The following is a 68,720-nucleotide window of genomic DNA, read 5'->3' as shown; positions in this document are numbered from 1 at the left end:
GTCCAGGTCAAAGAGTTGGGGAGCGGGGATGTGGGGGCCAGCTCTAAGGCAGGTCTGGGCAGCTCAGGGATGAGGGAAAGGACTGCCTGTGCGTGTGGTGGAAATGAACATTGCAGCTAGTGGTGTGGCCTATGGGGTGGGCCATGGATGAGGGGCTTGGGATGCAGGCCACCATTGGGTTCCAGCAGGGAGAGAAGACTCCCATCAGCTCAGGTCCTGCCAGCAGGAGAGGAGAGAGGAAGGGAAGCGAGGCACCTCTGCCTGTCATGGCAGCTCTGGGACTGGGGCTGTAAGCTAGCCGTCTGTCCCCCACTCATGGCAGGCTCAGACGACTGGGTCGAGGCAGCTGTCTGACCACAGCACTAAGCACTTGTGCAGCTCTGAATAAGCTGCTGCATGGCCACACAGCTTCAAGGAAACTCAGGTGAGGCTCCCCTGTGCAAATCTTTGATTGTTGCTGAGGTTTGGGTTCTACCTCAAGGCTTTCATTCCTGCTGTAGGTTCATCACCTGTGTGGAGTCTCCAGTGTCTAACAAGGTGTCGCCTCAGTCTGAAGCTTTTCCCACAGTCAGAACAATTGACAGATTTCTCTCCTGCATGGGCTCTCTGATGATGAATGAGATTTGAGCTCTTACTGACGCTTTTTCACAGACACCGCAGTCAACGCCTGTTCTGGTCTGGCTATGGTCTGAAGAAGAGGGTCTGTCCCACAAAAGCTCACCTAATAAACTACTTTTCTTGTCTTTAAAGTGCTACTTGACTGCTTTTTGTTTTAGTAGTGTATAGACTAGCACGGCTTCCTCTCTGTTACTATTCAAAGGTCTTTGTTCCTGTTTGGGTTCTCTCATGTTCAGTCAGGGCTGTGTTCTGGCAGAAGCCTTTCCCACAGTCGGAGCAACTAAAAGACTTCATGCTTGTGCAGATTCTCCCATTTCTAATAAGCTTTGAGCTGTGTCTGAAGATTTTGCTCAAAGTAAGGGCGGTTGTAGTTTTTCTTCTGTGTGAATTCTCTGATGTCTCACAAGGCATGTGCTGCCAAGGAAGCTTTTCCCAGGCAGAGAAGCTGAAGGGTTTCTCCCCTGTATGTGTTCTCCTGTGTGGAACTAGGTCTCTGCTCTGTTTGATGCTTTTGCCACAGTCAGGGCGTTTAAAGGGCTTCTCTCTTGTGTGGGTTCTCCTCTGCATAACAAGCTGTGACCCCAGTCTGAAGCTTTTCCCGCGGTCAGAACAGCTGAAGGGTTTCTCTGCTGTGTGGATTCTCTGCTGCGTCATTAGGTGTGTGCTCCGACTGAAGCTTTTCCCACAGACAAAGCAGCTGAAGGGTTTCTCTCCTCTGTGGGTTCTCTGATGGCTAATAAGACTTGATTGACAATTGAAGGTTTTTGTGCAGTCAGCACATTTAAAAGGTTTCTTTCCTGCGTTGATTCTTCCATGGCTAATGAAGTTTGAGGTCTGACAGAAGATTTTCCTGCAGTCAGAGTAATTAAAAGGCTTCTCTCCTGTGTAGATGCTCTGGGGTGCAGTAACGGCGGATCTCTACTGAAGACTTTGAGAAAGTCACTGCAAGTTCAGGGGGATTGTTGAAGGGGGATTTTCTGTTATGTGGTTTCTTTGTCTCTTTTCACCCCTCTGCCCCGTGACTGGATGGACCCTCCTTCTCTCCTGAATGGTTTCCCTCCTGCCTTTCTGGGCTGTGCTGACTCTCACAGGTCTCTTCCTGCTCAGGGCTCTGAGAATCCTGCCTTTCAGATCTTCCTAGTAACATCTCAGCTCGAGCCAATTGCTCCAGTCCTTCCTGCTGAAGAGTCTGCTCCTTGTTGTCATTCATCGACCCCTCACCTGCGGGGTGGGAGGTCAGAGCAGGGCACCAGCAGGGGCTGCCTGGCCTGACAGTGTGTGGCTCTGACAGGCAGAGACGAGTCCAGGGGACAATCACCAACCCCTGGGCTCCAGGCAGTGAGGGAGTTGGGAGGGACACCCCACACTTCAGACTAGTTGTTCCCACCCACGGGTGTGCACAGACCCCACTGCCAGGGGAGGGCGGATTGCTGGATGTTCAGGCTACTGCAGCCCCAAAAGCCGCACCTGCCGCTCTGGTCCAGTCCCTGGGAGCGGTAGGAGCGAGTGTGGGAAAGCTTTCGGCTGCCAGCCCTGTGTGTGTGCCTGTGCCCCCAGCACTTTCTGCCACCCTTGGGCTTTGTCCCCTCACTCCCTGTGCACAGCCTCATGTGCTCCCCACTGGCACTTTCTCAGGAGCTCCCCACACAGCATTGAGTGCAGCCAGGGGCCATATTCTGCCTGGGCTCTTGTGCCAGTGGGGAAGTGCCCAGCTCCCAGGGCAGCAGGAGAAAACGGCACTTTCAACAGCCTTTCTCTGGGCACTGCTGAGCAGGGACCTGTTCGCCGATGGCCGGCTAATGAGTGGTCTGTGAGCCTTATCACATCCGAGTCTTTAAGTGCTAGGAAAGGCAGTCCCTTCACAGAGGGCAGCCAGTGTGGCTGACAGGTGCCCCAAATGTTGGTGCAGAGAGCTTATTCCGCCCAAGTCTTTAACTGCTAGGACAGACTGTCCCTTCGCAGTGCAGTGGGAAGCCACGATGGCTGACGGGTGCCCCAAGAGTCTGCTCCGTGGAGGCAGCACAACTCAGCGCTCAGCTTTTATTTCACCTGACCACTGACCAGGCTGATAGAGCCAAACGGCTAAGGTTCTTTTTGTTCAGCCGAGTTACAGTAGCTGGAAGGAGTCAGGCTGAAAGCTTAAATGGTTGCTATTTATTAGAAGTAGAAACAAGAATCTCAATGGTTTCAAGGTTATTGCTCTATCTTCTTAACTACTAATAGGATGATACATATGACATGCCAATTAGATGACAAGCGACAAATTACCCATTTGAGGAGCAGACGCCTCAGCTTAAAGAGCTCTTAGCATTAAATGTGCACAAAAGTACATTGCAGGTATAATTCTCACCCCTGCGTCCTTCGACTCCTGGCGTAGCCAACGTAGTTCACTGAATCCCTTGGGAAGAACTGGACGAGGAGGGAGTCCCCCGGGTCCTCGGGAAGCAATAACCTTACCCAACCGGCAGGTACAGGAAATTGGAGCTCAGTTAGAGTGGTCAGCCGGACCCTTCTTTATACCCCTTGGGTCACGCCCATTCTTCCTGATCTAAAGGTACCACTTGTGCTGGTTTGTCTTTGTGACACCAGTTCTTGCAAAGCAGTTGCGATTTACTTTACACTTGTAAGATAGAGATTACCAAGTCCTTAAAACAGGACATTCTTTTGGTATGGGCGGCAGATTCCTCTTCTGGGATGAAGCGTGGGCATCTCACTTATCAGTAGCAGCCAAGGGCAATTTGGGGCCCTGTGGTCAACACGTAGCCTGTTAGCCCCCCTGTCTGTAGTCTTCAGTCCAGGGCCATGCGGACACTGCACATCTGTGTTTTGAAGCATCAAAAGACTGGGCTTGAGATAAGCGCATCTGTGCTTTCAAACGTTCTAAGACTGTGCTGTTCCCTTGTGCTTTGTGCTCAGAGGCACCTAAAAGGGGCAAGATGGAGGAGAGCCGGGGGATTGTGTGTGGCTCCAGGACCCCAGGGGCTCCAGGGCGGGACAGCCACATGGACACCTGCCTCAGGCCCTGTGGCTGGTGCTGCAGACTGATCTATAGCTCTCAGTGTGAGAGAGAGGGGAGTGTGACATTCAACCCCACAGGCAAGTGTCTGCCCCTTTCCCAGCTGTGCACAGCCCAGCCCAGCCCAGCAGCTGGGAGAGACCAGAGCCCCTGAGCCAGTGTTTGGGACAGGCCCTTCCCTCAGAGGCAGCTGCCCATGTCAGTGGCTGCAGCTGAGCCAGGGCTGCCACCACCTCGTCCCCATGCCTGGCTGGGGCACTGCACCCCGGCTGCGTTTGGGGCCCTGCTCACCCCAGGAAGCCACACTGCAGGGGACAGGAGTGAATGTCGCACTGTTGGGCCAAGCCTGCCATCCTGTGTCCCTGGCCAACCAGGGAGTTGCAGAAAGGTTCCTGGCACGGTTGACTTTGGGAAGTATGAAAAGCTCCCAGCCGAAGGGGATGAGGTGGCCGAGTGGTGAAGGCGATGGACTGCTAATCCATTGTGCTCTGCATGCATGGGTTCGAATCCCATCCTCATCGCAGCTTTCTTTGTTGATTTCCAGCCCTATTGTGGGTTGCAACTTCCGCCACACCTGAGTCTGCTGCCTCCCAGCTCCTGTGTTGGGCAGCCTCCAAGCACAGGGCACCTCTGGGAGGCTCAGCTGAGCTCTGGCTGCCAGAGGTGGGGGTGGGATGATTTCATTTGCCCTGAAAGTGCCAAGCCTGACTCCAGTGTCAGCTCCTCTGCCCGCTGCAGTGCTGCTGCGGGGGATTAAGCAGGGCCCCAAACACAGCCGGGGCTGTAGTTCCCTGGCAAGGAAGGGGCAGCCCTGACTCAGCTGAGGTCAGGCACAGGTGCAGCTGCCTCTGAGGGAAGGGCTGGATCCTCAAGGCTTGATGCAGAGCTCTGGTCTCTCCCAGCTCCTTGGCTGGGCAGTGCACATCTGGGAGAAGTGCAGATACGTGCCAAGGGGGAAGGAATGTTTCTCTGCCCCTGACAGAAATGGATCCAGCCACAGGGCCTGGGGCAGGTCTCCATTCAACTGTGCCACCCTGGGCAAGTCCTGAGTTCTTCTGTGCTTCTCAGCAGCTGGGGAAAAGCCTCTTTGGGACACATCTCCTGCTCCACAGCTGAAAGACGTACACAGGAGCTGCTGGGTTCAGCTCCCAGGGATGCCGGGCTGCTACCTTCTGCAGCCCCTGGTGTTGGCCCTGACAGGACATGGGGCTGGAGGGACCTTTGTTCTGACCCACAATGGATGTTCTGAAGGTTCACATGCTGGTGACAGGCCAGTGCTCCAGGCCCCCTGGCACACTCCTCGCCTTGTGGGAAAGGAGCAGCTCTGGGCTTCCAGGTCAAACCGCACATGGCGGCTGCCACACTGTGGGGTGGCTCTTGCAGTGCTGCTGAGGGCGGCTTTGTGTGCTGTGTCTGAGACTGGAACCCCCAAGCCCCTTTGCGGTAACAACTGCAGCAGGACAGGTCAGTGTCCCGGCCCCAAAGCAGCCAGACCCACTGAAATGCCGGACAGTCCAGGGAAACACTTTCCTGCCCCTGGGCTGTTTTCACCAGCTCAACTCCCTTCCAGCGTTGACCTGAGTGACACACTGACATGGCCACTTCCCAGCCCCAGTCCTGGGCACTCGGCCACTAGCACTAGTCAACGTTCTGCCCCTGGAGCTCATGACCCTCGGAATAAGCAAATGTCCTGACCCTCGCAGCTCATTCCAGAGATCACAGACTCTCTGCAACCGCCCATGGCTCCTTTCCACCGAGGCTGGTGAGGAGAACGGGTTATTGTGAGTCTCCTGAGGCTCCCCTGATGGGTTCAAGTCCTGCGCTACCTTTTAGCTCACCTTTGCTTGTTGTCCTGGCTGCAATGGACAAATAGGCTCTACGGTGCCCAGGGGGCTGTGCAGGGGTCGGCCTGGGGGGTGGGGTTTCTGGGTATCACTGTTGGCATCACCAAAAGAATTCCCAATGCTTCTGTCCAGGGGTGCTGGTGACTAGCAGTAACCTGCTGTTGCTCTTCTTGGCATCCTCTGCGTTTCTATGCCTGTCACCTGCCTGCTCACACAGATTTGCTGAGCTACTTGGGCACGTGAGATACATTCAACAGGACTTCTTGTGTCAAGTGCACAAGTCTGCCACTTGCGAGCATTTTGGTGGATGCTCCATTTTCTGAGAGCAGCCGCAACGGAGATGTAGTTGTCTCTGGCAATAAGAGTTGAAACTGGGGCTCGTGGGGTAGATTTTTTGTGCTTCCTTTCATGCTTACTAAACTGCGCTGTGCATGGGCTGTGCCTTTCGGGGAAGGAGTCGCTCACGGGACATCTCGCCCCTTCAGTCTCAGGGTGAATTGCTGAGCCATGGCTGTGGGGCTGGCATCAGCCTGGCTCACACGCCTCTTGCTTCGGTAGCTCTGAGGCAATGTGTGAGACTCAGCAGGTATGCCTCTGTGTGCTTTTCTCTGCTGCATTGGTCCCTTCTGCAGCTCCCTCTGTGGGAGGGCTCTGCCTGGCCCTCTGCCCAGCTCTGCCCCCTGCCTGGTGACTATTTACTGCTCAGAGCCTCAGGCTTGTTCCTGGGCCTGAGTCAGTCCCCGCTGCTGCTGGCTGAATGTGACATGGCCTTGGTGTGTCAGCCTACACCAGGGGCCTTTCTGTGTCAGACTCCTGAGCCCCCTGGCTGTGGGTCTGGTTCTCCTGCCCAGTGCAGCCCATGGCAAGCAGAGCCCTGTGCACATGCATCGTACTGCACCTTTGTGTGATGGATGGGAACAGAAACCTGAGCCTCGGAGGCTGGGAACTGAGGCAGCTGAGGGACGGCTTTGCTCGCTTTTCGTACATTTCCAAAGGAAAGGGTGAAGTCTTGAAATCCACGCCAAGCATCCAGTGCAACCCCCCAACATACTGGAGCCAGAGATGAAAATGGATTTCCATTGAGAAAACCACCCAAACAGGGGCACCTGGGATAGCTTCATCTGCAGGCAAGTGTTCCACCACTGAGCCAGGCTCTCTATGACTGGGAAAGAGTGAGAGGTTTTTCACTATGTAGAGGTCAATCCGCCTTTCCTAGCAGCAACATGCCTCTGACCATATGATTGGGAAAGGGATTGTTGGAAATTGTGCTGCCAGACCAGTTTAAAAGGTGTGTGACATTGTGAAAGTATTGAACCCCAAACTCTAAATGGATTCAATGTTCCTGGTACGGGCATGTTCAATGTATCCCAGCACCTTCTTCCTGAAAAGCATGCGCTCATATTGTCACTAGGGCTGACATGTTAGTACTGTAGAAGCTCTGTTGTCCAGCACCTCAGGGAACCAAGGCTGCCGCGTCACCGCATGTGCTAGGTAGAGAAGTTACTGAGACTGACTGCAAACCCAACTCTATCTGAGTGATTGGTTGGGTGTCCTGCAGTCGGTTGTTTCCTCATCCTTTGTAACCACTGATGTTGCTCCAAGGGGCTGGGAGAGAACTGTCCCACGTATGGCGGTAATCTGCCTCCCTGAGGGGCTGTAAGTCTGAGTGGGAGAAGCCAGGTCAGCGGGGGACAAGCAGTAACATGCACAGGGAGAAATAAAGTTTCATCAAACCCCGTCTGTGCGTTTGTGAAACCACTCTGGGTTCAGAAAGGAAGAGGAGCTGGGAAAACAGTGTTTGTTCTGCAGCAGCCACAAGATCAGTGACTGAAAGGGGGGCTTGGGCAAGGGGGTGTAGCTCAGTGGTAGAGCATTTGACTGCAGATCAAGAGGCCCTTGGTTCAAATCCAAGCACTCCCTCTGAAAGACAGTTCCTGACCTCTGTGTTTCCAACGACCTCTGCGTTTCTCTTCTGTGGGGATTCTTTAAATGGAGCTGAACCCTCAACGTTTGCAAGTGCCAATGCACATAAACCTAGCAAACCTGTCCCTTAGCTGGCAGTAGATGAGCAATGTTGGGCCTCATACCTCTAAAGTGGTGCTTGTCCCTAGTCAATGAAATGTATCATCTGTGAAGCTTTTAGTGTACGTAGAGAGGATGTCGATGACTCTGTGAATTCACAGCCAGGGCTATTGTGTCCTCCCTCGCCCACATAGTCCTCTACAATCGCCGCCAGCCTTTCCAGTCTCGAGTTCTCTCCAGGCTGGTCACTTTCAAAGAAAAATGAACCTGCCTTGTCACTCTGGAGTTGCAGCAAATTTGAGTCCATCAGCTAAGGATTGAACAGAGACTGGGAGTGGTTGGTCCCTTACAAAAGCAGTTTCTCTGCTGACGATGGGCCACATCCCCCCGACTGAACTGACTTGTTTTCTCCTCTCTTGATGTTCCCTACTCCACACTAAGTGCTGATAATGGGCCATTTCCAACCTGTTATACCTGTTCGTCTATAAGGTGCCTCCGGACTTGTTGTTGTTTTTGAAGATACAGACTAACACGGCCACCTCACTGATACCTGTGTTCCAGAATAGTTCTTCTGGAATAGCTGGTTTTTAAAGAACATTGCTGTGTAGACTACCCGCCGGGAATTGTTGATGTGTCTTTCTATTGGCCAGGGGGCAAAGAGAGGTGCAGAGCGAATTGTGTTATGGAGAGGGTGTGCGACACGTCATCTCCATCTTCGTGAAGAGAAGAAAAGTCACTTGTGGGTTGGGGTCCAGGTCAAAGAGTTGGGGAGCGGGGATGTGGGGGCCAGCTCTAAGGCAGGTCTGGGCAGCTCAGGGATGAGGGAAAGGACTGCCTGTGCGTGTGGTGGAAATGAACATTGCAGCTAGTGGTGTGGCCTATGGGGTGGGCCATGGATGAGGGGCTTGGGATGCAGGCCACCATTGGGTTCCAGCAGGGAGAGAAGACTCCCATCAGCTCAGGTCCTGCCAGCAGGAGAGGAGAGAGGAAGGGAAGCGAGGCACCTCTGCCTGTCATGGCAGCTCTGGGACTGGGGCTGTAAGCTAGCCGTCTGTCCCCCACTCATGGCAGGCTCAGACGACTGGGTCGAGGCAGCTGTCTGACCACAGCACTAAGCACTTGTGCAGCTCTGAATAAGCTGCTGCATGGCCACACAGCTTCAAGGAAACTCAGGTGAGGCTCCCCTGTGCAAATCTTTGATTGTTGCTGAGGTTTGGGTTCTACCTCAAGGCTTTCATTCCTGCTGTAGGTTCATCACCTGTGTGGAGTCTCCAGTGTCTAACAAGGTGTCGCCTCAGTCTGAAGCTTTTCCCACAGTCAGAACAATTGACAGATTTCTCTCCTGCATGGGCTCTCTGATGATGAATGAGATTTGAGCTCTTACTGACGCTTTTTCACAGACACCGCAGTCAACGCCTGTTCTGGTCTGGCTATGGTCTGAAGAAGAGGGTCTGTCCCACAAAAGCTCACCTAATAAACTACTTTTCTTGTCTTTAAAGTGCTACTTGACTGCTTTTTGTTTTAGTAGTGTATAGACTAGCACGGCTTCCTCTCTGTTACTATTCAAAGGTCTTTGTTCCTGTTTGGGTTCTCTCATGTTCAGTCAGGGCTGTGTTCTGGCAGAAGCCTTTCCCACAGTCGGAGCAACTAAAAGACTTCATGCTTGTGCAGATTCTCCCATTTCTAATAAGCTTTGAGCTGTGTCTGAAGATTTTGCTCAAAGTAAGGGCGGTTGTAGTTTTTCTTCTGTGTGAATTCTCTGATGTCTCACAAGGCATGTGCTGCCAAGGAAGCTTTTCCCAGGCAGAGAAGCTGAAGGGTTTCTCCCCTGTATGTGTTCTCCTGTGTGGAACTAGGTCTCTGCTCTGTTTGATGCTTTTGCCACAGTCAGGGCGTTTAAAGGGCTTCTCTCTTGTGTGGGTTCTCCTCTGCATAACAAGCTGTGACCCCAGTCTGAAGCTTTTCCCGCGGTCAGAACAGCTGAAGGGTTTCTCTGCTGTGTGGATTCTCTGCTGCGTCATTAGGTGTGTGCTCCGACTGAAGCTTTTCCCACAGACAAAGCAGCTGAAGGGTTTCTCTCCTCTGTGGGTTCTCTGATGGCTAATAAGACTTGATTGACAATTGAAGGTTTTTGTGCAGTCAGCACATTTAAAAGGTTTCTTTCCTGCGTTGATTCTTCCATGGCTAATGAAGTTTGAGGTCTGACAGAAGATTTTCCTGCAGTCAGAGTAATTAAAAGGCTTCTCTCCTGTGTAGATGCTCTGGGGTGCAGTAACGGCGGATCTCTACTGAAGACTTTGAGAAAGTCACTGCAAGTTCAGGGGGATTGTTGAAGGGGGATTTTCTGTTATGTGGTTTCTTTGTCTCTTTTCACCCCTCTGCCCCGTGACTGGATGGACCCTCCTTCTCTCCTGAATGGTTTCCCTCCTGCCTTTCTGGGCTGTGCTGACTCTCACAGGTCTCTTCCTGCTCAGGGCTCTGAGAATCCTGCCTTTCAGATCTTCCTAGTAACATCTCAGCTCGAGCCAATTGCTCCAGTCCTTCCTGCTGAAGAGTCTGCTCCTTGTTGTCATTCATCGACCCCTCACCTGCGGGGTGGGAGGTCAGAGCAGGGCACCAGCAGGGGCTGCCTGGCCTGACAGTGTGTGGCTCTGACAGGCAGAGACGAGTCCAGGGGACAATCACCAACCCCTGGGCTCCAGGCAGTGAGGGAGTTGGGAGGGACACCCCACACTTCAGACTAGTTGTTCCCACCCACGGGTGTGCACAGACCCCACTGCCAGGGGAGGGCGGATTGCTGGATGTTCAGGCTACTGCAGCCCCAAAAGCCGCACCTGCCGCTCTGGTCCAGTCCCTGGGAGCGGTAGGAGCGAGTGTGGGAAAGCTTTCGGCTGCCAGCCCTGTGTGTGTGCCTGTGCCCCCAGCACTTTCTGCCACCCTTGGGCTTTGTCCCCTCACTCCCTGTGCACAGCCTCATGTGCTCCCCACTGGCACTTTCTCAGGAGCTCCCCACACAGCATTGAGTGCAGCCAGGGGCCATATTCTGCCTGGGCTCTTGTGCCAGTGGGGAAGTGCCCAGCTCCCAGGGCAGCAGGAGAAAACGGCACTTTCAACAGCCTTTCTCTGGGCACTGCTGAGCAGGGACCTGTTCGCCGATGGCCGGCTAATGAGTGGTCTGTGAGCCTTATCACATCCGAGTCTTTAAGTGCTAGGAAAGGCAGTCCCTTCACAGAGGGCAGCCAGTGTGGCTGACAGGTGCCCCAAATGTTGGTGCAGAGAGCTTATTCCGCCCAAGTCTTTAACTGCTAGGACAGACTGTCCCTTCGCAGTGCAGTGGGAAGCCACGATGGCTGACGGGTGCCCCAAGAGTCTGCTCCGTGGAGGCAGCACAACTCAGCGCTCAGCTTTTATTTCACCTGACCACTGACCAGGCTGATAGAGCCAAACGGCTAAGGTTCTTTTTGTTCAGCCGAGTTACAGTAGCTGGAAGGAGTCAGGCTGAAAGCTTAAATGGTTGCTATTTATTAGAAGTAGAAACAAGAATCTCAATGGTTTCAAGGTTATTGCTCTATCTTCTTAACTACTAATAGGATGATACATATGACATGCCAATTAGATGACAAGCGACAAATTACCCATTTGAGGAGCAGACGCCTCAGCTTAAAGAGCTCTTAGCATTAAATGTGCACAAAAGTACATTGCAGGTATAATTCTCACCCCTGCGTCCTTCGACTCCTGGCGTAGCCAACGTAGTTCACTGAATCCCTTGGGAAGAACTGGACGAGGAGGGAGTCCCCCGGGTCCTCGGGAAGCAATAACCTTACCCAACCGGCAGGTACAGGAAATTGGAGCTCAGTTAGAGTGGTCAGCCGGACCCTTCTTTATACCCCTTGGGTCACGCCCATTCTTCCTGATCTAAAGGTACCACTTGTGCTGGTTTGTCTTTGTGACACCAGTTCTTGCAAAGCAGTTGCGATTTACTTTACACTTGTAAGATAGAGATTACCAAGTCCTTAAAACAGGACATTCTTTTGGTATGGGCGGCAGATTCCTCTTCTGGGATGAAGCGTGGGCATCTCACTTATCAGTAGCAGCCAAGGGCAATTTGGGGCCCTGTGGTCAACACGTAGCCTGTTAGCCCCCCTGTCTGTAGTCTTCAGTCCAGGGCCATGCGGACACTGCACATCTGTGTTTTGAAGCATCAAAAGACTGGGCTTGAGATAAGCGCATCTGTGCTTTCAAACGTTCTAAGACTGTGCTGTTCCCTTGTGCTTTGTGCTCAGAGGCACCTAAAAGGGGCAAGATGGAGGAGAGCCGGGGGATTGTGTGTGGCTCCAGGACCCCAGGGGCTCCAGGGCGGGACAGCCACATGGACACCTGCCTCAGGCCCTGTGGCTGGTGCTGCAGACTGATCTATAGCTCTCAGTGTGAGAGAGAGGGGAGTGTGACATTCAACCCCACAGGCAAGTGTCTGCCCCTTTCCCAGCTGTGCACAGCCCAGCCCAGCCCAGCAGCTGGGAGAGACCAGAGCCCCTGAGCCAGTGTTTGGGACAGGCCCTTCCCTCAGAGGCAGCTGCCCATGTCAGTGGCTGCAGCTGAGCCAGGGCTGCCACCACCTCGTCCCCATGCCTGGCTGGGGCACTGCACCCCGGCTGCGTTTGGGGCCCTGCTCACCCCAGGAAGCCACACTGCAGGGGACAGGAGTGAATGTCGCACTGTTGGGCCAAGCCTGCCATCCTGTGTCCCTGGCCAACCAGGGAGTTGCAGAAAGGTTCCTGGCACGGTTGACTTTGGGAAGTATGAAAAGCTCCCAGCCGAAGGGGATGAGGTGGCCGAGTGGTGAAGGCGATGGACTGCTAATCCATTGTGCTCTGCATGCATGGGTTCGAATCCCATCCTCATCGCAGCTTTCTTTGTTGATTTCCAGCCCTATTGTGGGTTGCAACTTCCGCCACACCTGAGTCTGCTGCCTCCCAGCTCCTGTGTTGGGCAGCCTCCAAGCACAGGGCACCTCTGGGAGGCTCAGCTGAGCTCTGGCTGCCAGAGGTGGGGGTGGGATGATTTCATTTGCCCTGAAAGTGCCAAGCCTGACTCCAGTGTCAGCTCCTCTGCCCGCTGCAGTGCTGCTGCGGGGGATTAAGCAGGGCCCCAAACACAGCCGGGGCTGTAGTTCCCTGGCAAGGAAGGGGCAGCCCTGACTCAGCTGAGGTCAGGCACAGGTGCAGCTGCCTCTGAGGGAAGGGCTGGATCCTCAAGGCTTGATGCAGAGCTCTGGTCTCTCCCAGCTCCTTGGCTGGGCAGTGCACATCTGGGAGAAGTGCAGATACGTGCCAAGGGGGAAGGAATGTTTCTCTGCCCCTGACAGAAATGGATCCAGCCACAGGGCCTGGGGCAGGTCTCCATTCAACTGTGCCACCCTGGGCAAGTCCTGAGTTCTTCTGTGCTTCTCAGCAGCTGGGGAAAAGCCTCTTTGGGACACATCTCCTGCTCCACAGCTGAAAGACGTACACAGGAGCTGCTGGGTTCAGCTCCCAGGGATGCCGGGCTGCTACCTTCTGCAGCCCCTGGTGTTGGCCCTGACAGGACATGGGGCTGGAGGGACCTTTGTTCTGACCCACAATGGATGTTCTGAAGGTTCACATGCTGGTGACAGGCCAGTGCTCCAGGCCCCCTGGCACACTCCTCGCCTTGTGGGAAAGGAGCAGCTCTGGGCTTCCAGGTCAAACCGCACATGGCGGCTGCCACACTGTGGGGTGGCTCTTGCAGTGCTGCTGAGGGCGGCTTTGTGTGCTGTGTCTGAGACTGGAACCCCCAAGCCCCTTTGCGGTAACAACTGCAGCAGGACAGGTCAGTGTCCCGGCCCCAAAGCAGCCAGACCCACTGAAATGCCGGACAGTCCAGGGAAACACTTTCCTGCCCCTGGGCTGTTTTCACCAGCTCAACTCCCTTCCAGCGTTGACCTGAGTGACACACTGACATGGCCACTTCCCAGCCCCAGTCCTGGGCACTCGGCCACTAGCACTAGTCAACGTTCTGCCCCTGGAGCTCATGACCCTCGGAATAAGCAAATGTCCTGACCCTCGCAGCTCATTCCAGAGATCACAGACTCTCTGCAACCGCCCATGGCTCCTTTCCACCGAGGCTGGTGAGAAGAACGGGTTATTGTGAGTCTCCTGAGGCTCCCCTGATGGGTTCAAGTCCTGCGCTACCTTTTAGCTCACCTTTGCTTGTTGTCCTGGCTGCAATGGACAAATAGGCTCTACGGTGCCCAGGGGGCTGTGCAGGGGTCGGCCTGGGGGGTGGGGTTTCTGGGTATCACTGTTGGCATCACCAAAAGAATTCCCAATGCTTCTGTCCAGGGGTGCTGGTGACTAGCAGTAACCTGCTGTTGCTCTTCTTGGCATCCTCTGCGTTTCTATGCCTGTCACCTGCCTGCTCACACAGATTTGCTGAGCTACTTGGGCACGTGAGATACATTCAACAGGACTTCTTGTGTCAAGTGCACAAGTCTGCCACTTGCGAGCATTTTGGTGGATGCTCCATTTTCTGAGAGCAGCCGCAACGGAGATGTAGTTGTCTCTGGCAATAAGAGTTGAAACTGGGGCTCGTGGGGTAGATTTTTTGTGCTTCCTTTCATGCTTACTAAACTGCGCTGTGCATGGGCTGTGCCTTTCGGGGAAGGAGTCGCTCACGGGACATCTCGCCCCTTCAGTCTCAGGGTGAATTGCTGAGCCATGGCTGTGGGGCTGGCATCAGCCTGGCTCACACGCCTCTTGCTTCGGTAGCTCTGAGGCAATGTGTGAGACTCAGCAGGTATGCCTCTGTGTGCTTTTCTCTGCTGCATTGGTCCCTTCTGCAGCTCCCTCTGTGGGAGGGCTCTGCCTGGCCCTCTGCCCAGCTCTGCCCCCTGCCTGGTGACTATTTACTGCTCAGAGCCTCAGGCTTGTTCCTGGGCCTGAGTCAGTCCCCGCTGCTGCTGGCTGAATGTGACATGGCCTTGGTGTGTCAGCCTACACCAGGGGCCTTTCTGTGTCAGACTCCTGAGCCCCCTGGCTGTGGGTCTGGTTCTCCTGCCCAGTGCAGCCCATGGCAAGCAGAGCCCTGTGCACGTGCATCGTACTGCACCTTTGTGTGATGGATGGGAACAGAAACCTGAGCCTCGGAGGCTGGGAACTGAGGCAGCTGAGGGACGGCTTTGCTCGCTTTTCGTACATTTCCAAAGGAAAGGGTGAAGTCTTGAAATCCACGCCAAGCATCCAGTGCAACCCCCCAACATACTGGAGCCAGAGATGAAAATGGATTTCCATTGAGAAAACCACCCAAACAGGGGCACCTGGGATAGCTTCATCTGCAGGCAAGTGTTCCACCACTGAGCCAGGCTCTCTATGACTGGGAAAGAGTGAGAGGTTTTTCACTATGTAGAGGTCAATCCGCCTTTCCTAGCAGCAACATGCCTCTGACCATATGATTGGGAAAGGGATTGTTGGAAATTGTGCTGCCAGACCAGTTTAAAAGGTGTGTGACATTGTGAAAGTATTGAACCCCAAACTCTAAATGGATTCAATGTTCCTGGTACGGGCATGTTCAATGTATCCCAGCACCTTCTTCCTGAAAAGCATGCGCTCATATTGTCACTAGGGCTGACATGTTAGTACTGTAGAAGCTCTGTTGTCCAGCACCTCAGGGAACCAAGGCTGCCGCGTCACCGCATGTGCTAGGTAGAGAAGTTACTGAGACTGACTGCAAACCCAACTCTATCTGAGTGATTGGTTGGGTGTCCTGCAGTCGGTTGTTTCCTCATCCTTTGTAACCACTGATGTTGCTCCAAGGGGCTGGGAGAGAACTGTCCCACGTATGGCGGTAATCTGCCTCCCTGAGGGGCTGTAAGTCTGAGTGGGAGAAGCCAGGTCAGCGGGGGACAAGCAGTAACATGCACAGGGAGAAATAAAGTTTCATCAAACCCCGTCTGTGCGTTTGTGAAACCACTCTGGGTTCAGAAAGGAAGAGGAGCTGGGAAAACAGTGTTTGTTCTGCAGCAGCCACAAGATCAGTGACTGAAAGGGGGGCTTGGGCAAGGGGGTGTAGCTCAGTGGTAGAGCATTTGACTGCAGATCAAGAGGCCCTTGGTTCAAATCCAAGCACTCCCTCTGAAAGACAGTTCCTGACCTCTGTGTTTCCAACGACCTCTGCGTTTCTCTTCTGTGGGGATTCTTTAAATGGAGCTGAACCCTCAACGTTTGCAAGTGCCAATGCACATAAACCTAGCAAACCTGTCCCTTAGCTGGCAGTAGATGAGCAATGTTGGGCCTCATACCTCTAAAGTGGTGCTTGTCCCTAGTCAATGAAATGTATCATCTGTGAAGCTTTTAGTGTACGTAGAGAGGATGTCGATGACTCTGTGAATTCACAGCCAGGGCTATTGTGTCCTCCCTCGCCCACATAGTCCTCTACAATCGCCGCCAGCCTTTCCAGTCTCGAGTTCTCTCCAGGCTGGTCACTTTCAAAGAAAAATGAACCTGCCTTGTCACTCTGGAGTTGCAGCAAATTTGAGTCCATCAGCTAAGGATTGAACAGAGACTGGGAGTGGTTGGTCCCTTACAAAAGCAGTTTCTCTGCTGACGATGGGCCACATCCCCCCGACTGAACTGACTTGTTTTCTCCTCTCTTGATGTTCCCTACTCCACACTAAGTGCTGATAATGGGCCATTTCCAACCTGTTATACCTGTTCGTCTATAAGGTGCCTCCGGACTTGTTGTTGTTTTTGAAGATACAGACTAACACGGCCACCTCACTGATACCTGTGTTCCAGAATAGTTCTTCTGGAATAGCTGGTTTTTAAAGAACATTGCTGTGTAGACTACCCGCCGGGAATTGTTGATGTGTCTTTCTATTGGCCAGGGGGCAAAGAGAGGTGCAGAGCGAATTGTGTTATGGAGAGGGTGTGCGACACGTCATCTCCATCTTCGTGAAGAGAAGAAAAGTCACTTGTGGGTTGGGGTCCAGGTCAAAGAGTTGGGGAGCGGGGATGTGGGGGCCAGCTCTAAGGCAGGTCTGGGCAGCTCAGGGATGAGGGAAAGGACTGCCTGTGCGTGTGGTGGAAATGAACATTGCAGCTAGTGGTGTGGCCTATGGGGTGGGCCATGGATGAGGGGCTTGGGATGCAGGCCACCATTGGGTTCCAGCAGGGAGAGAAGACTCCCATCAGCTCAGGTCCTGCCAGCAGGAGAGGAGAGAGGAAGGGAAGCGAGGCACCTCTGCCTGTCATGGCAGCTCTGGGACTGGGGCTGTAAGCTAGCCGTCTGTCCCCCACTCATGGCAGGCTCAGACGACTGGGTCGAGGCAGCTGTCTGACCACAGCACTAAGCACTTGTGCAGCTCTGAATAAGCTGCTGCATGGCCACACAGCTTCAAGGAAACTCAGGTGAGGCTCCCCTGTGCAAATCTTTGATTGTTGCTGAGGTTTGGGTTCTACCTCAAGGCTTTCATTCCTGCTGTAGGTTCATCACCTGTGTGGAGTCTCCAGTGTCTAACAAGGTGTCGCCTCAGTCTGAAGCTTTTCCCACAGTCAGAACAATTGACAGATTTCTCTCCTGCATGGGCTCTCTGATGATGAATGAGATTTGAGCTCTTACTGACGCTTTTTCACAGACACCGCAGTCAACGCCTGTTCTGGTCTGGCTATGGTCTGAAGAAGAGGGTCTGTCCCACAAAAGCTCACCTAATAAACTACTTTTCTTGTCTTTAAAGTGCTACTTGACTGCTTTTTGTTTTAGTAGTGTATAGACTAGCACGGCTTCCTCTCTGTTACTATTCAAAGGTCTTTGTTCCTGTTTGGGTTCTCTCATGTTCAGTCAGGGCTGTGTTCTGGCAGAAGCCTTTCCCACAGTCGGAGCAACTAAAAGACTTCATGCTTGTGCAGATTCTCCCATTTCTAATAAGCTTTGAGCTGTGTCTGAAGATTTTGCTCAAAGTAAGGGCGGTTGTAGTTTTTCTTCTGTGTGAATTCTCTGATGTCTCACAAGGCATGTGCTGCCAAGGAAGCTTTTCCCAGGCAGAGAAGCTGAAGGGTTTCTCCCCTGTATGTGTTCTCCTGTGTGGAACTAGGTCTCTGCTCTGTTTGATGCTTTTGCCACAGTCAGGGCGTTTAAAGGGCTTCTCTCTTGTGTGGGTTCTCCTCTGCATAACAAGCTGTGACCCCAGTCTGAAGCTTTTCCCGCGGTCAGAACAGCTGAAGGGTTTCTCTGCTGTGTGGATTCTCTGCTGCGTCATTAGGTGTGTGCTCCGACTGAAGCTTTTCCCACAGACAAAGCAGCTGAAGGGTTTCTCTCCTCTGTGGGTTCTCTGATGGCTAATAAGACTTGATTGACAATTGAAGGTTTTTGTGCAGTCAGCACATTTAAAAGGTTTCTTTCCTGCGTTGATTCTTCCATGGCTAATGAAGTTTGAGGTCTGACAGAAGATTTTCCTGCAGTCAGAGTAATTAAAAGGCTTCTCTCCTGTGTAGATGCTCTGGGGTGCAGTAACGGCGGATCTCTACTGAAGACTTTGAGAAAGTCACTGCAAGTTCAGGGGGATTGTTGAAGGGGGATTTTCTGTTATGTGGTTTCTTTGTCTCTTTTCACCCCTCTGCCCCGTGACTGGATGGACCCTCCTTCTCTCCTGAATGGTTTCCCTCCTGCCTTTCTGGGCTGTGCTGACTCTCACAGGTCTCTTCCTGCTCAGGGCTCTGAGAATCCTGCCTTTCAGATCTTCCTAGTAACATCTCAGCTCGAGCCAATTGCTCCAGTCCTTCCTGCTGAAGAGTCTGCTCCTTGTTGTCATTCATCGACCCCTCACCTGCGGGGTGGGAGGTCAGAGCAGGGCACCAGCAGGGGCTGCCTGGCCTGACAGTGTGTGGCTCTGACAGGCAGAGACGAGTCCAGGGGACAATCACCAACCCCTGGGCTCCAGGCAGTGAGGGAGTTGGGAGGGACACCCCACACTTCAGACTAGTTGTTCCCACCCACGGGTGTGCACAGACCCCACTGCCAGGGGAGGGCGGATTGCTGGATGTTCAGGCTACTGCAGCCCCAAAAGCCGCACCTGCCGCTCTGGTCCAGTCCCTGGGAGCGGTAGGAGCGAGTGTGGGAAAGCTTTCGGCTGCCAGCCCTGTGTGTGTGCCTGTGCCCCCAGCACTTTCTGCCACCCTTGGGCTTTGTCCCCTCACTCCCTGTGCACAGCCTCATGTGCTCCCCACTGGCACTTTCTCAGGAGCTCCCCACACAGCATTGAGTGCAGCCAGGGGCCATATTCTGCCTGGGCTCTTGTGCCAGTGGGGAAGTGCCCAGCTCCCAGGGCAGCAGGAGAAAACGGCACTTTCAACAGCCTTTCTCTGGGCACTGCTGAGCAGGGACCTGTTCGCCGATGGCCGGCTAATGAGTGGTCTGTGAGCCTTATCACATCCGAGTCTTTAAGTGCTAGGAAAGGCAGTCCCTTCACAGAGGGCAGCCAGTGTGGCTGACAGGTGCCCCAAATGTTGGTGCAGAGAGCTTATTCCGCCCAAGTCTTTAACTGCTAGGACAGACTGTCCCTTCGCAGTGCAGTGGGAAGCCACGATGGCTGACGGGTGCCCCAAGAGTCTGCTCCGTGGAGGCAGCACAACTCAGCGCTCAGCTTTTATTTCACCTGACCACTGACCAGGCTGATAGAGCCAAACGGCTAAGGTTCTTTTTGTTCAGCCGAGTTACAGTAGCTGGAAGGAGTCAGGCTGAAAGCTTAAATGGTTGCTATTTATTAGAAGTAGAAACAAGAATCTCAATGGTTGCAAGGTTATTGCTCTATCTTCTTAACTACTAATAGGATGATACATATGACATGCCAATTAGATGACAAGCGACAAATTACCCATTTGAGGAGCAGACGCCTCAGCTTAAAGAGCTCTTAGCATTAAATGTGCACAAAAGTACATTGCAGGTATAATTCTCACCCCTGCGTCCTTCGACTCCTGGCGTAGCCAACGTAGTTCACTGAATCCCTTGGGAAGAACTGGACGAGGAGGGAGTCCCCCGGGTCCTCGGGAAGCAATAACCTTACCCAACCGGCAGGTACAGGAAATTGGAGCTCAGTTAGAGTGGTCAGCCGGACCCTTCTTTATACCCCTTGGGTCACGCCCATTCTTCCTGATCTAAAGGTACCACTTGTGCTGGTTTGTCTTTGTGACACCAGTTCTTGCAAAGCAGTTGCGATTTACTTTACACTTGTAAGATAGAGATTACCAAGTCCTTAAAACAGGACATTCTTTTGGTATGGGCGGCAGATTCCTCTTCTGGGATGAAGCGTGGGCATCTCACTTATCAGTAGCAGCCAAGGGCAATTTGGGGCCCTGTGGTCAACACGTAGCCTGTTAGCCCCCCTGTCTGTAGTCTTCAGTCCAGGGCCATGCGGACACTGCACATCTGTGTTTTGAAGCATCAAAAGACTGGGCTTGAGATAAGCGCATCTGTGCTTTCAAACGTTCTAAGACTGTGCTGTTCCCTTGTGCTTTGTGCTCAGAGGCACCTAAAAGGGGCAAGATGGAGGAGAGCCGGGGGATTGTGTGTGGCTCCAGGACCCCAGGGGCTCCAGGGCGGGACAGCCACATGGACACCTGCCTCAGGCCCTGTGGCTGGTGCTGCAGACTGATCTATAGCTCTCAGTGTGAGAGAGAGGGGAGTGTGACATTCAACCCCACAGGCAAGTGTCTGCCCCTTTCCCAGCTGTGCACAGCCCAGCCCAGCCCAGCAGCTGGGAGAGACCAGAGCCCCTGAGCCAGTGTTTGGGACAGGCCCTTCCCTCAGAGGCAGCTGCCCATGTCAGTGGCTGCAGCTGAGCCAGGGCTGCCACCACCTCGTCCCCATGCCTGGCTGGGGCACTGCACCCCGGCTGCGTTTGGGGCCCTGCTCACCCCAGGAAGCCACACTGCAGGGGACAGGAGTGAATGTCGCACTGTTGGGCCAAGCCTGCCATCCTGTGTCCCTGGCCAACCAGGGAGTTGCAGAAAGGTTCCTGGCACGGTTGACTTTGGGAAGTATGAAAAGCTCCCAGCCGAAGGGGATGAGGTGGCCGAGTGGTGAAGGCGATGGACTGCTAATCCATTGTGCTCTGCATGCATGGGTTTGAATCCCATCCTCATCGCAGCTTTCTTTGTTGATTTCCAGCCCTATTGTGGGTTGCAACTTCCGCCACACCTGAGTCTGCTGCCTCCCAGCTCCTGTGTTGGGCAGCCTCCAAGCACAGGGCACCTCTGGGAGGCTCAGCTGAGCTCTGGCTGCCAGAGGTGGGGGTGGGATGATTTCATTTGCCCTGAAAGTGCCAAGCCTGACTCCAGTGTCAGCTCCTCTGCCCGCTGCAGTGCTGCTGCGGGGGATTAAGCAGGGCCCCAAACACAGCCGGGGCTGTAGTTCCCTGGCAAGGAAGGGGCAGCCCTGACTCAGCTGAGGTCAGGCACAGGTGCAGCTGCCTCTGAGGGAAGGGCTGGATCCTCAAGGCTTGATGCAGAGCTCTGGTCTCTCCCAGCTCCTTGGCTGGGCAGTGCACATCTGGGAGAAGTGCAGATACGTGCCAAGGGGGAAGGAATGTTTCTCTGCCCCTGACAGAAATGGATCCAGCCACAGGGCCTGGGGCAGGTCTCCATTCAACTGTGCCACCCTGGGCAAGTCCTGAGTTCTTCTGTGCTTCTCAGCAGCTGGGGAAAAGCCTCTTTGGGACACATCTCCTGCTCCACAGCTGAAAGACGTACACAGGAGCTGCTGGGTTCAGCTCCCAGGGATGCCGGGCTGCTACCTTCTGCAGCCCCTGGTGTTGGCCCTGACAGGACATGGGGCTGGAGGGACCTTTGTTCTGACCCACAATGGATGTTCTGAAGGTTCACATGCTGGTGACAGGCCAGTGCTCCAGGCCCCCTGGCACACTCCTCGCCTTGTGGGAAAGGAGCAGCTCTGGGCTTCCAGGTCAAACCGCACATGGCGGCTGCCACACTGTGGGGTGGCTCTTGCAGTGCTGCTGAGGGCGGCTTTGTGTGCTGTGTCTGAGACTGGAACCCCCAAGCCCCTTTGCGGTAACAACTGCAGCAGGACAGGTCAGTGTCCCGGCCCCAAAGCAGCCAGACCCACTGAAATGCCGGACAGTCCAGGGAAACACTTTCCTGCCCCTGGGCTGTTTTCACCAGCTCAGCTCCCTTCCAGCGTTGACCTGAGTGACACACTGACATGGCCACTTCCCAGCCCCAGTCCTGGGCACTCGGCCACTAGCACTAGTCAACGTTCTGCCCCTGGAGCTCATGACCCTCGGAATAAGCAAATGTCCTGACCCTCGCAGCTCATTCCAGAGATCACAGACTCTCTGCAACCGCCCATGGCTCCTTTCCACCGAGGCTGGTGAGGAGAACGGGTTATTGTGAGTCTCCTGAGGCTCCCCTGATGGGTTCAAGTCCTGCGCTACCTTTTAGCTCACCTTTGCTTGTTGTCCTGGCTGCAATGGACAAATAGGCTCTACGGTGCCCAGGGGGCTGTGCAGGGGTCGGCCTGGGGGGTGGGGTTTCTGGGTATCACTGTTGGCATCACCAAAAGAATTCCCAATGCTTCTGTCCAGGGGTGCTGGTGACTAGCAGTAACCTGCTGTTGCTCTTCTTGGCATCCTCTGCGTTTCTATGCCTGTCACCTGCCTGCTCACACAGATTTGCTGAGCTACTTGGGCACGTGAGATACATTCAACAGGACTTCTTGTGTCAAGTGCACAAGTCTGCCACTTGCGAGCATTTTGGTGGATGCTCCATTTTCTGAGAGCAGCCGCAACGGAGATGTAGTTGTCTCTGGCAATAAGAGTTGAAACTGGGGCTCGTGGGGTAGATTTTTTGTGCTTCCTTTCATGCTTACTAAACTGCGCTGTGCATGGGCTGTGCCTTTCGGGGAAGGAGTCGCTCACGGGACATCTCGCCCCTTCAGTCTCAGGGTGAATTGCTGAGCCATGGCTGTGGGGCTGGCATCAGCCTGGCTCACACGCCTCTTGCTTCGGTAGCTCTGAGGCAATGTGTGAGACTCAGCAGGTATGCCTCTGTGTGCTTTTCTCTGCTGCATTGGTCCCTTCTGCAGCTCCCTCTGTGGGAGGGCTCTGCCTGGCCCTCTGCCCAGCTCTGCCCCCTGCCTGGTGACTATTTACTGCTCAGAGCCTCAGGCTTGTTCCTGGGCCTGAGTCAGTCCCCGCTGCTGCTGGCTGAATGTGACATGGCCTTGGTGTGTCAGCCTACACCAGGGGCCTTTCTGTGTCAGACTCCTGAGCCCCCTGGCTGTGGGTCTGGTTCTCCTGCCCAGTGCAGCCCATGGCAAGCAGAGCCCTGTGCACGTGCATCGTACTGCACCTTTGTGTGATGGATGGGAACAGAAACCTGAGCCTCGGAGGCTGGGAACTGAGGCAGCTGAGGGACGGCTTTGCTCGCTTTTCGTACATTTCCAAAGGAAAGGGTGAAGTCTTGAAATCCACGCCAAGCATCCAGTGCAACCCCCCAACATACTGGAGCCAGAGATGAAAATGGATTTCCATTGAGAAAACCACCCAAACAGGGGCACCTGGGATAGCTTCATCTGCAGGCAAGTGTTCCACCACTGAGCCAGGCTCTCTATGACTGGGAAAGAGTGAGAGGTTTTTCACTATGTAGAGGTCAATCCGCCTTTCCTAGCAGCAACATGCCTCTGACCATATGATTGGGAAAGGGATTGTTGGAAATTGTGCTGCCAGACCAGTTTAAAAGGTGTGTGACATTGTGAAAGTATTGAACCCCAAACTCTAAATGGATTCAATGTTCCTGGTACGGGCATGTTCAATGTATCCCAGCACCTTCTTCCTGAAAAGCATGCGCTCATATTGTCACTAGGGCTGACATGTTAGTACTGTAGAAGCTCTGTTGTCCAGCACCTCAGGGAACCAAGGCTGCCGCGTCACCGCATGTGCTAGGTAGAGAAGTTACTGAGACTGACTGCAAACCCAACTCTATCTGAGTGATTGGTTGGGTGTCCTGCAGTCGGTTGTTTCCTCATCCTTTGTAACCACTGATGTTGCTCCAAGGGGCTGGGAGAGAACTGTCCCACGTATGGCGGTAATCTGCCTCCCTGAGGGGCTGTAAGTCTGAGTGGGAGAAGCCAGGTCAGCGGGGGACAAGCAGTAACATGCACAGGGAGAAATAAAGTTTCATCAAACCCCGTCTGTGCGTTTGTGAAACCACTCTGGGTTCAGAAAGGAAGAGGAGCTGGGAAAACAGTGTTTGTTCTGCAGCAGCCACAAGATCAGTGACTGAAAGGGGGGCTTGGGCAAGGGGGTGTAGCTCAGTGGTAGAGCATTTGACTGCAGATCAAGAGGCCCTTGGTTCAAATCCAAGCACTCCCTCTGAAAGACAGTTCCTGACCTCTGTGTTTCCAACGACCTCTGCGTTTCTCTTCTGTGGGGATTCTTTAAATGGAGCTGAACCCTCAACGTTTGCAAGTGCCAATGCACATAAACCTAGCAAACCTGTCCCTTAGCTGGCAGTAGATGAGCAATGTTGGGCCTCATACCTCTAAAGTGGTGCTTGTCCCTAGTCAATGAAATGTATCATCTGTGAAGCTTTTAGTGTACGTAGAGAGGATGTCGATGACTCTGTGAATTCACAGCCAGGGCTATTGTGTCCTCCCTCGCCCACATAGTCCTCTACAATCGCCGCCAGCCTTTCCAGTCTCGAGTTCTCTCCAGGCTGGTCACTTTCAAAGAAAAATGAACCTGCCTTGTCACTCTGGAGTTGCAGCAAATTTGAGTCCATCAGCTAAGGATTGAACAGAGACTGGGAGTGGTTGGTCCCTTACAAAAGCAGTTTCTCTGCTGACGATGGGCCACATCCCCCCGACTGAACTGACTTGTTTTCTCCTCTCTTGATGTTCCCTACTCCACACTAAGTGCTGATAATGGGCCATTTCCAACCTGTTATACCTGTTCGTCTATAAGGTGCCTCCGGACTTGTTGTTGTTTTTGAAGATACAGACTAACACGGCCACCTCACTGATACCTGTGTTCCAGAATAGTTCTTCTGGAATAGCTGGTTTTTAAAGAACATTGCTGTGTAGACTACCCGCCGGGAATTGTTGATGTGTCTTTCTATTGGCCAGGGGGCAAAGAGAGGTGCAGAGCGAATTGTGTTATGGAGAGGGTGTGCGACACGTCATCTCCATCTTCGTGAAGAGAAGAAAAGTCACTTGTGGGTTGGGGTCCAGGTCAAAGAGTTGGGGAGCGGGGATGTGGGGGCCAGCTCTAAGGCAGGTCTGGGCAGCTCAGGGATGAGGGAAAGGACTGCCTGTGCGTGTGGTGGAAATGAACATTGCAGCTAGTGGTGTGGCCTATGGGGTGGGCCATGGATGAGGGGCTTGGGATGCAGGCCACCATTGGGTTCCAGCAGGGAGAGAAGACTCCCATCAGCTCAGGTCCTGCCAGCAGGAGAGGAGAGAGGAAGGGAAGCGAGGCACCTCTGCCTGTCATGGCAGCTCTGGGACTGGGGCTGTAAGCTAGCCGTCTGTCCCCCACTCATGGCAGGCTCAGACGACTGGGTCGAGGCAGCTGTCTGACCACAGCACTAAGCACTTGTGCAGCTCTGAATAAGCTGCTGCATGGCCACACAGCTTCAAGGAAACTCAGGTGAGGCTCCCCTGTGCAAATCTTTGATTGTTGCTGAGGTTTGGGTTCTACCTCAAGGCTTTCATTCCTGCTGTAGGTTCATCACCTGTGTGGAGTCTCCAGTGTCTAACAAGGTGTCGCCTCAGTCTGAAGCTTTTCCCACAGTCAGAACAATTGACAGATTTCTCTCCTGCATGGGCTCTCTGATGATGAATGAGATTTGAGCTCTTACTGACGCTTTTTCACAGACACCGCAGTCAACGCCTGTTCTGGTCTGGCTATGGTCTGAAGAAGAGGGTCTGTCCCACAAAAGCTCACCTAATAAACTACTTTTCTTGTCTTTAAAGTGCTACTTGACTGCTTTTTGTTTTAGTAGTGTATAGACTAGCACGGCTTCCTCTCTGTTACTATTCAAAGGTCTTTGTTCCTGTTTGGGTTCTCTCATGTTCAGTCAGGGCTGTGTTCTGGCAGAAGCCTTTCCCACAGTCGGAGCAACTAAAAGACTTCATGCTTGTGCAGATTCTCCCATTTCTAATAAGCTTTGAGCTGTGTCTGAAGATTTTGCTCAAAGTAAGGGCGGTTGTAGTTTTTCTTCTGTGTGAATTCTCTGATGTCTCACAAGGCATGTGCTGCCAAGGAAGCTTTTCCCAGGCAGAGAAGCTGAAGGGTTTCTCCCCTGTATGTGTTCTCCTGTGTGGAACTAGGTCTCTGCTCTGTTTGATGCTTTTGCCACAGTCAGGGCGTTTAAAGGGCTTCTCTCTTGTGTGGGTTCTCCTCTGCATAACAAGCTGTGACCCCAGTCTGAAGCTTTTCCCGCGGTCAGAACAGCTGAAGGGTTTCTCTGCTGTGTGGATTCTCTGCTGCGTCATTAGGTGTGTGCTCCGACTGAAGCTTTTCCCACAGACAAAGCAGCTGAAGGGTTTCTCTCCTCTGTGGGTTCTCTGATGGCTAATAAGACTTGATTGACAATTGAAGGTTTTTGTGCAGTCAGCACATTTAAAAGGTTTCTTTCCTGCGTTGATTCTTCCATGGCTAATGAAGTTTGAGGTCTGACAGAAGATTTTCCTGCAGTCAGAGTAATTAAAAGGCTTCTCTCCTGTGTAGATGCTCTGGGGTGCAGTAACGGCGGATCTCTACTGAAGACTTTGAGAAAGTCACTGCAAGTTCAGGGGGATTGTTGAAGGGGGATTTTCTGTTATGTGGTTTCTTTGTCTCTTTTCACCCCTCTGCCCCGTGACTGGATGGACCCTCCTTCTCTCCTGAATGGTTTCCCTCCTGCCTTTCTGGGCTGTGCTGACTCTCACAGGTCTCTTCCTGCTCAGGGCTCTGAGAATCCTGCCTTTCAGATCTTCCTAGTAACATCTCAGCTCGAGCCAATTGCTCCAGTCCTTCCTGCTGAAGAGTCTGCTCCTTGTTGTCATTCATCGACCCCTCACCTGCGGGGTGGGAGGTCAGAGCAGGGCACCAGCAGGGGCTGCCTGGCCTGACAGTGTGTGGCTCTGACAGGCAGAGACGAGTCCAGGGGACAATCACCAACCCCTGGGCTCCAGGCAGTGAGGGAGTTGGGAGGGACACCCCACACTTCAGACTAGTTGTTCCCACCCACGGGTGTGCACAGACCCCACTGCCAGGGGAGGGCGGATTGCTGGATGTTCAGGCTACTGCAGCCCCAAAAGCCGCACCTGCCGCTCTGGTCCAGTCCCTGGGAGCGGTAGGAGCGAGTGTGGGAAAGCTTTCGGCTGCCAGCCCTGTGTGTGTGCCTGTGCCCCCAGCACTTTCTGCCACCCTTGGGCTTTGTCCCCTCACTCCCTGTGCACAGCCTCATGTGCTCCCCACTGGCACTTTCTCAGGAGCTCCCCACACAGCATTGAGTGCAGCCAGGGGCCATATTCTGCCTGGGCTCTTGTGCCAGTGGGGAAGTGCCCAGCTCCCAGGGCAGCAGGAGAAAACGGCACTTTCAACAGCCTTTCTCTGGGCACTGCTGAGCAGGGACCTGTTCGCCGATGGCCGGCTAATGAGTGGTCTGTGAGCCTTATCACATCCGAGTCTTTAAGTGCTAGGAAAGGCAGTCCCTTCACAGAGGGCAGCCAGTGTGGCTGACAGGTGCCCCAAATGTTGGTGCAGAGAGCTTATTCCGCCCAAGTCTTTAACTGCTAGGACAGACTGTCCCTTCGCAGTGCAGTGGGAAGCCACGATGGCTGACGGGTGCCCCAAGAGTCTGCTCCGTGGAGGCAGCACAACTCAGCGCTCAGCTTTTATTTCACCTGACCACTGACCAGGCTGATAGAGCCAAACGGCTAAGGTTCTTTTTGTTCAGCCGAGTTACAGTAGCTGGAAGGAGTCAGGCTGAAAGCTTAAATGGTTGCTATTTATTAGAAGTAGAAACAAGAATCTCAATGGTTTCAAGGTTATTGCTCTATCTTCTTAACTACTAATAGGATGATACATATGACATGCCAATTAGATGACAAGCGACAAATTACCCATTTGAGGAGCAGACGCCTCAGCTTAAAGAGCTCTTAGCATTAAATGTGCACAAAAGTACATTGCAGGTATAATTCTCACCCCTGCGTCCTTCGACTCCTGGCGTAGCCAACGTAGTTCACTGAATCCCTTGGGAAGAACTGGACGAGGAGGGAGTCCCCCGGGTCCTCGGGAAGCAATAACCTTACCCAACCGGCAGGTACAGGAAATTGGAGCTCAGTTAGAGTGGTCAGCCGGACCCTTCTTTATACCCCTTGGGTCACGCCCATTCTTCCTGATCTAAAGGTACCACTTGTGCTGGTTTGTCTTTGTGACACCAGTTCTTGCAAAGCAGTTGCGATTTACTTTACACTTGTAAGATAGAGATTACCAAGTCCTTAAAACAGGACATTCTTTTGGTATGGGCGGCAGATTCCTCTTCTGGGATGAAGCGTGGGCATCTCACTTATCAGTAGCAGCCAAGGGCAATTTGGGGCCCTGTGGTCAACACGTAGCCTGTTAGCCCCCCTGTCTGTAGTCTTCAGTCCAGGGCCATGCGGACACTGCACATCTGTGTTTTGAAGCATCAAAAGACTGGGCTTGAGATAAGCGCATCTGTGCTTTCAAACGTTCTAAGACTGTGCTGTTCCCTTGTGCTTTGTGCTCAGAGGCACCTAAAAGGGGCAAGATGGAGGAGAGCCGGGGGATTGTGTGTGGCTCCAGGACCCCAGGGGCTCCAGGGCGGGACAGCCACATGGACACCTGCCTCAGGCCCTGTGGCTGGTGCTGCAGACTGATCTATAGCTCTCAGTGTGAGAGAGAGGGGAGTGTGACATTCAACCCCACAGGCAAGTGTCTGCCCCTTTCCCAGCTGTGCACAGCCCAGCCCAGCCCAGCAGCTGGGAGAGACCAGAGCCCCTGAGCCAGTGTTTGGGACAGGCCCTTCCCTCAGAGGCAGCTGCCCATGTCAGTGGCTGCAGCTGAGCCAGGGCTGCCACCACCTCGTCCCCATGCCTGGCTGGGGCACTGCACCCCGGCTGCGTTTGGGGCCCTGCTCACCCCAGGAAGCCACACTGCAGGGGACAGGAGTGAATGTCGCACTGTTGGGCCAAGCCTGCCATCCTGTGTCCCTGGCCAACCAGGGAGTTGCAGAAAGGTTCCTGGCACGGTTGACTTTGGGAAGTATGAAAAGCTCCCAGCCGAAGGGGATGAGGTGGCCGAGTGGTGAAGGCGATGGACTGCTAATCCATTGTGCTCTGCATGCATGGGTTCGAATCCCATCCTCATCGCAGCTTTCTTTGTTGATTTCCAGCCCTATTGTGGGTTGCAACTTCCGCCACACCTGAGTCTGCTGCCTCCCAGCTCCTGTGTTGGGCAGCCTCCAAGCACAGGGCACCTCTGGGAGGCTCAGCTGAGCTCTGGCTGCCAGAGGTGGGGGTGGGATGATTTCATTTGCCCTGAAAGTGCCAAGCCTGACTCCAGTGTCAGCTCCTCTGCCCGCTGCAGTGCTGCTGCGGGGGATTAAGCAGGGCCCCAAACACAGCCGGGGCTGTAGTTCCCTGGCAAGGAAGGGGCAGCCCTGACTCAGCTGAGGTCAGGCACAGGTGCAGCTGCCTCTGAGGGAAGGGCTGGATCCTCAAGGCTTGATGCAGAGCTCTGGTCTCTCCCAGCTCCTTGGCTGGGCAGTGCACATCTGGGAGAAGTGCAGATACGTGCCAAGGGGGAAGGAATGTTTCTCTGCCCCTGACAGAAATGGATCCAGCCACAGGGCCTGGGGCAGGTCTCCATTCAACTGTGCCACCCTGGGCAAGTCCTGAGTTCTTCTGTGCTTCTCAGCAGCTGGGGAAAAGCCTCTTTGGGACACATCTCCTGCTCCACAGCTGAAAGACGTACACAGGAGCTGCTGGGTTCAGCTCCCAGGGATGCCGGGCTGCTACCTTCTGCAGCCCCTGGTGTTGGCCCTGACAGGACATGGGGCTGGAGGGACCTTTGTTCTGACCCACAATGGATGTTCTGAAGGTTCACATGCTGGTGACAGGCCAGTGCTCCAGGCCCCCTGGCACACTCCTCGCCTTGTGGGAAAGGAGCAGCTCTGGGCTTCCAGGTCAAACCGCACATGGCGGCTGCCACACTGTGGGGTGGCTCTTGCAGTGCTGCTGAGGGCGGCTTTGTGTGCTGTGTCTGAGACTGGAACCCCCAAGCCCCTTTGCGGTAACAACTGCAGCAGGACAGGTCAGTGTCCCGGCCCCAAAGCAGCCAGACCCACTGAAATGCCGGACAGTCCAGGGAAACACTTTCCTGCCCCTGGGCTGTTTTCACCAGCTCAACTCCCTTCCAGCGTTGACCTGAGTGACACACTGACATGGCCACTTCCCAGCCCCAGTCCTGGGCACTCGGCCACTAGCACTAGTCAACGTTCTGCCCCTGGAGCTCATGACCCTCGGAATAAGCAAATGTCCTGACCCTCGCAGCTCATTCCAGAGATCACAGACTCTCTGCAACCGCCCATGGCTCCTTTCCACCGAGGCTGGTGAGGAGAACGGGTTATTGTGAGTCTCCTGAGGCTCCCCTGATGGGTTCAAGTCCTGCGCTACCTTTTAGCTCACCTTTGCTTGTTGTCCTGGCTGCAATGGACAAATAGGCTCTACGGTGCCCAGGGGGCTGTGCAGGGGTCGGCCTGGGGGGTGGGGTTTCTGGGTATCACTGTTGGCATCACCAAAAGAATTCCCAATGCTTCTGTCCAGGGGTGCTGGTGACTAGCAGTAACCTGCTGTTGCTCTTCTTGGCATCCTCTGCGTTTCTATGCCTGTCACCTGCCTGCTCACACAGATTTGCTGAGCTACTTGGGCACGTGAGATACATTCAACAGGACTTCTTGTGTCAAGTGCACAAGTCTGCCACTTGCGAGCATTTTGGTGGATGCTCCATTTTCTGAGAGCAGCCGCAACGGAGATGTAGTTGTCTCTGGCAATAAGAGTTGAAACTGGGGCTCGTGGGGTAGATTTTTTGTGCTTCCTTTCATGCTTACTAAACTGCGCTGTGCATGGGCTGTGCCTTTCGGGGAAGGAGTCGCTCACGGGACATCTCGCCCCTTCAGTCTCAGGGTGAATTGCTGAGCCATGGCTGTGGGGCTGGCATCAGCCTGGCTCACACGCCTCTTGCTTCGGTAGCTCTGAGGCAATGTGTGAGACTCAGCAGGTATGCCTCTGTGTGCTTTTCTCTGCTGCATTGGTCCCTTCTGCAGCTCCCTCTGTGGGAGGGCTCTGCCTGGCCCTCTGCCCAGCTCTGCCCCCTGCCTGGTGACTATTTACTGCTCAGAGCCTCAGGCTTGTTCCTGGGCCTGAGTCAGTCCCCGCTGCTGCTGGCTGAATGTGACATGGCCTTGGTGTGTCAGCCTACACCAGGGGCCTTTCTGTGTCAGACTCCTGAGCCCCCTGGCTGTGGGTCTGGTTCTCCTGCCCAGTGCAGCCCATGGCAAGCAGAGCCCTGTGCACGTGCATCGTACTGCACCTTTGTGTGATGGATGGGAACAGAAACCTGAGCCTCGGAGGCTGGGAACTGAGGCAGCTGAGGGACGGCTTTGCTCGCTTTTCGTACATTTCCAAAGGAAAGGGTGAAGTCTTGAAATCCACGCCAAGCATCCAGTGCAACCCCCCAACATACTGGAGCCAGAGATGAAAATGGATTTCCATTGAGAAAACCACCCAAACAGGGGCACCTGGGATAGCTTCATCTGCAGGCAAGTGTTCCACCACTGAGCCAGGCTCTCTATGACTGGGAAAGAGTGAGAGGTTTTTCACTATGTAGAGGTCAATCCGCCTTTCCTAGCAGCAACATGCCTCTGACCATATGATTGGGAAAGGGATTGTTGGAAATTGTGCTGCCAGACCAGTTTAAAAGGTGTGTGACATTGTGAAAGTATTGAACCCCAAACTCTAAATGGATTCAATGTTCCTGGTACGGGCATGTTCAATGTATCCCAGCACCTTCTTCCTGAAAAGCATGCGCTCATATTGTCACTAGGGCTGACATGTTAGTACTGTAGAAGCTCTGTTGTCCAGCACCTCAGGGAACCAAGGCTGCCGCGTCACCGCATGTGCTAGGTAGAGAAGTTACTGAGACTGACTGCAAACCCAACTCTATCTGAGTGATTGGTTGGGTGTCCTGCAGTCGGTTGTTTCCTCATCCTTTGTAACCACTGATGTTGCTCCAAGGGGCTGGGAGAGAACTGTCCCACGTATGGCGGTAATCTGCCTCCCTGAGGGGCTGTAAGTCTGAGTGGGAGAAGCCAGGTCAGCGGGGGACAAGCAGTAACATGCACAGGGAGAAATAAAGTTTCATCAAACCCCGTCTGTGCGTTTGTGAAACCACTCTGGGTTCAGAAAGGAAGAGGAGCTGGGAAAACAGTGTTTGTTCTGCAGCAGCCACAAGATCAGTGACTGAAAGGGGGGCTTGGGCAAGGGGGTGTAGCTCAGTGGTAGAGCATTTGACTGCCGATCAAGAGGCCCTTGGTTCAAATCCAAGCACTCCCTCTGAAAGACAGTTCCTGACCTCTGTGTTTCCAACGACCTCTGTGTTTCTCTTCTGTGGGGATTCTTTAAATGGAGCTGAACCCTCAACGTTTGCAAGTGCCAATGCACATAAACCTAGCAAACCTGTCCCTTAGCTGGCAGTAGATGAGCAATGTTGGGCCTCATACCTCTAAAGTGGTGCTTGTCCCTAGTCAATGAAATGTATCATCTGTGAAGCTTTTAGTGTACGTAGAGAGGATGTCGATGACTCTGTGAATTCACAGCCAGGGCTATTGTGTCCTCCCTCGCCCACATAGTCCTCTACAATCGCCGCCAGCCTTTCCAGTCTCGAGTTCTCTCCAGGCTGGTCACTTTCAAAGAAAAATGAACCTGCCTTGTCACTCTGGAGTTGCAGCAAATTTGAGTCCATCAGCTAAGGATTGAACAGAGACTGGGAGTGGTTGGTCCCTTACAAAAGCAGTTTCTCTGCTGACGATGGGCCACATCCCCCCGACTGAACTGACTTGTTTTCTCCTCTCTTGATGTTCCCTACTCCACACTAAGTGCTGATAATGGGCCATTTCCAACCTGTTATACCTGTTCGTCTATAAGGTGCCTCCGGACTTGTTGTTGTTTTTGAAGATACAGACTAACACGGCCACCTCACTGATACCTGTGTTCCAGAATAGTTCTTCTGGAATAGCTGGTTTTTAAAGAACATTGCTGTGTAGACTACCCGCCGGGAATTGTTGATGTGTCTTTCTATTGGCCAGGGGGCAAAGAGAGGTGCAGAGCGAATTGTGTTATGGAGAGGGTGTGCGACACGTCATCTCCATCTTCGTGAAGAGAAGAAAAGTCACTTGTGGGTTGGGGTCCAGGTCAAAGAGTTGGGGAGCGGGGATGTGGGGGCCAGCTCTAAGGCAGGTCTGGGCAGCTCAGGGATGAGGGAAAGGACTGCCTGTGCGTGTGGTGGAAATGAACATTGCAGCTAGTGGTGTGGCCTATGGGGTGGGCCATGGATGAGGGGCTTGGGATGCAGGCCACCATTGGGTTCCAGCAGGGAGAGAAGACTCCCATCAGCTCAGGTCCTGCCAGCAGGAGAGGAGAGAGGAAGGGAAGCGAGGCACCTCTGCCTGTCATGGCAGCTCTGGGACTGGGGCTGTAAGCTAGCCGTCTGTCCCCCACTCATGGCAGGCTCAGACGACTGGGTCGAGGCAGCTGTCTGACCACAGCACTAAGCACTTGTGCAGCTCTGAATAAGCTGCTGCATGGCCACACAGCTTCAAGGAAACTCAGGTGAGGCTCCCCTGTGCAAATCTTTGATTGTTGCTGAGGTTTGGGTTCTACCTCAAGGCTTTCATTCCTGCTGTAGGTTCATCACCTGTGTGGAGTCTCCAGTGTCTAACAAGGTGTCGCCTCAGTCTGAAGCTTTTCCCACAGTCAGAACAATTGACAGATTTCTCTCCTGCATGGGCTCTCTGATGATGAATGAGATTTGAGCTCTTACTGACGCTTTTTCACAGACACCGCAGTCAACGCCTGTTCTGGTCTGGCTATGGTCTGAAGAAGAGGGTCTGTCCCACAAAAGCTCACCTAATAAACTACTTTTCTTGTCTTTAAAGTGCTACTTGACTGCTTTTTGTTTTAGTAGTGTATAGACTAGCACGGCTTCCTCTCTGTTACTATTCAAAGGTCTTTGTTCCTGTTTGGGTTCTCTCATGTTCAGTCAGGGCTGTGTTCTGGCAGAAGCCTTTCCCACAGTCGGAGCAACTAAAAGACTTCATGCTTGTGCAGATTCTCCCATTTCTAATAAGCTTTGAGCTGTGTCTGAAGATTTTGCTCAAAGTAAGGGCGGTTGTAGTTTTTCTTCTGTGTGAATTCTCTGATGTCTCACAAGGCATGTGCTGCCAAGGAAGCTTTTCCCAGGCAGAGAAGCTGAAGGGTTTCTCCCCTGTATGTGTTCTCCTGTGTGGAACTAGGTCTCTGCTCTGTTTGATGCTTTTGCCACAGTCAGGGCGTTTAAAGGGCTTCTCTCTTGTGTGGGTTCTCCTCTGCATAACAAGCTGTGACCCCAGTCTGAAGCTTTTCCCGCGGTCAGAACAGCTGAAGGGTTTCTCTGCTGTGTGGATTCTCTGCTGCGTCATTAGGTGTGTGCTCCGACTGAAGCTTTTCCCACAGACAAAGCAGCTGAAGGGTTTCTCTCCTCTGTGGGTTCTCTGATGGCTAATAAGACTTGATTGACAATTGAAGGTTTTTGTGCAGTCAGCACATTTAAAAGGTTTCTTTCCTGCGTTGATTCTTCCATGGCTAATGAAGTTTGAGGTCTGACAGAAGATTTTCCTGCAGTCAGAGTAATTAAAAGGCTTCTCTCCTGTGTAGATGCTCTGGGGTGCAGTAACGGCGGATCTCTACTGAAGACTTTGAGAAAGTCACTGCAAGTTCAGGGGGATTGTTGAAGGGGGATTTTCTGTTATGTGGTTTCTTTGTCTCTTTTCACCCCTCTGCCCCGTGACTGGATGGACCCTCCTTCTCTCCTGAATGGTTTCCCTCCTGCCTTTCTGGGCTGTGCTGACTCTCACAGGTCTCTTCCTGCTCAGGGCTCTGAGAATCCTGCCTTTCAGATCTTCCTAGTAACATCTCAGCTCGAGCCAATTGCTCCAGTCCTTCCTGCTGAAGAGTCTGCTCCTTGTTGTCATTCATCGACCCCTCACCTGCGGGGTGGGAGGTCAGAGCAGGGCACCAGCAGGGGCTGCCTGGCCTGACAGTGTGTGGCTCTGACAGGCAGAGACGAGTCCAGGGGACAATCACCAACCCCTGGGCTCCAGGCAGTGAGGGAGTTGGGAGGGACACCCCACACTTCAGACTAGTTGTTCCCACCCACGGGTGTGCACAGACCCCACTGCCAGGGGAGGGCGGATTGCTGGATGTTCAGGCTACTGCAGCCCCAAAAGCCGCACCTGCCGCTCTGGTCCAGTCCCTGGGAGCGGTAGGAGCGAGTGTGGGAAAGCTTTCGGCTGCCAGCCCTGTGTGTGTGCCTGTGCCCCCAGCACTTTCTGCCACCCTTGGGCTTTGTCCCCTCACTCCCTGTGCACAGCCTCATGTGCTCCCCACTGGCACTTTCTCAGGAGCTCCCCACACAGCATTGAGTGCAGCCAGGGGCCATATTCTGCCTGGGCTCTTGTGCCAGTGGGGAAGTGCCCAGCTCCCAGGGCAGCAGGAGAAAACGGCACTTTCAACAGCCTTTCTCTGGGCACTGCTGAGCAGGGACCTGTTCGCCGATGGCCGGCTAATGAGTGGTCTGTGAGCCTTATCACATCCGAGTCTTTAAGTGCTAGGAAAGGCAGTCCCTTCACAGAGGGCAGCCAGTGTGGCTGACAGGTGCCCCAAATGTTGGTGCAGAGAGCTTATTCCGCCCAAGTCTTTAACTGCTAGGACAGACTGTCCCTTCGCAGTGCAGTGGGAAGCCACGATGGCTGACGGGTGCCCCAAGAGTCTGCTCCGTGGAGGCAGCACAACTCAGCGCTCAGCTTTTATTTCACCTGACCACTGACCAGGCTGATAGAGCCAAACGGCTAAGGTTCTTTTTGTTCAGCCGAGTTACAGTAGCTGGAAGGAGTCAGGCTGAAAGCTTAAATGGTTGCTATTTATTAGAAGTAGAAACAAGAATCTCAATGGTTGCAAGGTTATTGCTCTATCTTCTTAACTACTAATAGGATGATACATATGACATGCCAATTAGATGACAAGCGACAAATTACCCATTTGAGGAGCAGACGCCTCAGCTTAAAGAGCTCTTAGCATTAAATGTGCACAAAAGTACATTGCAGGTATAATTCTCACCCCTGCGTCCTTCGACTCCTGGCGTAGCCAACGTAGTTCACTGAATCCCTTGGGAAGAACTGGACGAGGAGGGAGTCCCCCGGGTCCTCGGGAAGCAATAACCTTACCCAACCGGCAGGTACAGGAAATTGGAGCTCAGTTAGAGTGGTCAGCCGGACCCTTCTTTATACCCCTTGGGTCACGCCCATTCTTCCTGATCTAAAGGTACCACTTGTGCTGGTTTGTCTTTGTGACACCAGTTCTTGCAAAGCAGTTGCGATTTACTTTACACTTGTAAGATAGAGATTACCAAGTCCTTAAAACAGGACATTCTTTTGGTATGGGCGGCAGATTCCTCTTCTGGGATGAAGCGTGGGCATCTCACTTATCAGTAGCAGCCAAGGGCAATTTGGGGCCCTGTGGTCAACACGTAGCCTGTTAGCCCCCCTGTCTGTAGTCTTCAGTCCAGGGCCATGCGGACACTGCACATCTGTGTTTTGAAGCATCAAAAGACTGGGCTTGAGATAAGCGCATCTGTGCTTTCAAACGTTCTAAGACTGTGCTGTTCCCTTGTGCTTTGTGCTCAGAGGCACCTAAAAGGGGCAAGATGGAGGAGAGCCGGGGGATTGTGTGTGGCTCCAGGACCCCAGGGGCTCCAGGGCGGGACAGCCACATGGACACCTGCCTCAGGCCCTGTGGCTGGTGCTGCAGACTGATCTATAGCTCTCAGTGTGAGAGAGAGGGGAGTGTGACATTCAACCCCACAGGCAAGTGTCTGCCCCTTTCCCAGCTGTGCACAGCCCAGCCCAGCCCAGCAGCTGGGAGAGACCAGAGCCCCTGAGCCAGTGTTTGGGACAGGCCCTTCCCTCAGAGGCAGCTGCCCATGTCAGTGGCTGCAGCTGAGCCAGGGCTGCCACCACCTCGTCCCCATGCCTGGCTGGGGCACTGCACCCCGGCTGCGTTTGGGGCCCTGCTCACCCCAGGAAGCCACACTGCAGGGGACAGGAGTGAATGTCGCACTGTTGGGCCAAGCCTGCCATCCTGTGTCCCTGGCCAACCAGGGAGTTGCAGAAAGGTTCCTGGCACGGTTGACTTTGGGAAGTATGAAAAGCTCCCAGCCGAAGGGGATGAGGTGGCCGAGTGGTGAAGGCGATGGACTGCTAATCCATTGTGCTCTGCATGCATGGGTTCGAATCCCATCCTCATCGCAGCTTTCTTTGTTGATTTCCAGCCCTATTGTGGGTTGCAACTTCCGCCACACCTGAGTCTGCTGCCTCCCAGCTCCTGTGTTGGGCAGCCTCCAAGCACAGGGCACCTCTGGGAGGCTCAGCTGAGCTCTGGCTGCCAGAGGTGGGGGTGGGATGATTTCATTTGCCCTGAAAGTGCCAAGCCTGACTCCAGTGTCAGCTCCTCTGCCCGCTGCAGTGCTGCTGCGGGGGATTAAGCAGGGCCCCAAACACAGCCGGGGCTGTAGTTCCCTGGCAAGGAAGGGGCAGCCCTGACTCAGCTGAGGTCAGGCACAGGTGCAGCTGCCTCTGAGGGAAGGGCTGGATCCTCAAGGCTTGATGCAGAGCTCTGGTCTCTCCCAGCTCCTTGGCTGGGCAGTGCACATCTGGGAGAAGTGCAGATACGTGCCAAGGGGGAAGGAATGTTTCTCTGCCCCTGACAGAAATGGATCCAGCCACAGGGCCTGGGGCAGGTCTCCATTCAACTGTGCCACCCTGGGCAAGTCCTGAGTTCTTCTGTGCTTCTCAGCAGCTGGGGAAAAGCCTCTTTGGGACACATCTCCTGCTCCACAGCTGAAAGACGTACACAGGAGCTGCTGGGTTCAGCTCCCAGGGATGCCGGGCTGCTACCTTCTGCAGCCCCTGGTGTTGGCCCTGACAGGACATGGGGCTGGAGGGACCTTTGTTCTGACCCACAATGGATGTTCTGAAGGTTCACATGCTGGTGACAGGCCAGTGCTCCAGGCCCCCTGGCACACTCCTCGCCTTGTGGGAAAGGAGCAGCTCTGGGCTTCCAGGTCAAACCGCACATGGCGGCTGCCACACTGTGGGGTGGCTCTTGCAGTGCTGCTGAGGGCGGCTTTGTGTGCTGTGTCTGAGACTGGAACCCCCAAGCCCCTTTGCGGTAACAACTGCAGCAGGACAGGTCAGTGTCCCGGCCCCAAAGCAGCCAGACCCACTGAAATGCCGGACAGTCCAGGGAAACACTTTCCTGCCCCTGGGCTGTTTTCACCAGCTCAACTCCCTTCCAGCGTTGACCTGAGTGACACACTGACATGGCCACTTCCCAGCCCCAGTCCTGGGCACTCGGCCACTAGCACTAGTCAACGTTCTGCCCCTGGAGCTCATGACCCTCGGAATAAGCAAATGTCCTGACCCTCGCAGCTCATTCCAGAGATCACAGACTCTCTGCAACCGCCCATGGCTCCTTTCCACCGAGGCTGGTGAGGAGAACGGGTTATTGTGAGTCTCCTGAGGCTCCCCTGATGGGTTCAAGTCCTGCGCTACCTTTTAGCTCACCTTTGCTTGTTGTCCTGGCTGCAATGGACAAATAGGCTCTACGGTGCCCAGGGGGCTGTGCAGGGGTCGGCCTGGGGGGTGGGGTTTCTGGGTATCACTGTTGGCATCACCAAAAGAATTCCCAATGCTTCTGTCCAGGGGTGCTGGTGACTAGCAGTAACCTGCTGTTGCTCTTCTTGGCATCCTCTGCGTTTCTATGCCTGTCACCTGCCTGCTCACACAGATTTGCTGAGCTACTTGGGCACGTGAGATACATTCAACAGGACTTCTTGTGTCAAGTGCACAAGTCTGCCACTTGCGAGCATTTTGGTGGATGCTCCATTTTCTGAGAGCAGCCGCAACGGAGATGTAGTTGTCTCTGGCAATAAGAGTTGAAACTGGGGCTCGTGGGGTAGATTTTTTGTGCTTCCTTTCATGCTTACTAAACTGCGCTGTGCATGGGCTGTGCCTTTCGGGGAAGGAGTCGCTCACGGGACATCTCGCCCCTTCAGTCTCAGGGTGAATTGCTGAGCCATGGCTGTGGGGCTGGCATCAGCCTGGCTCACACGCCTCTTGCTTCGGTAGCTCTGAGGCAATGTGTGAGACTCAGCAGGTATGCCTCTGTGTGCTTTTCTCTGCTGCATTGGTCCCTTCTGCAGCTCCCTCTGTGGGAGGGCTCTGCCTGGCCCTCTGCCCAGCTCTGCCCCCTGCCTGGTGACTATTTACTGCTCAGAGCCTCAGGCTTGTTCCTGGGCCTGAGTCAGTCCCCGCTGCTGCTGGCTGAATGTGACATGGCCTTGGTGTGTCAGCCTACACCAGGGGCCTTTCTGTGTCAGACTCCTGAGCCCCCTGGCTGTGGGTCTGGTTCTCCTGCCCAGTGCAGCCCATGGCAAGCAGAGCCCTGTGCACGTGCATCGTACTGCACCTTTGTGTGATGGATGGGAACAGAAACCTGAGCCTCGGAGGCTGGGAACTGAGGCAGCTGAGGGACGGCTTTGCTCGCTTTTCGTACATTTCCAAAGGAAAGGGTGAAGTCTTGAAATCCACGCCAAGCATCCAGTGCAACCCCCCAACATACTGGAGCCAGAGATGAAAATGGATTTCCATTGAGAAAACCACCCAAACAGGGGCACCTGGGATAGCTTCATCTGCAGGCAAGTGTTCCACCACTGAGCCAGGCTCTCTATGACTGGGAAAGAGTGAGAGGTTTTTCACTATGTAGAGGTCAATCCGCCTTTCCTAGCAGCAACATGCCTCTGACCATATGATTGGGAAAGGGATTGTTGGAAATTGTGCTGCCAGACCAGTTTAAAAGGTGTGTGACATTGTGAAAGTATTGAACCCCAAACTCTAAATGGATTCAATGTTCCTGGTACGGGCATGTTCAATGTATCCCAGCACCTTCTTCCTGAAAAGCATGCGCTCATATTGTCACTAGGGCTGACATGTTAGTACTGTAGAAGCTCTGTTGTCCAGCACCTCAGGGAACCAAGGCTGCCGCGTCACCGCATGTGCTAGGTAGAGAAGTTACTGAGACTGACTGCAAACCCAACTCTATCTGAGTGATTGGTTGGGTGTCCTGCAGTCGGTTGTTTCCTCATCCTTTGTAACCACTGATGTTGCTCCAAGGGGCTGGGAGAGAACTGTCCCACGTATGGCGGTAATCTGCCTCCCTGAGGGGCTGTAAGTCTGAGTGGGAGAAGCCAGGTCAGCGGGGGACAAGCAGTAACATGCACAGGGAGAAATAAAGTTTCATCAAACCCCGTCTGTGCGTTTGTGAAACCACTCTGGGTTCAGAAAGGAAGAGGAGCTGGGAAAACAGTGTTTGTTCTGCAGCAGCCACAAGATCAGTGACTGAAAGGGGGGCTTGGGCAAGGGGGTGTAGCTCAGTGGTAGAGCATTTGACTGCAGATCAAGAGGCCCTTGGTTCAAATCCAAGCACTCCCTCTGAAAGACAGTTCCTGACCTCTGTGTTTCCAACGACCTCTGCGTTTCTCTTCTGTGGGGATTCTTTAAATGGAGCTGAACCCTCAACGTTTGCAAGTGCCAATGCACATAAACCTAGCAAACCTGTCCCTTAGCTGGCAGTAGATGAGCAATGTTGGGCCTCATACCTCTAAAGTGGTGCTTGTCCCTAGTCAATGAAATGTATCATCTGTGAAGCTTTTAGTGTACGTAGAGAGGATGTCGATGACTCTGTGAATTCACAGCCAGGGCTATTGTGTCCTCCCTCGCCCACATAGTCCTCTACAATCGCCGCCAGCCTTTCCAGTCTCGAGTTCTCTCCAGGCTGGTCACTTTCAAAGAAAAATGAACCTGCCTTGTCACTCTGGAGTTGCAGCAAATTTGAGTCCATCAGCTAAGGATTGAACAGAGACTGGGAGTGGTTGGTCCCTTACAAAAGCAGTTTCTCTGCTGACGATGGGCCACATCCCCCCGACTGAACTGACTTGTTTTCTCCTCTCTTGATGTTCCCTACTCCACACTAAGTGCTGATAATGGGCCATTTCCAACCTGTTATACCTGTTCGTCTATAAGGTGCCTCCGGACTTGTTGTTGTTTTTGAAGATACAGACTAACACGGCCACCTCACTGATACCTGTGTTCCAGAATAGTTCTTCTGGAATAGCTGGTTTTTAAAGAACATTGCTGTGTAGACTACCCGCCGGGAATTGTTGATGTGTCTTTCTATTGGCCAGGGGGCAAAGAGAGGTGCAGAGCGAATTGTGTTATGGAGAGGGTGTGCGACACGTCATCTCCATCTTCGTGAAGAGAAGAAAAGTCACTTGTGGGTTGGGGTCCAGGTCAAAGAGTTGGGGAGCGGGGATGTGGGGGCCAGCTCTAAGGCAGGTCTGGGCAGCTCAGGGATGAGGGAAAGGACTGCCTGTGCGTGTGGTGGAAATGAACATTGCAGCTAGTGGTGTGGCCTATGGGGTGGGCCATGGATGAGGGGCTTGGGATGCAGGCCACCATTGGGTTCCAGCAGGGAGAGAAGACTCCCATCAGCTCAGGTCCTGCCAGCAGGAGAGGAGAGAGGAAGGGAAGCGAGGCACCTCTGCCTGTCATGGCAGCTCTGGGACTGGGGCTGTAAGCTAGCCGTCTGTCCCCCACTCATGGCAGGCTCAGACGACTGGGTCGAGGCAGCTGTCTGACCACAGCACTAAGCACTTGTGCAGCTCTGAATAAGCTGCTGCATGGCCACACAGCTTCAAGGAAACTCAGGTGAGGCTCCCCTGTGCAAATCTTTGATTGTTGCTGAGGTTTGGGTTCTACCTCAAGGCTTTCATTCCTGCTGTAGGTTCATCACCTGTGTGGAGTCTCCAGTGTCTAACAAGGTGTCGCCTCAGTCTGAAGCTTTTCCCACAGTCAGAACAATTGACAGATTTCTCTCCTGCATGGGCTCTCTGATGATGAATGAGATTTGAGCTCTTACTGACGCTTTTTCACAGACACCGCAGTCAACGCCTGTTCTGGTCTGGCTATGGTCTGAAGAAGAGGGTCTGTCCCACAAAAGCTCACCTAATAAACTACTTTTCTTGTCTTTAAAGTGCTACTTGACTGCTTTTTGTTTTAGTAGTGTATAGACTAGCACGGCTTCCTCTCTGTTACTATTCAAAGGTCTTTGTTCCTGTTTGGGTTCTCTCATGTTCAGTCAGGGCTGTGTTCTGGCAGAAGCCTTTCCCACAGTCGGAGCAACTAAAAGACTTCATGCTTGTGCAGATTCTCCCATTTCTAATAAGCTTTGAGCTGTGTCTGAAGATTTTGCTCAAAGTAAGGGTGGTTGTAGTTTTTCTTCTGTGTGAATTCTCTGATGTCTCACAAGGCATGTGCTGCCAAGGAAGCTTTTCCCAGGCAGAGAAGCTGAAGGGTTTCTCCCCTGTATGTGTTCTCCTGTGTGGAACTAGGTCTCTGCTCTGTTTGATGCTTTTGCCACAGTCAGGGCGTTTAAAGGGCTTCTCTCTTGTGTGGGTTCTCCTCTGCATAACAAGCTGTGACCCCAGTCTGAAGCTTTTCCCGCGGTCAGAACAGCTGAAGGGTTTCTCTGCTGTGTGGATTCTCTGCTGCGTCATTAGGTGTGTGCTCCGACTGAAGCTTTTCCCACAGACAAAGCAGCTGAAGGGTTTCTCTCCTCTGTGGGTTCTCTGATGGCTAATAAGACTTGATTGACAATTGAAGGTTTTTGTGCAGTCAGCACATTTAAAAGGTTTCTTTCCTGCGTTGATTCTTCCATGGCTAATGAAGTTTGAGGTCTGACAGAAGATTTTCCTGCAGTCAGAGTAATTAAAAGGCTTCTCTCCTGTGTAGATGCTCTGGGGTGCAGTAACGGCGGATCTCTACTGAAGACTTTGAGAAAGTCACTGCAAGTTCAGGGGGATTGTTGAAGGGGGATTTTCTGTTATGTGGTTTCTTTGTCTCTTTTCACCCCTCTGCCCCGTGACTGGATGGACCCTCCTTCTCTCCTGAATGGTTTCCCTCCTGCCTTTCTGGGCTGTGCTGACTCTCACAGGTCTCTTCCTGCTCAGGGCTCTGAGAATCCTGCCTTTCAGATCTTCCTAGTAACATCTCAGCTCGAGCCAATTGCTCCAGTCCTTCCTGCTGAAGAGTCTGCTCCTTGTTGTCATTCATCGACCCCTCACCTGCGGGGTGGGAGGTCAGAGCAGGGCACCAGCAGGGGCTGCCTGGCCTGACAGTGTGTGGCTCTGACAGGCAGAGACGAGTCCAGGGGACAATCACCAACCCCTGGGCTCCAGGCAGTGAGGGAGTTGGGAGGGACACCCCACACTTCAGACTAGTTGTTCCCACCCACGGGTGTGCACAGACCCCACTGCCAGGGGAGGGCGGATTGCTGGATGTTCAGGCTACTGCAGCCCCAAAAGCCGCACCTGCCGCTCTGGTCCAGTCCCTGGGAGCGGTAGGAGCGAGTGTGGGAAAGCTTTCGGCTGCCAGCCCTGTGTGTGTGCCTGTGCCCCCAGCACTTTCTGCCACCCTTGGGCTTTGTCCCCTCACTCCCTGTGCACAGCCTCATGTGCTCCCCACTGGCACTTTCTCAGGAGCTCCCCACACAGCATTGAGTGCAGCCAGGGGCCATATTCTGCCTGGGCTCTTGTGCCAGTGGGGAAGTGCCCAGCTCCCAGGGCAGCAGGAGAAAACGGCACTTTCAACAGCCTTTCTCTGGGCACTGCTGAGCAGGGACCTGTTCGCCGATGGCCGGCTAATGAGTGGTCTGTGAGCCTTATCACATCCGAGTCTTTAAGTGCTAGGAAAGGCAGTCCCTTCACAGAGGGCAGCCAGTGTGGCTGACAGGTGCCCCAAATGTTGGTGCAGAGAGCTTATTCCGCCCAAGTCTTTAACTGCTAGGACAGACTGTCCCTTCGCAGTGCAGTGGGAAGCCACGATGGCTGACGGGTGCCCCAAGAGTCTGCTCCGTGGAGGCAGCACAACTCAGCGCTCAGCTTTTATTTCACCTGACCACTGACCAGGCTGATAGAGCCAAACGGCTAAGGTTCTTTTTGTTCAGCCGAGTTACAGTAGCTGGAAGGAGTCAGGCTGAAAGCTTAAATGGTTGCTATTTATTAGAAGTAGAAACAAGAATCTCAATGGTTTCAAGGTTATTGCTCTATCTTCTTAACTACTAATAGGATGATACATATGACATGCCAATTAGATGACAAGCGACAAATTACCCATTTGAGGAGCAGACGCCTCAGCTTAAAGAGCTCTTAGCATTAAATGTGCACAAAAGTACATTGCAGGTATAATTCTCACCCCTGCGTCCTTCGACTCCTGGCGTAGCCAACGTAGTTCACTGAATCCCTTGGGAAGAACTGGACGAGGAGGGAGTCCCCCGGGTCCTCGGGAAGCAATAACCTTACCCAACCGGCAGGTACAGGAAATTGGAGCTCAGTTAGAGTGGTCAGCCGGACCCTTCTTTATACCCCTTGGGTCACGCCCATTCTTCCTGATCTAAAGGTACCACTTGTGCTGGTTTGTCTTTGTGACACCAGTTCTTGCAAAGCAGTTGCGATTTACTTTACACTTGTAAGATAGAGATTACCAAGTCCTTAAAACAGGACATTCTTTTGGTATGGGCGGCAGATTCCTCTTCTGGGATGAAGCGTGGGCATCTCACTTATCAGTAGCAGCCAAGGGCAATTTGGGGCCCTGTGGTCAACACGTAGCCTGTTAGCCCCCCTGTCTGTAGTCTTCAGTCCAGGGCCATGCGGACACTGCACATCTGTGTTTTGAAGCATCAAAAGACTGGGCTTGAGATAAGCGCATCTGTGCTTTCAAACGTTCTAAGACTGTGCTGTTCCCTTGTGCTTTGTGCTCAGAGGCACCTAAAAGGGGCAAGATGGAGGAGAGCCGGGGGATTGTGTGTGGCTCCAGGACCCCAGGGGCTCCAGGGCGGGACAGCCACATGGACACCTGCCTCAGGCCCTGTGGCTGGTGCTGCAGACTGATCTATAGCTCTCAGTGTGAGAGAGAGGGGAGTGTGACATTCAACCCCACAGGCAAGTGTCTGCCCCTTTCCCAGCTGTGCACAGCCCAGCCCAGCCCAGCAGCTGGGAGAGACCAGAGCCCCTGAGCCAGTGTTTGGGACAGGCCCTTCCCTCAGAGGCAGCTGCCCATGTCAGTGGCTGCAGCTGAGCCAGGGCTGCCACCACCTCGTCCCCATGCCTGGCTGGGGCACTGCACCCCGGCTGCGTTTGGGGCCCTGCTCACCCCAGGAAGCCACACTGCAGGGGACAGGAGTGAATGTCGCACTGTTGGGCCAAGCCTGCCATCCTGTGTCCCTGGCCAACCAGGGAGTTGCAGAAAGGTTCCTGGCACGGTTGACTTTGGGAAGTATGAAAAGCTCCCAGCCGAAGGGGATGAGGTGGCCGAGTGGTGAAGGCGATGGACTGCTAATCCATTGTGCTCTGCATGCATGGGTTCGAATCCCATCCTCATCGCAGCTTTCTTTGTTGATTTCCAGCCCTATTGTGGGTTGCAACTTCCGCCACACCTGAGTCTGCTGCCTCCCAGCTCCTGTGTTGGGCAGCCTCCAAGCACAGGGCACCTCTGGGAGGCTCAGCTGAGCTCTGGCTGCCAGAGGTGGGGGTGGGATGATTTCATTTGCCCTGAAAGTGCCAAGCCTGACTCCAGTGTCAGCTCCTCTGCCCGCTGCAGTGCTGCTGCGGGGGATTAAGCAGGGCCCCAAACACAGCCGGGGCTGTAGTTCCCTGGCAAGGAAGGGGCAGCCCTGACTCAGCTGAGGTCAGGCACAGGTGCAGCTGCCTCTGAGGGAAGGGCTGGATCCTCAAGGCTTGATGCAGAGCTCTGGTCTCTCCCAGCTCCTTGGCTGGGCAGTGCACATCTGGGAGAAGTGCAGATACGTGCCAAGGGGGAAGGAATGTTTCTCTGCCCCTGACAGAAATGGATCCAGCCACAGGGCCTGGGGCAGGTCTCCATTCAACTGTGCCACCCTGGGCAAGTCCTGAGTTCTTCTGTGCTTCTCAGCAGCTGGGGAAAAGCCTCTTTGGGACACATCTCCTGCTCCACAGCTGAAAGACGTACACAGGAGCTGCTGGGTTCAGCTCCCAGGGATGCCGGGCTGCTACCTTCTGCAGCCCCTGGTGTTGGCCCTGACAGGACATGGGGCTGGAGGGACCTTTGTTCTGACCCACAATGGATGTTCTGAAGGTTCACATGCTGGTGACAGGCCAGTGCTCCAGGCCCCCTGGCACACTCCTCGCCTTGTGGGAAAGGAGCAGCTCTGGGCTTCCAGGTCAAACCGCACATGGCGGCTGCCACACTGTGGGGTGGCTCTTGCAGTGCTGCTGAGGGCGGCTTTGTGTGCTGTGTCTGAGACTGGAACCCCCAAGCCCCTTTGCGGTAACAACTGCAGCAGGACAGGTCAGTGTCCCGGCCCCAAAGCAGCCAGACCCACTGAAATGCCGGACAGTCCAGGGAAACACTTTCCTGCCCCTGGGCTGTTTTCACCAGCTCAACTCCCTTCCAGCGTTGACCTGAGTGACACACTGACATGGCCACTTCCCAGCCCCAGTCCTGGGCACTCGGCCACTAGCACTAGTCAACGTTCTGCCCCTGGAGCTCATGACCCTCGGAATAAGCAAATGTCCTGACCCTCGCAGCTCATTCCAGAGATCACAGACTCTCTGCAACCGCCCATGGCTCCTTTCCACCGAGGCTGGTGAGGAGAACGGGTTATTGTGAGTCTCCTGAGGCTCCCCTGATGGGTTCAAGTCCTGCGCTACCTTTTAGCTCACCTTTGCTTGTTGTCCTGGCTGCAATGGACAAATAGGCTCTACGGTGCCCAGGGGGCTGTGCAGGGGTCGGCCTGGGGGGTGGGGTTTCTGGGTATCACTGTTGGCATCACCAAAAGAATTCCCAATGCTTCTGTCCAGGGGTGCTGGTGACTAGCAGTAACCTGCTGTTGCTCTTCTTGGCATCCTCTGCGTTTCTATGCCTGTCACCTGCCTGCTCACACAGATTTGCTGAGCTACTTGGGCACGTGAGATACATTCAACAGGACTTCTTGTGTCAAGTGCACAAGTCTGCCACTTGCGAGCATTTTGGTGGATGCTCCATTTTCTGAGAGCAGCCGCAACGGAGATGTAGTTGTCTCTGGCAATAAGAGTTGAAACTGGGGCTCGTGGGGTAGATTTTTTGTGCTTCCTTTCATGCTTACTAAACTGCGCTGTGCATGGGCTGTGCCTTTCGGGGAAGGAGTCGCTCACGGGACATCTCGCCCCTTCAGTCTCAGGGTGAATTGCTGAGCCATGGCTGTGGGGCTGGCATCAGCCTGGCTCACACGCCTCTTGCTTCGGTAGCTCTGAGGCAATGTGTGAGACTCAGCAGGTATGCCTCTGTGTGCTTTTCTCTGCTGCATTGGTCCCTTCTGCAGCTCCCTCTGTGGGAGGGCTCTGCCTGGCCCTCTGCCCAGCTCTGCCCCCTGCCTGGTGACTATTTACTGCTCAGAGCCTCAGGCTTGTTCCTGGGCCTGAGTCAGTCCCCGCTGCTGCTGGCTGAATGTGACATGGCCTTGGTGTGTCAGCCTACACCAGGGGCCTTTCTGTGTCAGACTCCTGAGCCCCCTGGCTGTGGGTCTGGTTCTCCTGCCCAGTGCAGCCCATGGCAAGCAGAGCCCTGTGCACGTGCATCGTACTGCACCTTTGTGTGATGGATGGGAACAGAAACCTGAGCCTCGGAGGCTGGGAACTGAGGCAGCTGAGGGACGGCTTTGCTCGCTTTTCGTACATTTCCAAAGGAAAGGGTGAAGTCTTGAAATCCACGCCAAGCATCCAGTGCAACCCCCCAACATACTGGAGCCAGAGATGAAAATGGATTTCCATTGAGAAAACCACCCAAACAGGGGCACCTGGGATAGCTTCATCTGCAGGCAAGTGTTCCACCACTGAGCCAGGCTCTCTATGACTGGGAAAGAGTGAGAGGTTTTTCACTATGTAGAGGTCAATCCGCCTTTCCTAGCAGCAACATGCCTCTGACCATATGATTGGGAAAGGGATTGTTGGAAATTGTGCTGCCAGACCAGTTTAAAAGGTGTGTGACATTGTGAAAGTATTGAACGCCAAACTCTAAATGGATTCAATGTTCCTGGTACGGGCATGTTCAATGTATCCCAGCACCTTCTTCCTGTAAATCGTGCGTTCATATTGTCACTAGGGCTGACATGTTTGTACTGTAGAAGCTATGTTGTCCAGCACCTCAGGGAACCTCCCCATCCATAGCAGCCAGGCCACTTAGTCAAGAGTCCCCAGTGGCTCACCTGGATCTTGAAACTATCACCATGATATTATTAACAGCACTGTCAAAACCGCTCAGCCAGCCAGCTGATTGGAACTGGTTTTACAAGTGTCATCTTCGGAAAGGAGTCAGGGGAGCTGCAGGGACATATGGACTCAGCAATGAGGTGGCTGGGGTAGAACACCTTTCGGCCCAAAGGGGAGTTAGCTCAAATGGTCGAGCGCTTGGCTTTCATGCAAGAGGTAGTGGGATCATTACCCACATTCTCCATTGCAAGTTTTTCTTCCAAGGCAATGGGAGACCTATCCCCTCTTCCTTCTGCTTGCAAGCTCTCCATGGAGATGGGCCATTTGGAGGTGTCTGTGCTGAGCTGTGTGCAATGGCACAAAAGAGCACTTTGAACATCTTCTCTCCCACCTGCTGTGAGGATTCTGAGCAGTGGGGGAGGGGTAGAAAGCTAATTCCAGAGGCCCCAGGAACCCTGCAGCTGCCTCTTTCCCCTTTCTGAAAGGGCCCTTGTGAGCTGTCACTGTGCAGGCTGGCTCGCTCTGTTGGTTTGAGCAGGGTTCTCCTAACACCAAGAGTGGGGTCCCAGTAAAAGGGAGGGCCAGAGCTCACAAGGTCTATTCTGTCCAGGTGGAAATGACCCATGAGCAGTAGTTTGGATCAAAAGAGTAAAAATGAAGTCAGATCACACAGGGGGATGTGGCCCATTGTAAGAGTCTAATGTGGAGCTGCTCACACTCAGGGCAGAGAAGCTGCTTTTGGAAGGAGCCAGCCACTCCCAGTCTCTGTTTAATCCTTGGTTGATGGAGTTAAATTTGCAAATAAATTGCAGCTCAGAGATTTCTCTCTCGATTTGATTTTTAAAATGTCTTTGTTGTAGGACTGCTACTTTCAAATCTGTTCCTGAGTGTCCAGGGAGACGGAAGTGCTCTCCCACAGGTTTGTTTACATGAGCCTTTCTGATGTCTGATTTCTGTCCATTTAGTTTTTTACATAGAGACTGTCCAGTTTGGCGAATGTAAATTGCAGCTGAGGCATTGCTGGTGCACGATGGCATATATTATATTAGTAGACGTGCAGGTAAAGGAGCCCCTGATGGTATGGTTACTGTAAGGTCCTGTGATGATGACATTCATGGTGTAAATATGCTAGCAGAATGGGCAGCAAGGTTTGTTGCAGGGCTTGTTTCCCGGTTTAGAGTTACTGTGTTATGATCTACAGTTGCTGGTGAGGATTTGTTTCAGGTTGGCAGGCTGTGTGTAGGTAAGGACAGGCCTGCCTCTCAAGGGCTGTGAGAGTGACGAATAATTGTCCAGGATGGGTTGCAGATCACGGATGATGCATTGGAGAGGTCTAAAGTAGTGGCTGTATGTGAAATGGCCAGTGGTGTTCTCTTGTTTTCCTTGTGATACCTGTCTTGGAGCAGGTGGCTTCTGGGTACCTGTCTGGCTCTGTCAATGTTTCCTCACTTCCTTCAGTGGATATTGTAGTTTGAGGAAAGCTTAGTAAAGGTCTTGTAGATATTTGTCTCTGATGGCTCAGAGCAAATATGGGTGTATCTTCGTGCCTGGCTGTATGCAATGGATCATTTTGTCTGCTGTGGATGGAATCTGGAGGCATGTACACAAGCAAAGAGGTCTGTGTGTTTTCAGTATAGGGTGGTATTTATGTGACCATCACTTATTTGCACAGTAGTGTGCAGGAAGCAGATCTCTTTTGTGGACTGGTCCAGACTAAGGTTGATGGTGGGGGTGTAAACTTTTGAAATCCTGGTGGAACTCTTCAAGAGCCTCCTTCCCAATCAATGAAGCAGATGTCCTTCTTCTTCCAGCGAACTTTCTCTGCTGTTAATCTTAGTGTCTATATATGCTGTATGGTCCTTTTATCTTTCCCAAATCCCATTTGCTTGCCTGTTAGATGTTCTTTTATTTTTATCTTTATCTGTATCATCATCAGCAGCTTGCCAAGATGACTTGTTGAGGCAATCCTTCTGTACACTTCCTTTCTTGTGTATTGTCACTCGCATGGTTGTTGTCCATTTCTTAGTGAACTTTCCTTCCTTCCATGACATCTTACAAAGTCAGTGTATTTCCTGACACATACTTTCTCTGGTGTATTTGATCATCGCTCGCACGATGTTACCATTTCTAGAGCATTTGTTTTTCTATAGCTGTACCACTACTCTTTCTATTTTTTTCCTTGAAATATCAGATAAAGCTCTGCTATGTGCCCACACCTGACTCCCTCCCAGCCCCAACACTTGGGGCTGCCCAGATTTGATGGTGTTTGGATCTTATAAGGCACCGGAAGAAGCTCAACTTGTGCTGGGTGGAGTCACACAGACCAGGCAGAGCTATGAATGACTGAGCCCAGCAGCACCAGCTGAATCCCCGTCCAGGCACAAAAGATTCAAATGGCAGGTCCCAGGGTGTGATGGACAGCATTTAGAACTCTGAATCTTCCTCTCTCCCTTCAAGTCAATGTGGGACCTCCTGGTAGCGTAGAGGTTTGCTGTAAATCTCTTTGTTCAGGGTCTTGGTTTTCTTATCCTCAGGTGCACCTGAGTGAGGGCTTTTTCCTCATGCTGGATAAATAAGACTCACCAGAATCTCACCTTTTGGGGAACTTCCCAGTAATTGGCCTGCATCCCCCACTAGTTCAAAGCCCTCCCCTTTCATGAAGGCAAAGGGGCCTTGCTCCTGAGTTGCTCTAAGGGAGGCCACTACTGCAGCTGAAAACCTCCTATCTCCTCCTATTGAGTCAAACACTGTTTTACTTGGGGGACGGGGCCCCTCCGAAGCTCCACCATCTTCCCCCATCAGTGGCATGAGAAACCTTCTCTGGACTTTATTGGCTGGAAAACAATAAAGCTAGTTGTGGACTTCGTTGTCACTCCACCAGTTCCTGCTGGTCTGTCCTGTCCCCTGGTTCAGCAACCCACCCTCCTGGCCGCTCTCTTCTTCACCCAGTAGCTTAATGCTAAAAACTCAGAAAGCAGAGCCCTGGAAGGCTTCTAATCCCACCTCCTCCAAGGAAAGGAAGGGAGTGTAGGGGGTAGACTCAGTCTCACATCTTGAGGAAGGTTGCAACTCAAAGTCATTAAGAAGATTTTTAGTTACTGCTGATTATCCCACACCAGCAGGAGAATGAAGTCCCACCACCCTTAACATCTCTGAACTAATTGTGTCGTACAGCCAGACACTTAGACACTTGAATGTCACTGAAGAGGATTTCCAGAGTTCTACAACAACTCTGTAGAAGTGCTGGGGACCATGACTGGCGGGGCAGTGGTCTCCTGTGTTTATCACTTCCCTGATTCCGAGAGCATTGAGTCCAGCCGAACTGGGGAGGAAATGAAGAGCAAAGAAAACCACTGGAACTGCTGTGGAGGGCAGGTGCCACTTGGCAGGTGCTCCTGCAGCCTCTTCATGTGAGAGATGTGTGGTGCAGTGCGAGCTTCTGGGGGGCTGGCTTTGTGCTTTGGGAGTCTGGGTCCAGGCACGTCCCAGCCTCACCTTTTCCATACCCATGAGGAAGCCTGTCCCTTATGTAAAGGTGATGACTATTAAGCCTTCTTCTGCCACAGGGGCTGGAGATCCTGTCCCTGGTAGGGTGTATTTGGACAGCAAGAATTTTGGCCGTCCTGTCAACACGAGAAGGACAGGACAAGAACCTTGTGATCAACATCATCTCCTGGGATGGGGAAAGGCTGGCCAGGCTGTGTTCAGGGCCCTAGTCCTTCTCAGTCAGGTGAAGGCAGCAACCAAGTAAAGGGAGGGATGGAGTTGGCCAAAGCCCCTTCCCGACAGGCTGGTAAGCCTCACCACAGGCTGTGCACCTCATCTGTGCATGCTGGTGTCTCCTCCCATCAGGGCTCAAGATTGCTCCCTGCCAGCTAAGTAAATGGTGGCACGGCCTTCCTTACCCATATGCTGACTGCTCAACTGCATAGGGCACCTCAGCATTTCCCATTTCATTCCATTCATTGCAATGGGAGCTGGGCAACTGAGTCCCCAGTCCCAGCCCTGTGTTCCTTCCGTGCTGTGTGGGCCATGCTGCCAGGGAACAGAGAGGCCATGGGGATGCCAGACCTGATATACAGGCTTGGGGACTAGACAGTCCTGTGCCTCCAGCAAATCCTCCAGGGGCTGCAGGACATTGGGTAGCAGCAGTGTCCCTTGTGCAGGAGCACAGATTGGGGGCATATCAATCTCTGGTGCAGCCGTGTGGTGGTGCAGTGGGGTAAAGCAGGTTCACCTCCCACTAGCCCTTCCCCACTCCTAAAAGTGGCCAGTGTAACCAGCAGCAGCTCCTGGGGGTGAGGGACAAGTGTCTCCATGCACTCCCTGCCATTTGTAGGCACCACCCACCACTTCCTATTGGCTGTGGTTCCCCTTTCCCATTTCCTCATGACAGGACCAAGCACCATCTATAGTGGGGTAAGCAAACCTCAGGGGGCATGAAATTTCTTAAGTGGGCACAGCCCTGTCAGCTGCTGGGTCTCAGGCTCATCCACCTCATTAAAAATGACAAAATCTGTTACTGTTTCGAAGTCTGCATGATCATATTTATACACCGATGAATGAAGTTTTCCATTGTACAAACTTCTTTTCTTACACACACCCAAATGGGCTTTTATATATATGAACATCACTGAAATTTCTGTAGGTTCTGATCACATTTGACAGGTAGTGGGGTCGCTGCTAATTTCAGGGATGAGAAGTGGGGACCAATGTAAAAAGTTTCCTTATCCCTGATCTAGATCTTCACTGTTGGATATTTATCCAACTTCTAAAGTATCTCCAAAGATGGAGATTTTGCCCTTACCTGAGGCAATTTATTCCAGTGCTTAATTGCCCTGACAGGAAATATTTCCGAATCTCCAACCTCCCTTGCTGCAATTAAAGGGGAATTCAATTTAACTAAAATTAAAGGGAAGGAATTTCATGATTTGTAGATGTATTCCCAGTTCGATAGATAGATTGATTGATTTTTGGTGTCTGTCTATCTTTCTATCTGTCTCTCTCTCTCTCTCTCTCTCTCTATCTCTATCTCTTGGTGATTTCTCTGGCCAGATTAGGAATTGTAGAACTCACTGATCAAAGAATTAAATTTAAGCTTGAGAGAGAAATAAAATTGTGAAATGTGCAGACCTGAGCTCAGAGATGTTCTGCATGTGAATTATGATACAGACCCACAAGTGTGGACTTTGGGTCCTTTCCCTTCCAGTCACTGCATTAATGTCCTCCAAACGGCCCAGGGGCGTGGGGCTTTCTCTAGCCCTGGGCGCCTTCCAGTGCAGACCAAGTGCCTGTCTGGTGTGGCTTTGGTGCCACACTCCCAACTGCACCATACAGGAGGCCTGTGATCTGCAGGGGCGTCAGATGAGATGATCTCTACAAAGAGCTTGTGGCACAGAGCAGCCTCTGGTGTTCCCATGAGCAGCCGGCTAGACCCCCAGAATGTCCCTGAGAGAGTAGGTAGCAGGGGTGACACAGGGGTAGCAGCTCAGCCATGCAAAGAGGCTGCCAGGGGCAGGACATGAGCCCTGCTGGCCAGGGGTAGGTGTGGGAGTGACATCACAAGGGCCTTTTAGAGCACCTCAGCTGATTGGTTAAAAGACGTTGGAAGGTGGTGACCTCATAGAGAGTCCCTGACAACAGCCATTTGGGACAGGCTGCAGGGCTTGGGCCATCTCAGACACCCCCAGGGTTTCCCCACAGGGAGTCTCCTTCCTCAGCTCTGCCCATGAGGCTGGAGAGGAATCAGGGTGAGGAAAATGAGCATGAGAAAGAACCTCTTTGTCCTCTTCTCCTTCCCTCTTGACTAACTGCGCTGGACGACCAACGTTCATCTGAGGCAGGTCAGAGCCTGATCCAGCTGATGCTGAGCAAATTGAAGGCAGGGAGAACACTCTGTTAAGGTGCTGCCCTTCCCAGTGGAACTGAAGAGTGAATGAATCAGGGTCTTCCTTTCTCATCCCATTGCCCATTGTTGTAAAGCACAACAGTCTGTGAGCCAGGAATGCCCCTTTCTCTGGAGAGTCACTAACAGGCAATTTACCACAGTAAACTCTCTTCAAATGTGTGTTCACTCTTTATGAAAAAGAAACGTGTTCTCCTCACTGCACCGGCTCTGCGCTGAGATCAATGGTGTCAGCATTAATTTGTTGCGCAGAAATTGCCGTAGGTGTGTGAGGTGTTCAGGAGAACTCGCAGCACCAGTGTGAGGCTTGGCCAAGATTCACTCCAACAGTCTGTTTTCTTTGCATCTCACCTCCTGCAGCCCAGATAACAAAGACTGGAGTCTGGCCCTTGTGAGCACTTTGCCACACACATTTGACCTTTATGCAGCTGACGTGCACATTTGACTCTTTCTACTCTTTGATAGGCTAGGAGGAGTTTTTCTTGCTATGTCCTGGCTAGCTCAGTCGGTAGAGTGTGAGACTCTTAATCTCAGGGTCATGGATTCAAGCCCTTTGCTGGGCATCTCCTTTCTTGCCCTAATGTTCTCACCTTACCTAACAATTCTTAAATAGTTTTCACTGATGTCCTGTCCTGAGGCAGGAAATTTGTGTTCTTTTTCTTGGCTCTAGTATAAACAAAGACAGTACAAGGAGGATTTTTGTAGCCCTTTTCTTGGAAGTAGTGGGGTCTGCCATGGCAGCAATCAGCTCTTAAATCTGCAGCAACCTGGAAAGTCTGTTTCATGAAGCTGAGACCATGGAGGCAGCAGCCATACCATGAGGTGGAACAGGAAGTGCAGCCCTTCCTGCACTGACTCTGAGCTCTGTGACCTCTGAAGTGAGGAGGAGGTGCACCACGTAATGGGAGGCAAGCAATGGAATGCAGAAGGGTTCAACCAGCTGGCCAAGGGCCTGACCACCTGGGGTCACCCTGCCTGCCCACCTCACCATATCAGGAGTAAGGTCAAGGAGTTGCAGCAGGGTTATGCCTGGGAGCAGGACTCGGCCATCTGGTCTGGGGGCTGTCCCCACCACTTGCCCCTATTACCGGGAGCTCAAAGCCATCCTAGGCCCCAGGGACACCTACTCTCTCCTGATCTTCCTTGACATGATGGCCGAGGAGCCCCAGCAGGACGTGAAGCCTGAATCAGGACCAGAGCCCAGTTCCGCACCCCCAGGGACCATCCGCCCCACCATCCAAGTGATCCAGTGAGGAGGTTGAGCTCATGCTGGACATCCCCTCCTACAGCTCCAGCCAGAGATCCGCCTACTGGTCATTCCAGACCATGGTGATGGACTGTCAGGGACGTATCCCACAGGGCACACGCCCACAGGCATGACCCTGGCATGCTAGGGCGCAGGCAGACCACAGCCCACGGATTAGGCCACGGCCACCAGCGGCCATCAGCACCCTCACCCTTGGACAGACCCATGTGCCCCATGTCCCCTGTTGGGGAAGCCCCTTTCCCCTGGGGAACAATACTCCCCAAAGGTCCGAGGCTGGAGGTCAAAGCAGTGAGGCAAGAGAGAGATCTAAAAGGAAACTTTATTTGCATATATGCAGGCTGCCAACTTCCAGAGAAGTGGGAGCCCTGAGAATCAGTTTTCAGGCCTTTTTATACAGTTTGTTCAGATAGTTTGGTAATTAATTGTCTTTTTTAACATACCAAAGTCTCAGCCAAGTTCTCCTGAGATCTGTCTGCAAACACCAGTTCTGCTGACTTCAGTTTACCCTACAAAGGTACATGATGACAAAAACAAAGGAGTCTTCAGGGTAAATTGTCTCTAAGTGACAAGGTAACAACTTCAAAGAGGTGCACATGACCCCCCCCCGCCTAATTTCCTCTCACAGAGTTGGGTCTGGTTATTGTGGAAAAAGTAAAAATTTTAACCCCTACAGCAGTTTTTCTTTTTTCCTTTTCCCCCCACACCCGCCATGTATATAGTTAAAGTATAAAGTTAATCTCCCCATTGTACATAGTTAGTTATGATGGTGTTTGTTTTGTTCCACACTCAGAGATGAGCTTTTAGGTTGTTTAACAATGAATCAGTGTGATGGGGTTCAGGTGTCCCCATTCACTGCACGCCGTCCGCAGGCAGGCGTGACTTTTACTTGGCAGGTAGAACAGGAAGTTTATTAGGTGACAGAGGCCCAGTTTCTTACAGAAGAGTCAGTGCAGCAGTCAGACGCAGTCATTCCAACCCGTCCTGGGGAGAGGAGCCCAAGGGGTGCCCCTCTGGGGTGTAGCTTCCCCCGGCCCCTTGCCAGGCTGGCTGCCTTCCAGCTCCCTCTGCCCTCCAGCCTCTAACTGCCACTTCCCGTTCAAACCCCGCTCGGCTCCTCCCTCCTCTTTGTTCAGGGCAGAGGTGTTACCCGCCAGCTCAGGTTATAGCCCCAGGGTCATCCTTAGCCTCTGAGAGCTGCTCTGCGTGTCTCACACACATCCAGCCTGAGTCTCACACACATCTGTGCTCATGAAATCTCATGCTCAAAACTTTTCTGTCTGTCTATAAGGTGCCACAGGACCCTTTGTTGCTGTTACAGATCCATACTAACATGGCTACCCCTCCAATACCTGACATCCAGCCTGAGTCCCACACATGCACACCCCCCCCCACACTCTATCACAATCTGTTTAATTTTTTTCAGCCCCCCATGCGTTACCTGTGGGGGCGGTGAGTGGGTGGTGGTGGGGGCAATGTGTGTGTGGTGGGGCTGGTGTGCGGGTGATGGAGTCAGTGAGTGACTGGTGGGGGCGGTTTGCAGGTGGTGGTGGGAGTGTGCAGGGGGTGCACTGGGGTGGCCTGGGTGATGCTCACTGGATCCCCAATCAAAGTACTCCCATAGGGCCTCCCAGACATGGACCCACTCTTTGGGGGCCTGATGGCTATGGGCAGCAGCCCAGCTCACCTGTCCTCCTTTGAGCACCTGGAGCTGCAGCTGCTGGTACTGACACAGCTGTGGGATGGCCCTAATGCCACAGAGCACCTCAGGACAGCTTAAGAAGAAGGGGGGACCATGACGACATGTGGCCAGAAGACTTCCATAAACAGCCCTCCCGCCTGGCTTCTCCTCTCCACCAAACCCACACCCAAAGCAGCATGCATGCTGAGGCCAGCATCACAAGGTGGTACAAAATTGGGCAATCCCCAAGTGGGGCCTCTTAACTGTGGGGCTCCTTTTAGCTGTGGGGCAGGGGATATGTCCCAAAGGGGCATTACCCAGCTGCTGAGAAGCACAGAAGAACTCAGGGCTTGCCCAGGGTGGCACAGTTGAATGGAGACCTGCCTCAGGGCCTGTAGCTGGTGCTGTGGAAGAATCTACTGCAGTCGGGGCAGAGAAACATTCCTTCCCCCTGGGCAAGTATCTGCTCTTTTCCCAGCTGTGCACTGCGCAGCCCAGGAGCTGGGAAAGACCAAAGTCCCTGATTCAGCCTTGGGAACAGGCCCTTCCTCAAAGGCAGCTGCCTATGTCACTGGCTGGAGCTCTGCAGGGCTGCCCCCACCTTGCCCCCATGTCTGGCTAGGGCACTGCACCACTGCACCACAGCAGCAGCACTGCAGGGAACTGAGGTGAGTGTGGCACTGTTGGTCTGACACTGGAGATGGGCTGGGCCCTGTCAGGCAAATGAAATCATCCCACCCCCACCTCTGGCAGCCAGAGCTCAGCTCAGCCTCACAGAGTTGAACTGTGCTTGGAGTCTGCCCAGCACAGGAGCCGGGAGGCAGCAGGCTTAGCTGTGCTAGAAGTAGCATAACACAATAGGACTGGAACTCAACAAAGCTCAGCAGGATGGTGCCTATAAAGGTTCAGTGAGGATGGGATTCAAACCCTGCAGAGCACAAAGGATTAGCCGTCCATCGCCTTCACCACTCGGCTGCCTCACCCAACATGCCTGGAACTTTTTCATATGTCCCAACTTCAACCCTGCCAGGAACCTTTCTGCCACTCACTGGTTGGCCGGGGACACAGGATGGGCAGGTTTGGCCCAACAGAGCTATGATCACTCATGTCCCCTGCAGAGCTGCTTCCTGGGGTGAGCAGGGGACTGTAGTGCCCTGCCCTGGGAGCAGCACAGCTCAGCCCATGTGTCCCTGCTGGGTGGGTGCAGAGCAGGGCCATGGGCAGGGTTTGCAGCCTTTGTGCCTCCTCCTGACATGCTCTGCTCCTTTCCAGCTGCTCCATTAGCACAGCAACTCCAGCTGGCTTGGCCCCTTCTCTGCCAGGTCAGTCTGTGAGGGGCCGATGGGAGGCAGGTTCAGGAGCAGGCTTTGGCTGAGTGTGGCTGGGACTGAACATGTGGGATCAGGCAGGGGCACTTGCCTGCCACAGCTTCTTTTGGATGAGGGGCAAAGAGAGCTCTGTGATTCCCAGCCAGTGAAATCAGTGAGGGAAAAGCCTTCAAGTACTTGCTGGGACAGAGTTTCGATGCACTAGCAGCAATGCATCTGCTGGGCTCTCCTGCTGTACAACAGGGTCTGGTTCAACGTCTTCTGTCACATGGGTGTTGGGCTTATTAGAAAAAGAGGTTACAGGAGAAAGAGATGAGCCCTTCTGGGCATAAGAGGGAGGCACATAAACTCCTGCTTCTGTCTGGTTTTGAACAAGGGACCTTTTGCATGTGAGGCAAATGTGATAACCATTATGCTACAGAAACTCTACTTTTGCATATAAGCTATCTTGCCTTCCCCTAAATTGCATCCTCAAGCCACTGCTTGCCCTGCCACATGCGGATGGAGTAACAACAATGAATGGTCCTGTGGCACCTTATAGACTAACAGAAAAGTTTTGAGCATGAGCTTTCGTGAGCACAGACTCACTTCATCAGATGCTGGTCTTGGAAATCTGCAGGGCCAGGTATAAATAAGCCAGAGCAAGGCTGGGGATAACAAGGTTTGCTCAGTCACCAAGGGTGAGGCTTACTACCAGCAGTTGATCTGGAGGTGTGAACACCAAGGGAGGGGAAGTTGCTTCTGCATTTCCCCAGCCATTTGCAGTCTTTGTTTAAGCCAGAGCTGAGGGTGTCGAATTTGCAGATGAAGCGTAGCTCAGAAATTTCTCTTTGAAGTCCGGTCCTGAAATTTCTTTGCTGTAGGATAGCTACTTTTAAGTCTGCTACTGTGTGGCCTGGGAGATTGAAGTGCTCTCCTCCGGGTTTTTGTATATTGCCATTTCTGATATCTGATTTGTGTGCGTTTATTCTTTTATGTAGAGACTGTCCAGTTTGTCCGATGTATATAGCAGAGGGGCATTGCTGGCACATGATGGCATAAATTATATTGGTAGATGTGCAGCTGAATGAACCCACAATGGTGTGGCTGATCTGGTTAGGTCCTGTAATGGTGTTGCTGGTGTAGATATGTGGGCAGAGCTGGCAACGAGGTTGGTTGCATGGATGGGTCCCTGAGTTAGAGTGGCTGTGGTGCGGTGTATAGTTGCTGGTTAGGATTTGCTTCAGGTTGGCAGGTTGTCTGTGGGCAAGGACTGGTCTGCCTCCCAAGGCCTGTGAAAGTGGGGGATCATTGTCCAGGATGGGTTGTAAATCCCTGATGATGCGCTGCAGAGGTTTCAGCTGAGGACTGTAGGTGATGGCTAGTGGTGTTCTGTTGGTTTCTCTCTTGGGCTTGTCCTGTAGTAAGAGGCTTCATGGCACATGTCTGGCTCTGTTGATCTGTTTTTTCACTTCCTCAGGTGGGTATTGCAGTTTCAAGAATGCTTGGTAGAGATCCTGGAGGTGTTTGTCTCTGTCGGAGGGGTTGGAGCAAATGCGGTTATATCTTAATGCTTGACTGTAGACAATGGATCGTGTGGTGTGTCTGGGATGGAAGCTGGAGGCATGAAGGTAGGCGAAGCAGTCAGTAGGTTTACGGTACAGGGTGGTATTGATGTGGCCATCGTGTATTAGCACCGTGGTGTCCAGGAAGTGCATCTCCTGTGTGGACTGTTCCAGGCCGAGGTTGATGTTGGGGTGAAAGTTGTTGAAGTCCCGGTGGAATTCCTCCAGAGTCTCCTTCCCATGGGTCCAGATGATGAAGATGTCGTCAATGTAGCGTAAGTAGAGACGGGGTGTTAGTGGACAAGAGCTAAGGAAGCGCTGTTCCAGGTCAGCCATGAAAATATTGGCATATTGAGGGGCCATGCGGGTACCCATAGCTGTACCGCTGATTTGAAGGTATATATCGTCGCCAAATCTGAAATAGTTGTGTGCCAGGATAAAGTTACAGAGCTCAGCCATCAGATGTGCTGTAGCATCATCAGGGATACTGTTCTGGACAGCATTTATCCCATCTTTGTGGGGGATGTTGGTATAGAGAACCTCTACATCCATGGTGGCTAGGATAGCGTTTTCTGGTAGGTCATCAATGTCTTGCAGTTTTCTCAGGAATTCAGTGGTGTCTTGGATGTAGCTGGGAGTGCTGGTGGCATAGGGTCTGAGGAGAGAGTCCACATAACCAGACAGTCCTTCAGTGAGAGTGCCAATGCCCGAGATGATGGGGCATCCAGGATTCCCAGGTTTGTGGATCTTGGGTAGGAGGTAGAATAGCCCCGGACGGGGCTCTAGAGGTGTGCTGGTATAAATCTGTTCTTGTGCTTGCGTAGGGAGTGTCCTGAGCAGATGGTGTAGTTTCTTAGTGTATTCCTCGGTGGGATCTGAGGAAAGTAGCCTGTAAAATTTGGTATTGGAGAGTTGTTTGGAAACCTCCTTCTGGTAGTCAGACCTTTTTATGATGACAGTAGCTCCTCTTTTATCTGCCTCTTTGATTATAATGTCAGGGTTGTTTCTGAGGCTGTGGATGGCATTGCGTTCCGCACGACTGAGGCTGTGAGGCAAACGATGCTGTCTCTCCACAATTTCTGCCTCTGTGCGTCAGCAAAAGCATTCTATATATAGGTCCAGACTGTTATTTCTACCCTCAGGAGGAGTCCATGTGGAGTTATTCTTCTTGTGATGCTGGGAAGGTGTCTGTGTAACGGTGTGCTGGTCAGTGGTGTGTTGAAAGCATTCTTTAGTGTTTCCTACAAGCTGCGCACTTTGGCATCCATCCAGGAGAAATTCAAATGCCACCCAGCTGATTAGCAGAGCACGCACAGCCGATAGCCTGTGTTTTCATTGGTGGTGCGAATCCGCACATGCTTCTGTGCTCGTTGTCTGTTTGTCCCATCCCTCCCCTTGCAAGGGCAGGTCATTTCTACAGGGCTCATTCCTGCCCTGACACTCTGCTGTCTCTGCTCATGGCCTCTCACCTTCAGGCTGCTCTGAACATGCTTCCCAAGTGCCAGGCCTTGGTGTACGGTGGAGACAGGCTCCTGAGTGTCGCTGTCCATCCTGGCTGGGTGCAGATGGACATGGGAAATTCCAGCTCCATCCAGGTTGGTACCTCCCTGGAAAAGGCCAGAGGTAGCCAAGTGTAACCACATGAGGCGGATGTCTTCTCTTCCTGCCCAGAAAGGTGTGGACATATGGCTGCTGAGGGAACAAACCAGCGAAGCTTTTGGCATCAGCATCAGCATCATCATCGATCATAGGCTCAGCGCCCATTGGTGTTCAATGCCTCCATCACTCTTTCCTTGGTTTCTGAAGAAGAGCTCCACCCCAATCTATCATATCATCTTCCCATTTTCTCTGGGCTCTGCCTCTCCTATTCAAAATGACCGTTATGCCGAATACCAGGGTCTAGATTTTCAATTCATTGTTCCTTTGGCAAATAAGCACGAATAGCTGTAACTTCCATTGTGGAACCTTCTGGAGCAGGTTCTCTTTGGCTGTGTCGTCCAATGGAATACCTTGTAGTTGACCTACTCCGTCCATCAAAGCTGCAGCCTGTGTTTGAGGAGGTGGAGAAGTGGGAGCCTGTGGAGGCTACAAAGACAGGGCAACTGTGTGAGCAGCAGGCCAGGAGAATGCTCATCACAGTCACCTCCTGGATGGGTGAGGGTGGGGAAGGTGGCACTTGGCCAAGCCAGACAGAAGGCAGTGGCCAGGAGCAAGAGGCTGGTAGGGGAGGGTTTTACCCGGGGTGGGTCAGAGAACAAGCAGTTCCCTTCATTCTGAGCCAGTGTTGGGTGAGATGTGGCACTCATGTCTCTCTGTTACAAGGTTGTGATCTAAGCAGAGGCAGAGGAAGAGAGAGCTTTGCTCCAGGCCTTACCCCAGGGCTGTGTCTCAGGTTTTTCCTTTCGACTGTGCAGAGGCAATGGGTGAAGGGGTTTCAGGGACAGCACTGTCCCTGTGTGCCCCACCACTGGGAATGACTGGAACAGCTCCCACTCTCTGAACTCTCCAGCACAGCCCAGTGGTTCTGCAAAGCAGATGAGGGGCTGCCAGAAATATTTGACCAGGCACCACTGGCTGCTGCTTCACTAACCTCCATTTCCCTGGCAGATACAGGGCCAGGGAGCCACAGTGCCTTGCTGGGACTTTTCTCCTCACTTATTTGGGTTTTGTCAATGACAAAGGGACATGAGGGGAGAGTATCTCTTCTTGTCCTGCCTTGCCCCACCGGCAGAAGTTGCCACGTTCCCAAGGCCTGTCAGAGCTGCCTTTCTCCAAACACCAGGTTGTGGTTGGATTCTTTCCAACACTTCTCTCCCATCATCTTTTTCCTTCCACATCAATGACTGGGCTCACCAAGGAAGGTCTCCTCTGTTCCACAGGCAGACACAGGAAAACTTTAAGAGAGACCTACGGCAAGGAACCCCTGGGAGTTGAACTCCAGATCTCCTGTTAACTAGCAGGTGTGTTAAAACAGCTAAGACACAGTGTTTCTCTTAGAAAAGCTCTCTTTGGTGTCAGGGAAGTAGCTGTGTTAGTCTGTATCTTAACAATCAGAAAACAGTCCTGGGTTCTTAACACCACTGCCACCATGTCATAGCTCCTTCCCCCTCTAACAAGATAAATGCAGAAGTGGGGGCCAGCAAAAGTACCTCCAAAACCTTATCTACTTGGTTTTGGTATAAACTTCCCCCCAAAAATCCTAAAAACCTTAGATTTTGGGAATAAAATTCGCTGCCACCACCCAAGTAAGAATAAGGAAACCAGGGAGAGACTACTTGGGAAATCTTAGCCCCAAAAGTAAAAACCAGGACACAAACATTAACCAATACCAGGTTAATACAAAGAAAAAAGAAAGAACTTTTATTATTACAACAATATTTGTGTTGCAAGCCTCATGACGAGATGGAAGAGTCACAAAGTAAAACACATGGGGAGTCTCCACCATGGGCCTAGAACTTAGTTACAAGGAGAGTAAAAAGAACATTTCTAAAAAGTGCACAGACATCAGATCCCACTTCCCAAACCATAAAACAATAAAGCCTAATAGATCTATCTAAACTTTACTCTACTTACAGAAGAGGGGAGGGCCTGTTCTTGGAGGGAGATACCCTCATGGCTGGAAAGAACAAGAAAGAACAGAGAACAGAAGTTGGAGGAGCCAAAATTCAAATCTTACCTACATTTCTATAGGCCAACCCCACCTGGGTGAGGAGGTTAACCCTTTTACTCCCAGACTGCTGGCTATCCCTCATGATCATAACAGGCACTTGAAAGACGAATGAAATAATTTATGAAGTGATGAGCTTCGTGGGACTGACCACCACGGACTGCCCGCAACAACACTTTCCAAATCCCCAGCACAGACATGAGGGGAGCTGGAGTTGCAGCCTGGAGGACACTGAGGAGGGCAGGAGTTGTTGGGTGTTTCATGTACCTTTTTTGCCCCAGAGCCTGAGAGTGTGTTTACACAAGAGGCTGCCAGGGGCAGGACATGAGCCCTGCAGGCCAGGGGTGGGTGTGGCAGTGATATCACAAGGGCCTTTTGAAGAACCTTAGCTGATGCGTTAAAAGAGGCTGTGAGGCTGTGACCTCAGACAGTCCAGAACAATGGATGGATGGGACAGGCTGCAGGAACTGGAGCCATCTCAGAGACCCCCCAAGGCTTTGCCTCAGGGAGTCTCCTTCTTGAGAGCTCTGCTCTAGTGCGGGCATGGTGATGAACATGAGTGCAAGGAGGATCCTCTTTGGTCCATTCTCCTTTCCCATGACTAATTGTGCTGGATGGCAGCATCTGTGTGGGGAAGATCAAAGTCTGATCCAGCTGGTGGGAGGCAAAACAAAGACAGGGAAAACACCAGGTTAAGGTTCTGCCCTCATCAGTGCTAAATTGTGTCAGCCTTAATGTGTTGTGCCAATATTACTCTGGGGGCATGAAGTGTTTGGGAGAGCTGCAGCACCAATGAGTGGCAAGACCAAGATTTCCTAATACCTCATCTACACACAGGAAGCTAATTTCAGATGGAGCCAATGGACACAGTATGGCTTATTCCCAATTAGCCCCTGTCTTCGCAGCCCCTGTTTCCAAATAGCTGCTATCATTTGTATTTGCACTTGTACAAGGAGGTTTATCCATTTCAAAGCAAGTCCTCCCCTATTTATTTCTGAATTATTTCAAAGCAGCGGTTGCCTTGTGCAGAGTCTGGGATAGTTATTTTGAAATAACTTTGTTGTGCAGAACCTCCTTATAAATCCAGGGCTGTGACAGGCACAGCAGCAGCTGCTCAGAAGATAAGAAGCCCTGCAAGTCAGGTTGTCACTCATCAGCACCCCAGTGAAGGGGCATTAGGAAGGGTTATGGAGTGAAGGGAATAAAGGGCAGGGCTCCTCCCTGCAAAGCAGAGTGAAGCCTCCTGAGCAAGACTCTGGTCTCATATCCAGAAGACACTCAACTTCCTTTTTGTCTTTGGACATTGCTGCCTATAGCCGTCCAGCAAAGGGTAACAGAAGAACACCCTGCACTTGTCTCCTGGCTAGGAAGGGCTCGACCCCTTGGTTTTATGAGAACCATGTGCTACCCACCTAAACTATCCAAGCTACAGAGAAACAGCTCAAAAGGGCCCTTTCAGAAAGGAGCAACAGGCAGCTGTAGGTACAGTGTGGTTCCTGGAGTGAGATTGCTGTCCCTCCCCCACTGCTCAGCATCCCACCCAGGCATCCCCACAGCCCCTCCCCCACCACCCTGAACCTCAACCTGGAATCTCCCCTTCAGACTCTGTCTCCCATTCCCCACTGCCCTGAGCCCTGGCTAGGAATTCCCTCACACCCTGCTGCCCTTCACCATCTGCCTATCCCCTCCCTCTCTTCCCCTGAGCACGACATGAGCACAGCCCACGTTCCTTGATGGAGGGATAACACTATCACCTCCTGCAACAATGTGCTTCCGATGCTGCCTGCTCCTGAACTCACCTGCTAACAGCTCACCCACAGCACAGGGCCTTGGAGCAGCAGCTGCCCTGTCTGTTCTCCTACCACAGACACAGAGCCCACAGGAGCAGACCCTACAGCTGTCACCCCAACTCCAGAACCTTCTACATGTGCAGTGTGAAACCTGCCCACCAAAGTGACCCACCTGCAACTCGTTCCTACCTGCTCCAGGGGCATCTCCCTTATCAGTACATGGCTCACCTGTGCATCACCACTTTCTCTCACCTGAGGCAGCCCATGGCCCTGACTTCCTCTTTCAAATCCAGCCTCCAGGTGAGAGCACTTCCTCTTCCCACCAGGTGGGAGACAAGCTGCTGACAGTGCTCTCTTGTGCCAGTGCACATCCTTCAACGCAGAGAGCCCGGTGGGACCCCCCTCCCGCGGTTGGAAGGCGAGCTACCAGGGGCTGGCCGGCCTTGGCTGCCTGAAGCCCCCACAGGGCTGCCTTTCCTGCCCCCCCACTTCTGGGGTCAGCCTCCCTCCTGCCTCGGGCAGGCAGGGCCTATCTTTCTCCCCCCTCTCCTCCACTTCTCCAGCTAGTTCTCTCAGGAACTGCTGAGTGGGTGGAGGGCGGGGGCCTCTTGCCCCCTGCCCTACAGCAGGGGGCCCCCCCCTGCTCTTTCCATCTTTTGGGGGAGAAACTGCTGGCCCCCATTTGGGCCCACCTTCCAGCGAGCAGCTGCTGCATCCTCACCACCTGGAGAAGGTAGGGGGCTCTCTTAGGGCGGCGGTTGGGCTCCCTCCACACAGCCTCCTGTGGAGTGGCTTGGGGGGGGGTGAGTTTGGGCAGGGCCCCTCTCCACCGGGGCCCCGGGGGGGGCTGCATAGCCAGGGGTGGGGTGTTAGGGCGCGGCCCCTGCCCCACCCCTGCAGCCACCCCCTCCCCTACTGCCCCCCCCACACCCAGCCGCCGCTGGGGCCCCCTCCCCCTGGGCCCCTCTAATCAGCTGCCCCTGCCTCCTCCCCTGCCATCTCGAGGCTCTGCAGCAGCAGCTGCTACGGGCCCACCCCTCAGGCGCACGTGGGCACACCCCTCCCCCCAATAACCCCCCCCCGACCCCCTTAAGTTAGCTGCGCCTCCTCCTCCGCCCCCCCACGTGCCCACGCCCCTTCCCCCCCTTTTTGTTTACTTAAGCGCCTGAGCCCCCCCCCCCCAACCCACACACACACACACATAAACTTTGCTTCCCTCCACATCCCAGTGCAGAAACAGGAGCCATCTCACCACCTTGTGCTGGGAGTTGTGGCCTTTCTTTTGTGTCTCCCTTTCCCTGACCTCACTGCCCTTGCCCTGCCCTTCCCCCATCTGACTGGGCCCTCAGCCCGGCCGGTGGGGGAGGGGCAGCCACGCCTCACTCCTTCCTTCCCTTCCACTCTCCTCCCCCTCCCCCGCTCTCTCTTAAAGGCCCCCACCCCCAATAAACTTTATCCCTCTCAAGACCCACCAATATGGCCCCCACGCCCACTGGAGGGTCATCCGGTGACCCCTCCCTCCCTCTCCCCTCCACGGTGACCCCTCCTATCCCCGAAACGGCGGCCCACTCGTCCGGGGCTGCCCAGAACTCTACTACCACCCTGTCGGCTGAGGGTGCGGGCGCAGGCTCCGGGGCTCCTACTGCCTCCGCCGCGGCGCCCCCTGGCGACCCAGCCCCAAACCCTCCCCCCCAAAAGGGCAGGAGGGGCCAGGGGAAAAGAAAGGGCAAGAGCCCCGCCCGGAAGGCCAAACCTCCCGTGGCGGGGACTCTCCCCCAGGCTGCCCAAACACCGAGTGCAGCCTCCCCTTCTTCCCTTCCCCCCGCTCCCTCCACCGCTCCTGGGGGCCCCGATCTCTCGGCCCCCAGGTCGTACGCCCAGGCGGCGGCCGCCGCCTCGCACCCTACTCCTGCCGCCTCCGCCGGGACTACCATCCCCAACGGTCGCGGCCCCTTCCCCGCGCTCACCAGGAGGCACGGAGTCCGCTGCCTCCTGGTGGCTGCCTCGCCCCACGTGGAGACCTACGTGCGGGCGTTGGCACGGGTGGTGGGGCCCGCGGCCGTGGTGGCGGCCTCCCGGATGTTCGGGAAGATCGTTTTCTTCCTGGCTTCGGAGGCCGCCGCCCAGGAGGCGGTGGAGAGGGGCCTGGCGGTTGGGGGCGTGCACGTGCCCCTGGAGCCGCTGGAAGACCTGGGCGTGCGGGTGGTTTTTTCTTCTGTTCCACCCTTCCTTCCCAACTCTGCCCTTCTGCCCTTCCTCACCGCCCTGGGCCGGCCTTTGACGGTCCTGAGTCCCCTCCCCCTAGGCTGTAGAGACCCCGCCCTACGGCACGTGCTCTCCTTCCGCCGGCAGGCCCGGGTCCAACTGCCGCCGGCGGCAGCACAGGGCGGGGTGGCCCAGGAGGGGACTATACTGGTGCCCTATCAAGGGGCCCAGTACCGGGTCTTTTATACCCTGGGGGAGGCCCGGTGCTTTATGTGCCGGGCGGCGGGGCACGTCCGGAGGGACTGCCCCCTGGCCCGGCGCGAAGGGGAGCCCGGGACCTCCTCCGACCCGGGGGGCGTCAGCCACGGGATCGGCGGCGCCCCGACCGCGACAGGCCCCGGGACCGACCCTCCTCCTCTCGTCCCGGACGGATCCATCGCCGCTCGGGCGTCGGAGGATGCCCGGACGCATGGTGCCGGGCAAGAAGAAGCAGGCGCTGGCGCCCGAGCGGGCACAAGAGCCGGGCCTGCGGAGGAGAGGGAGGAGGGGCCGGCGGCAGGACCAGAAGGGGGCCCGTCCCGGGGCGGGTCGTCCCTCCCCCTTGCCGCCCCGCCCCCCTCTTACCTGCCTCCCTCCTCGTCGGCCCTGTCCCCTGGCCCCTCCTCCTCTACTGCCCAGCCCGCCCCCTCGGAGGGCTGGGTGCTGGTGGGGGGGAAACGAAAGAAGAAAAATGCGCGCACCCGGCCCCCCACCCTGTCGGAGGACGAGGTGGAGGCGCCGCGCAAAGCGCTAAGAAGAGCCACCAGCCCGGACCCACCTGCCGAACCCCCGGCTACCGATCATCTGCCGGGGGCGACGGGGGCTGCCGCGGTGGCGGCTGAGAAAGGCGACATCCTCTCCGCCCCGGAGCCAGAGCCTCAGGAGGCCGAGAGGGTTTTTTGTGCACCCGCGCCCTCCCCCGACACCCCTCCGGCCGCGACCCAGACTACTGCTGCGGAGCATCCGGAGGAGGTGAGCCCCGGCCTCGCCTTCCTCTCACAGGAGGTCGAGGCCCTAGGCCTCACGCCGGTGGCCCTGGACGTGGACAGCCTCCTA

General features: G+C 53.6%; 11 non-coding genes across 11 annotated transcripts; all 11 read left to right on the top strand.

The window, feature by feature from the left end:
* Nucleotides 1-4,073: 4,073 nt before the first annotated feature.
* Nucleotides 4,074-4,155, top strand: TRNAS-GCU (transfer RNA serine (anticodon GCU)). Its single transcript has one exon. It is a non-coding gene; the product is annotated as a tRNA-Ser (tRNA).
* Nucleotides 4,156-7,326: 3,171 nt separating this feature from the next.
* Nucleotides 7,327-7,398, top strand: TRNAC-GCA (transfer RNA cysteine (anticodon GCA)). The gene has a single exon. It is a non-coding gene; the product is annotated as a tRNA-Cys (tRNA).
* A 4,924-nt stretch (nucleotides 7,399-12,322) lies between these two features.
* On the top strand, nucleotides 12,323-12,404 carry TRNAS-GCU (transfer RNA serine (anticodon GCU)). Its single transcript has one exon. It is a non-coding gene; the product is annotated as a tRNA-Ser (tRNA).
* A 3,171-nt stretch (nucleotides 12,405-15,575) lies between these two features.
* Nucleotides 15,576-15,647, top strand: TRNAC-GCA (transfer RNA cysteine (anticodon GCA)). The gene has a single exon. It is a non-coding gene; the product is annotated as a tRNA-Cys (tRNA).
* Nucleotides 15,648-20,571: 4,924 nt separating this feature from the next.
* On the top strand, nucleotides 20,572-20,653 carry TRNAS-GCU (transfer RNA serine (anticodon GCU)). The gene has a single exon. It is a non-coding gene; the product is annotated as a tRNA-Ser (tRNA).
* Nucleotides 20,654-23,824: 3,171 nt separating this feature from the next.
* On the top strand, nucleotides 23,825-23,896 carry TRNAC-GCA (transfer RNA cysteine (anticodon GCA)). Its single transcript has one exon. It is a non-coding gene; the product is annotated as a tRNA-Cys (tRNA).
* A 4,924-nt stretch (nucleotides 23,897-28,820) lies between these two features.
* TRNAS-GCU (transfer RNA serine (anticodon GCU)) lies at nucleotides 28,821-28,902 on the top strand. Its single transcript has one exon. It is a non-coding gene; the product is annotated as a tRNA-Ser (tRNA).
* A 3,171-nt stretch (nucleotides 28,903-32,073) lies between these two features.
* TRNAG-GCC (transfer RNA glycine (anticodon GCC)) lies at nucleotides 32,074-32,145 on the top strand. The gene has a single exon. It is a non-coding gene; the product is annotated as a tRNA-Gly (tRNA).
* A 4,924-nt stretch (nucleotides 32,146-37,069) lies between these two features.
* TRNAS-GCU (transfer RNA serine (anticodon GCU)) lies at nucleotides 37,070-37,151 on the top strand. The gene has a single exon. It is a non-coding gene; the product is annotated as a tRNA-Ser (tRNA).
* Nucleotides 37,152-40,322: 3,171 nt separating this feature from the next.
* On the top strand, nucleotides 40,323-40,394 carry TRNAC-GCA (transfer RNA cysteine (anticodon GCA)). Its single transcript has one exon. It is a non-coding gene; the product is annotated as a tRNA-Cys (tRNA).
* A 4,924-nt stretch (nucleotides 40,395-45,318) lies between these two features.
* Nucleotides 45,319-45,400, top strand: TRNAS-GCU (transfer RNA serine (anticodon GCU)). Its single transcript has one exon. It is a non-coding gene; the product is annotated as a tRNA-Ser (tRNA).
* Nucleotides 45,401-68,720: the final 23,320 nt, after the last annotated feature.

The sequence above is a fragment of the Carettochelys insculpta genome, chromosome 1 (genome assembly GCF_033958435.1).
Source record: "Carettochelys insculpta isolate YL-2023 chromosome 1, ASM3395843v1, whole genome shotgun sequence".
In the NCBI taxonomy this organism is placed as follows: Eukaryota; Metazoa; Chordata; order Testudines; family Carettochelyidae; genus Carettochelys; species Carettochelys insculpta.
The sequence above is the reverse complement of the archived record's forward strand: the minus strand, read 5'-3'. Positions and strand labels throughout refer to the sequence as shown.